Here is a 60,417-nt window from a genome sequence, read left to right as displayed (position 1 = left end):
ATTTTGAGTAGGGGAAGCTAACTCAAGTTGTCTTTCATGCAATATGAGAAAACATATTACAAAAATACAGTCTTAAAATAAATAGTAGTCAATTTCAAGTCAGCAGTCGAAGATTGGTTGGAACATCGTAAGTGACACCAATAAGGCATGATCTCAAATGATACGTAATAAAATATGATTTCACGGTTTACACATATCTCTAACAAATAGACAAGTGTACGTATAACATTAGCTCACTCCCTGTCATACTTAGAGAAATCACAATATTAGTATCATTACGTAAGTATGCGTCTGTCTTTTGGTTGTGTCCTTCATTGACAGCAAGGGAGTCGGTCATTTGTTTTTTAAATCACACTTTTGTTCGTAAGTCAGTTTTGATAATACAATTGTCCTAAAAAAATTCAAGTAAATTGGTGTCAGGAACTGTTATTTCGCTCATTATTTATTATATTAGCCACAATGCACACTAACACTTCAACTGAACATACCTAGACGAAAAGGGATAACGCGGAAACTACTTATTTTAAATGTTAAAGCTGGCTTCTTTGCGAGCCTTGCGACTAGGGTAGCTTAGGAAGGGATGGAAAATCTGCGGGGTGGATTACACAGAAGAAACCGGTCTGCTTGGAAGCTGGTGTGTGCAGGCTTCTTGTTTACTGCTGCATCACAATATTTAATGCATAAATATAAATTCTATTAAAATTGATAAATAATGTTCTTCATAAACTGCAGGTTTATTATGAAATTATTATTAACTGGGGAAGCTAAGCTTTTTAGCTTACATTGACGCTACGCCACTGCTGTTAACGCAGTTTTCTATCGTGTATGGATTAAAATGTATCATGTCCAAACCATTCCCTTTAATTTCGTGAAACATAAATAGGAAATTATTTCATTTTTGCAAGTTCCTACACATACAACTGAAGCATTGTAACATCAAATTTTTTCCTTTTGAAAATTTGTCCAGTTTATGAACAACTCAGTTTTTCGTTATTTCTGTAAAAAATTGTTTCTTGGACATATCATTTGAAACGTGTGCTTAGTTTCACCAAGATGAAGAAAAATCCATGCTGGAGTGTCTTAATGAAGGACATTACAGCTAGGTATAATTCAGTTGTTTACAAATAATTTGGCATTTTTCAGTCCTTAGACTTTATAACTTAATAGGAAATTTATTTGTACTTCATAATTAGAAAAAACGGAGTTGGTATTAAATTGAAACTTAGGCATGCATTCCCCCCCAAGCTTCATTAGGTACGCTTTCCGGCTCTAAAAACCTTACAGCTTATGCCTGAATGAAGAGTAATTTTGTGTGCGTGCGCGTCTGTTTATTCAATTTTGCATGAGCGTACACATGCAATCTGGGAAGAATACTGAAGGATTCAAGTTTGAAACGCGCGGTCAATTAAGATGTATGAAGATTTTGTGTCTACATGGTGCGCCATTTTGTTCATTCACTACGTATTATCAATTAACATTAAATATCAATCTTGCATGAATTCCTGGAATGCTTCAAATTGAAAGAAAAGTTGAATCGTGTAGATACGCCTTAAGGCTACGTGGTTTCTGCACTGGCTCATAGTGGTTTTTCAAGAATCAAGTTGGCGACATTGCGTGCCTAATGTTTGCGGAATGCAGTGTTGCCAACTGGACGGAAATTCCTTCAAATCTGACGGAGTTTCAACGTAGCGGACGGGAAAAGAATGACTTTGACGGATGACGGATTTTCTGGCGGAAATTACGATTGACATCGTCACTTGACTTTTTTTAGTTGCTGTCATTTTTAATTGTTTACTTTTTGGAAGATTTTACTTTTTCTTTGAACAGCCCTGTCCGTGCCATGCCATGTTTCAGATTACCTCGTTGACGAATTATTATTTTACTCAAGATTGGTAAGTTGTGGTAAAATTTTCTTCGCTAAACTGGAGAATTGCACGGTAACTTTGAACCATGCCGTTACGTTTACCACCAAATTTAAGTAAATACACAATATCGCCAACATAAGAACATGACGCTGGTGTGTGGTGTCGTACTTAACGCTTTGGCGCACATTAACCGGAAATTTACTTTTCGTCATTTTAATGATATTTCGTGAAACAGACCTTTTTTCCTCTTCATTTCGTTGTGATGACCTACTTTAAGATCTTACTACATCTGCATTTTCTTTTAATGTATTCAAAACACCGCCGTTGTACTACATAAACCTTGCACTTGACTAATGGAGTGATTTATTTAATAATATAGTCGCGAATTTCACTATCACCATTTCGATTGTCTTTTATTTGACACGGCTCGGTGACTTGGGGCCAGCGACTAACGTCGACTACCGACATTGCTCTACCGTGCGTATTATCCAGTTGTTCCATTTCTTTTTATTTGTATATAAATATAATGAGTGGGTCTTAATATGTATTTTTAAATTTTGACGGATTCCGACGATTTCCAAGTGTTGGACTGACGGGGATACAATTTGTGTGTTGGCAACACTGGCGAATTGTTCGAATCGAAAATGGTCGGTGTGTATGAATTGTGTACATTGCAATGAGTAGCGTATTGTTATAGATGAATTTGATGCCGGTTCTTCATTTTTAAAATTCGATTGAGAGATTGGAGTCTTATTCAAATATGTCAGAGTTTGAGAAGGGAAAAGATATGAGACAGAAGAAATACTATCCTGTGAATAAAGTAAGTGGCTTCATGTATTTTCATATTTATATAGGTTAAGGCAACTAAAGAGGGACAAATAATTATGGCCTCTTGGTGTTGTTTTTTTGGTCCAGTGAAAATAAGTTGTCTTTTACGAAAATGCTCGTAGCGGCCATAATTATTTACCGGTTTGCCGTAGTTTACCATTATTCTTAACAATAACTGTTTGTATAAGTACATCTGAAGTAATTTTGTTAAACTAGCAGTTTGGTTGTACTCAACGAGTCTTAGGGAAGCGATATAATAGGAAACTATACTTTTATTGGTACAAACCGCCAGAGTACTGCAGATCTAGGAATAGCTTCATACCGGTTTATTGAAAAACATTATGGACTTCAATGTTGATAAGGCATTTACAAGTTCACACTTGCCAATACATGTAGAAATAGTGCAATTCGTGTTCTGGAGTTTATCCGTTATTGTTTTTCCTCTGGCGCATATCGTCAAGTAAGATGCACTGCCTAATAACAGATGCACATATCAGCCTCAATCAGAGGTGTATGTAAGTTTATTGTAGAAAATATTAGTTGCTTAGAGCCAAAACTGGCTGATATATTAAATTTCAAACTCCAGTGTAGAGAATTTTACGTTGACCTACCTTGTTCTTCACGCGTAATAACATGTGTTTGGACTGCTTGCTCCTGAGGAATAAACCGTGCCCTCAAATTATGATAACTAGGATTAGGATTTTTATGCACAAGTAATGTCTGGAAATATGCATAATGAGGCAAGAAATTTGCAAAACCCGATTATTTTTACAGGGTTTACTATCTTTCTAAAAAAACATCACCACGATGGTCTAGTGACTAGAGTGCTGGTCTTTTAATCCTGTGAACCGGGTTCGATCCATGTAACTTAATGTCGTCTATCATCTGATATTATGCTTTAATTCACAATTCTTTATGCTGGAGCGTAACATAAAATTTGACGGCTTTGTGCAGGACAAGAAAGATGGACACAAGAGGCTGCAGATCATATTGGCGAAGCCAGAGCGCGATGTGGACAGGGACAAGGGCAGCACCAAGCCGACAATCATCCTGCGGAACAGAGCCGTGTCACCAAGTCAGCGGCCTGCCACTGTGCTCAGGTGATTGCATCTCTACTAGGTGGCTCCTCTGTCAAATGACATTCCACAAACTTCCCTTTACCTGCCTGCATGAACATGAATTGCATGTCATTCTCAGTTTGTAATATGATCTTCTGTACTCTGCAGAAAGGAACAAATCTGCAGTGTGCTGACACAGCTTAACATAAAGTGGTACAATTCCTCCTAATTCAAGATGGATGTGATGTTATGGCTGCCCACACAGTTGCATGGCTGGTGTGCTTGTGGGTGTTAGAAGACTTAACAATCTTTATAGCTAAAATAACAAAATTACCATTTATTGGATTGTTGACTGCAGCTGTGAGGTTTCCCGTATTGTGGATACAACTTATGCATTGCAAATAGTGCTGAGAACATTCCACGAGCTTTAAAGTGACGTCATCTATGGATTACATTATTAGGACATGTGGCATGTATGAGTGAATCCAGAAATGCATATAGAGTGTTAGTTGGGAGACCTGAGGAAAAAATACCTTTGGAGAGGCCGGAACATAGATGAGAGGATAATATTGAAATAGATTTGAGGGTGGTGGGTTATGATGCTAGGGACTGGATTAACAAAAAAGGAATGTAACATTAGATAAGATAAAGGCTAAAAATGTAAAAGATGTTATGCAAAGGAAATAATGGGGAATGGATAAAAAATGTTAAAATATAAAACGTCAGTTTTATGATAATATTTATTGCATCATCATGCCACACATCATCCAGTTGTTTTCTTTTCTTCTTTTTAAACATGAAATAAAGTGCTAAATGGAGTTGTACGGACTTATGTTCTCAAAATGAATTATTGTCATTATTTAATTGAATAACTGTATAAACATTTGAGAACTTATTGAGAGAAAATGTTACAGACTTAAAAAGAAATGCCTTGCGAAATTAATATAACCCTAGTTGTTACGGAATTAGAACAGAAAAATATAATCTGCTTTATTTTGTTCATAAAATAATACTATTGCAGAATTATGCCAGAAATGTTTGGCACTTAAAAATATCTGTATGAATTGCTTTGTGAAGTTAATCACTGTGCTTTATATTAAAGGGAAATCGTAGCCAGGTCTTTTCAGTTGTGTGTATTGTTACCATTCTGCAAGAGTATGGCGAGAAAGTGTATTTAAGGTGACAAAACGAAGACTAGACCAGATTCAGAGTTTGAAGTAAATGTACGTTTGTGTTTGCAGGAAGGACTCTGAAACTCAGCAGCCTCCATTGTACCAACTAGCAGCAAAACATACAACGGGAGAGAGTGAGTATCAAGAGCAACTTACAATGTGTAGTATAGCAGTACATTTAGTCATTTGTTTCGGTATAAAATGGTCGCTGCTTTTCGTGTTATGCTGTTTTGGTTGCTTAATATTTTCATCATTGTGCATTGTACAGTGCGGGTGGGAAGTAACTAGGTATTATTAAATGGCTGTAGAATTTTAATAATGAAAATAGTGTGTACATATAGGTCAGCAGTACAAACAGTGGCCATGAGAGGAAGTACGCGCAACAATAGCAAAGATGGCCAATCACCTGTCTGCTAGTCAGCGTAGATTGCTGCACACTGTGTTGTTCTTGTACAGAGATGGTGGCGCAAGGTGAAAGGAAGGGGAATGCCAGAGACGGTAAAGACTTGTCATAGGAAGCTAATGACCATAGGTTCGGTTAAGAATGCAGGAAGAACTGGCCGTCCATCCACATCTCAGTCTGAGAAGAATGTGGCGATCGTGTGGGAAATGTTCAATTGTAGCCCAGCTAAATCAGCACGTCAGGCAGCTCGCGTAAAGGTATGTGATACGTCAGGTGTTAGGAAGAACTGAATTACGTGCAGCAGCTGACACCAGAAGACTGCGATCACAGAATGGAGTGCTGGGTTGGCCTCAACTGTTTCAAAACATCCTCTGGAGTGATGAGGCTGTATTTCATGTGGGAGGTATCGTCAATCGATACAGTTGCCATTATTGGGCAGCACAAGATCCAGATATGACTGTGGAGTAGAAGTGACTGTGTGATGTGGAATGATGGTCTCAAATGTCATCGGGCCATTTCTCCTGCGTGAATGCGGAATGCTACCATGAGATGCTTGACGATTACGTTTGGTCCACAGTATCTGGATGGGAAAACATCGACATTATCTTCATGTAGGATGGTGCACCACCTCACTTTGCAAATGTTGTGCTTATGTGGTTGGGTGAGAAGTTTCCGGAACTTTGACTGGGGTGACGTGCATCTCACGAATGGCCTGCAACAAGTCCTGACATTTTTTATGCAGCTAGGCAAAAGATGAGGTGCACTGGACGAAACCTCGCAACTGGAAGAATTGGAAGCACGGATTCTTGGCGTTATCACCAATGTTCCACGCAACTTCCTCCAGAAAACTGTGGATTCCATTCCCATCTGCTTGAGGAAATTGGTCGACACCACAGGTGCCTACATTGAATTGTGAGGTGTGGATCTGTATTCTCATTTAATAACGTACACATAAAATTAATTTCAATAAATTAGTGTTGTAAATGTAGATTTTGTACGTGTTTTTTAATACCTAGTTACTTCCACCTCACCCTGTAGATTTAAACTCTTGCTGTTCCTACAGTTGGCGTTTTCTTTACTAAAATTATGCATTGTTATTGTGTTTTATTATTATTATTATTATTATTATTATTATTATTATTATTATTATTATTATTATTATTGTTATTATGATGTTGCAATTTAACTTTTTGAATATCTTGGACTGGAATACAGTATTGGGAACGATCTAGACAAGATTTAAAACTTAGAAATTGGAAAATGTAGTAGGCTATATGCCTAGTAATCTGTATGAGGAAGATTTGTAAGTTTGAAAATGACTTCTAGATCTTTTTTCCTTTTAAGTTCCATAAAATTGGCCGGATGTGCAGTATGTAGGTTCAGGCAGCTCACCGAATGGTACAGTTACCAAAATTTTACCATTCATTCACAGTGTTCTGCCCAAGAGCAGGTCTTTCACTGCAAACCCAGTATTTATTCTCCAATTGTTCCCATTTTCTGCCTTCTGCATGCGATCCATATATCTTAATTTGTCCATCATCTGATGTCTTCTCCGTTCACCATTCCTTCCAGTGCATCCTTCAGTAGGGAGTTTTTTCTCAGCCAGTGACCCAGGCAATTTCTTTTTCTCTTCCTGATGAGTTCCAGCATTATGAGTAAACTTCTGATCTGCTTGTCCTGTCAGTCATCACTCCTTAAGTAAACACGAGGTCAGACTAATGGAATGAAATATTTGCCTCCCTCTGGGAATAGAGCTGGTGACAATGGAAGTATCTCTGAATAAATGATTCAGTATCAAATAGACGTGTTCAGTTTTCAAAAGTAATTTTACAATTTCAAAATATTGGGAATGGATCCTAATCGAATAAAGATGCAGTTATGTTGAGTGGTTAGTAATGAAGTAGGGAGCGGCTCAGATCTGTTTCTGGTGACTCCATGTAACTCGTGTGTTGTATAAATAAGTAAAATCTGAGAAAAATAAGTTGGCACTGCCAGAATCAAACACTCATTTTTGACAATCATGTCATTCGCCTTCTAACACATTGCAGATGTGAATCCCCTGTCACCGCCTCCGGAAATGAAGGGCAGCGTCAAATTAGTGGACGAGTCTTTTCAGTTCTGTGATGGGGCCCTCGAGTTCCTGTTGGATCAGAACGACTTCATGGTGGTCGGCTGTCTGGGACTGCAGGGTGTGGGCAAGTCCACCTTGATGTCCCTGCTGGCAGGCAACCAGCCCGACGACCCTCCCAAGTATGCACAGTTACTGTTAAATGTAGATTCAGAGAGGGCTCTCTCTTCCTTTTTGACTTACTGTACTTTCAGATAACGGAAAATCTGGAGGTAATGTATTCTTTTAATTTTAAGCAAGAAAACACTGAGTGGAATTTAATTAAATCCGTGTCTACAATTTTTATTGTTGAATGTTGTACAAGGATGGAGTTTTGCCATCTTTTGTTTGGTTTTTATTTTAATCAGTCATTAATTTGCTAAACTGTTTTTAGATTCTTTACTATAAAAATTAATATTTCAATTGTTTTGAAAGTTATTTCTGTGTATCAAATACAGCTAAGTGTGTGTGTGTGTATTAAGTCCATAATTTCAATTACATTTTTTGATTACTAAAAGCTTCAGGTACTGGCAAGTAGAACGTTTATTTTATCCACACTCAGTTTTTTCTAGCACTTTTATCCCCTATATAAACAGATGTTTTTGTACTGATGTATTCAGTGTTTTTCTTCACCAATTAATCGAACCCCTATTCCTGGAGAATCCTCGGTCTCATCTTGTCTTGTTATTATCAGCTCTCCTGTTGCTAGATAGCTGGTTACAAATTTTTTGGATAACAGATATCTTTTTATGAGCAATGCAGAAAATGAACATTGTGGGAGGACAGTAAATGATTTCATTTCTGTGTGCCCTCATTTATTTCTGTATTGTTAATTTGTGAAGATGGAACATCTTTAGATGAATATTCCCAGCCAAGTTGTGCTGTCACGTTGCCGCAGGAGCCTGTACTTCAAGCCCCAGGGCCTGGAGCACCACGAGCTGGGCGGGCACTGCACGACGGGCGTGGACCTGCTGGTAACGCCGAACCGTGTCATTCTGCTGGACACGCAGCCCATGCTGTCAGCATCGGTGATGGACCGCCTGGTGCAGCAGGAGAGCAAGAAGTTTGCCGGCACCGAGTTCACTTCCACGGAGAATGCCATGGAGATCCAGTCGCTGCAGCTGGCTGCCTTCCTGCTCTCAGTCTGCCACATCGTCATACTTGTGCAGGACTGGTTCTTCGACCCCAACTTCCTCAGGTGTGTTTTGTTTTTCTACTTACTTATTTTCTAAGGAGCCACAAGGTTGTTTTTTGAAGGGCAGTGTGTTTTGTTTTTCTAGTTCGGTGCTTGTTTCTTAGCGAGCCTGAAGCAGGACATAATGCATGGAGTTATGTTTGTTAATTGTTTGCACTGAGGCACCGATATAATTCTTCTGACAATTTGCATTGTCAGTCTCTGTTAATGAATTGTCTAAACTGTATTGAGAAAAACCACAGTTAGGGCCTAAGTGAATAGCCATTCTCCTCATTGAACGTACTGTACAGTAACATGCAAATTAATCCGAACGTGACAATTTTTAGCATTTTGTTTGACTGTTGGTCTACCAGCTGCACAGTCTGCTTAATTGAGTTCTGTAATATAGCAGAACTTCAATGTTGAAGGTCTGGAGTTCATATTTTTTGCATGGTGTTAATTATTTCCTCTCATTTTCATCCTCAGAAGGATTTTAATTGTGTTGAAGACTTATTACTGCATTGCTGTGTTCTTTCTGAAATGGATACAATTGTATGAAAACCCTCTAAACTGTAACATTAGCAGAGTACACTTTGAAGACACAAAGGTAAATTGCTGCAGAAACGATACCGAGAGCCTGGATGTATTGCACCCCAGGAAAAAGAAAAATGTGGCTGGAAAGGATGACAGTTTAATTGTTAGGAGAAGTGAAATAAATCCTAGACTGTCTGCTGCCGACTTAAGCCACGAGTTAATAGCTGTGACTGGGGTAGACATTCGCATTCCAACAGTGCATTGTAGACTTTTGGAAGCTGGACGAAAGACTTGTAAACCATTAAAAAAGCAACAGCTAACCCCTAATATGTGCAAAAAAACGCGTAATATGGGCAAAATTACATAGAAACTGGCCAGTGAACGACTGGAAGACTGTACTTTTTTTCGATGAATCACATTTTGAGGTTCAGGGCCACTATGTTACTTACATCTGTAAAGAATCCAACTCATCTGCAACAAGCAACGAAACACCTCAAAGTGTAATGTTACACACGAAGGGCCTGGTTCATTAATTCCTATCCTGAAGAGTGAGGACAAGTATATTCACATACTGGAAACTAGAGTCTTAACACAGCTGCAGAAATCATTTCCGGATGGCAACATCTCGAAAGACTACTAAGTTCTCCAACCAGAAAATGATTTCCTGGTACTCCCCTGGTCAGAAACATCAACCGGATTGAGAACTTGTGGTCAATTTGCAAAAGGAGAATGGCAAAACTAGATCGTTTTACGTAAGAGAAAATTATTTGTTCCCTCATTCAAGTTTGGTTTCATGATGAAAAAATTAAGAAGATTTGTGGAAATTTAGTGCAATCCGCGTCATATCATGTCAGTGATGTAATTACAAACAAATTACTGCGGTACGTTGAACATCCATTTTATCCTGCACAGTGCTTGTAATTTAATGTACTCAGTATGGCTTGTGCGGATTAATTTGCTTGACAGTGAGAATAGAACTTGTTTCTTACCACTTATTTAATGATTCAACGCACATTCCAGTGGTTAACTTGTGTACACACAACTCATATGAATTCTGCTTCAGTAGAAGAAACTACATTGTTGTACTGCGTATCTAACTATGTTGAAAATCGTATTTCTCAGTACAGTTCATAAATGGAGATCGACAATAGAAAGATATGCCATGCATTGTATCCTGTGCCAGGCTTAGAGGCAGCGTCATTGCTCTGCATAACGTTTACCAGTAATTGCCACGTGATAATGTTTATGCTGTTACCAGGTTTGTTCAGTCAGCAGAAATGTTGAAGCCTTCCACACCAACAACGTCACAAGATGAAGAGATCATAGAGTACTTCCCACATGTGCTGTTCCTGCAGAACCGAGCTGCCACGGGCGACTTCAGTCCCTCACAACTCAAGCTTATGCAGGTCAGCAACAGATAATTAATTGTAATTGTGTTTGAGTCAGAGAAATTATTATTTACATAATTATGCCTTGAATCGAACAAAACATTTAGAACTTAACTAGAGCAAAATAAGAATGCTCCATTCTTCCGTGAAAGTTTCCCTTTTGTCTGTAGTCTGAAGTCATGTACAGGACCTGCAGAGTGCAGTTCTTCAAGAGAATTCCTGAAAATGTTTAAGATGGTATCCATAATACACTGTTGCTTAAAAAAGAGAAAAGGCAGACAGTAATCATCATACCCCTCTTTTCATGCCTTCAATTAGATGCATATGTGGCCCAGGTCGTGATGGAATTTATGATGGACAAAACACCATTTTTCTCACGGTACGTCCACTATCCCATTATCCATCTGTCATCTGCAGTAGTTAAAAATAGGCTGGAGGTTGAGCTTACCAGGTACTTGTGTGCAGATGGGACCTGTCATCGCACTTTGGGCCAGTGCAGACGATGTTGTAATATAAAAACAGAAAATCTGAACACAATAAGGTGGAAAACAAATTAAACTCAGCATACAAAGTGCTGTAAGAATGGACAGAAGAAAATAATATAAAATCAATAAAAACAAAACAATATTATATCAAATTTTCACCCTCCAACATAAAAGTAATACATTTATTCTTAAAATAAAAAACCTGGAACTAGCAAGAAGTGGAACAACTGGACACCCAGGCATCTATCTGGGTAGTAAACAGCACATTAACAAAGTCCAAGAAAAAGAAATACAATATTAAAAAAAATACGATATTGTTAAGATTCGTAAATAAAACGTGTGCTGCTGGAATTGGTTTAAAAACTTTGCACTTTTGTGGTTATGGAAGAAATGTAAAGAGTGGTGAAAAAATTGGCAGAATGGGAACAATTTGGGTTATTGCTGCTCGCGAATTTCACAGATCTCCAGTTATCGGTCCTTTTAACCATTGGTTCACGCTCTGTGGTGTTGCTCAAACCATACCAGAAGGACCTAGAACTTCCTTCGTCAGCATCACCTGTATGAGTTATATCATTGCAAATATGTTGGACACTCCAGAGGCCTTAGTGCGTGATAGCAAACACTCAAGCGTTATGTTGTGGTTTCTTTTCAGACAGTGTACAGCAGAACGTGCCTGAGGTCCAGACTTCAGACCCAGAGTGGCATAGGCAACACTGTCAGTCCTCAGAACTCTGGAGATGCCACCAGCCTGTTTCTGCTGCCTGACTTTGGGGAGACAGGTAAGTGAAGCTAGCTGTGGACCTCGTGGGGTGCTGGCTGTGTGAGACACGGACCGGGTGATTGTTGCAGAGGAGGCCGGGCACTACAGGGGCCATCCTGGCTTTGCAGAGTTGCTGGCGATGCTGCGCAACCAGATCCACGGCGTCACGTGCCACCCTATCACACACACCGTGCTGTCCGAGAAGAACTGGTTAGTACAGTCACCATCAGCTGTGTCTGTGTGTCATGTAAGACATGAGATGTTGTCGTATCGAAAGCAAGTGAGAACTGTGATGTTTCAGGTTGCACTATGCGTCCAAAGTGTGGGAAGGCGTGAAGAAGAGTTCCTTCTTCATGGAGTACAGTCGGCTGCTGCCGTAACAGACAAGGTGAACTGATACTGACAAGGGAATTGTTAATGAGCTCATGTCGAAATCTCTCCTTAGCAGATAGGCAAATAAAAAATATTAGCTGCCCACACTGACTGTAAGTGTGTGAAAACCTAACTTTAAATTTTAATTAAGAAAAACAACGCATATCTAAAGAGAACAACTAAGATGCTGTCCTCCGTGATCACTTGCCTGTCATACAGTTTGTATTGTCTGACATTCTGCACAGTCGACGTGAGTTCAGATCACATATTCGTGAGAACAGTATTGATCTAACAAAATTCATTATTTTTATTAGTTATTTAACTATGCTGTATCAACTAGTGTCAGTGAAGCTACTGATATTCTCCTAACCAGGTAATAATCATTGCAAGTTGGATTTGACTCCATGCTAGAGCAAAATCCTTATTGAAATTGGAATTTCTGCACACACATTGTGTCAAATTGCCTCACTCTTGGTGAGTGTTGTCAGAGCAGCAAGAGCTACTGCTTCTTCTTATTCTTCTTCTTCTTCTCAGTTTGTTTTTCGACGTCCTCTTGGTCAAGAACAGCTGACACATACGTGAATATTCCGAGATAGGGAATGAGTAATTGCTGAAGCCACACGAATATCGAAGTATAAACACCTCTACTCTGTTTTCGCATCTGCGTAAGACTCGGCACTGCTGGTAGACGTTGTGCCTCTGATTGTCGTCATAAGGGCATGGAATGTATGATACAACATTAAAATCAGTGGGTTCTATCTCAAGTGGGACTAACTGAAAATGAAAACCAAGCCTGTCATTTCACTCAGTAAAGCATTGTTCACGACAGAGGTCCGAGACCATCAGAAGACATGGAGGGAACTAATGCCACAAGTACCACGCAGCATTGAGGATCATCACAGAACATCTATATCACTTGAAGATTATAGACTCTCCAAATTGTAAGAAACGCCACTGACTGGGATGCACCACTCTGTAGACTAGTGGCAATTGCAATCAAAGTGTTGAACATTACATTAATAATAACAATAATAATAATAATATATATTAGAATCTGCTTACAAGTCCGGTCCCCATGGATACACATTGTTACATTAAATCGTAACAAAATACTATCAATTCATAGCACTGCAGAGATACAGTTTGCTGAGAAATGTACAGGAGGTTTTGGGTATCTTTACCCTCAACGCCCTTCTGAGTGAACAACAGCAAGTGAAAGAATGTAACCCTTCGCTTGTCTCTTTTGAAGATTAGATCGATACTGGTTGTGGAATGTACCTGAAGCTCAGCTCTCCAGCTGTATAAGTGTCAGTGTACCATACTTGTGTTTTGTATAATATGTATAATTTAATTGTTTGGACATAAAACATTTAGAAATGTCGTTGGTGTTTTGTTATCATTTATCTTACTTAGAACTGCTGCAATATTGTCAAGGCTGTTGAGAATAGTCGGTGACCTGCGAAAGAAGGTGCATGACGACATTCAAGGAGGTGCACGATTTTCTGTGTCATTATCATACAACAAAACCAATCGCATGGTCTAGTGGTCAGAGCTTCTGGCCACAGTTCATGAGGTTCTGGTTTCGATTTCCAGTTAGAGCACAGAAATTTTTCCTTATAGGGAATTGTTTCTGTGTTCTTCCATGGCCTGGAACTAAGTTAAACTCACATTCAAGATCTCTTCTAGCACCACATAATCATACATCATTGGGGTAACATAACTCCGCCTTCCAGGTGCTCTACCCACAAGCCACACCTTGGCGGCACTGGGGAGGGGATACGCTTGTAAGATAAGCTAGTGTGCTCCATATGCCTATGTAAGGTTTAAGAGGGATACTTTTGTGTGCCAAAGTCGTGGAATAAAATATACAGGCTCAGAAGACGCAGAATATACAATTCCTGTACCATACTGCTCCACATGCTGTCTTCTTTATGCACATTGCTCACGTGACTGGAAATATGTCAATGTGTCCTGGACAAGATGGCTGAGGAGGAGAATTTCATACGCAACACTCTTTTCTCTGATGAAGCGAAGTGAACAGACTGAACATGTGTTATTTGTGAATGGAAAATCCACACTGGTCCTCTCCCAATTTCAGCAAGTAACCCCGTGTGACAAGTAGAAATGCCCTATCATCTGCTCGTACATTTTCTTTGGTGAGTCGCTTCTGTAGCTGTTTAGCAATTGGCAGCGTTACCAGAAATCTGGAAAGTGCCATTGAAAACTGACTTAGTTATCTTTCTAAACTACAAGAATATTTTGACTTTGAGTAGAATAAGTGCAAAACCTGGAAAAAGATTCGAACTGATGCTGTTTTTAGGGAGATGTGATCAAATCAAATATTGAACACAGATTTGAATAAATGCCAAATTTGAAGTTTATGAACATACTTTCTGATGGACCCTCGTAGAACCTACATGTACCCATGTAATCAGTATAATTTCCTAGAAGAATTGAAGGCTTGGCCTCGTCTGCAAGAAGTTCGGTAGGAAATTACATTTTAAAAAATATTTTAATTATGTACGACATTCATTTTTGTATTTTTTTTATTTTTTTTGGCTTGAGTGATGACAGGAATTGTTTTTAATATACGTCATTTTCAGATGTCCTTTGAAATCACGATGCAGAATATCACCTGCTCTTGAAACTCTCACCTTGTCACCATTGGAAAGCTATCTTAGAGGGAATCAGAGAAGTGTATTAAGAGTATTTTATAAATCACAATTTGGAAGGAGATTGTAATCAGTATAATATAGTACCAAATACACTAACAATAATACTGGAAAGCTTTCCTGTTTAGCATTGCAAGCAGTGGCAAAACGTGACTGTGCTGCCATCTAGCAGTTTGGTTTGTTGATACACTCATTGTTGTGTGCTTGGTTCCGTGAGGAAGAGTGGAGAGCTGTGCATTTGATGTCAGTAAGAAAATGCAAAGCAATAGTATAATTTGGAATCGCTTTTGTTCACAACATTTTAAATTAATAACAAATTACAAAGTTATTAGAATAGAAATGAATTGGCACAATTCTCGTATTTCTAAATGTACATGATTTAGTTGTACATAGCAGCTTTCATACATCGCTTTCCGGTATTTCGTTTCCTAACTATATGGTTGTCCATTTTATTTTGATGTAACAGTTTATTAGCATAGTGAAATATTTATCAATGAAGATATTGGACCAGTTACTTCAAACGGAAATGTTAATAGGGGCACTGCCATTTTAAATAGCTCTTCTTTTACACTAGTTTCAGTTTCACAAAGAACATTAATTAAAAAAACATCAGAATACAATTTTGTCTTAGGAGATAAATATTCTTAGAGAAAACCATTTTTTTTGTTCCCAAAAAATTTTAGATAAACTCCTTTCTTCTTTCACATCTGAACAAGACATTGCACGTCTCCTAGCTCTTCAAGAGAGTGAGTCTGGAGCTTGGTTACACGCATTACCTTCTCCTCACATCGGCACCCTAATAGATAGTACATCCTTTAAAATTGCAATGGCTTTACGCCTTGGGTGTAAACTCTGCCAGCCACACCAATGTATTTGTGGGGGAATTGCTGATATTTACGGGCATCATGCACTTAGTTGTGCGAGGAGCAAGGGTCGCATTCCCAGACATACATCCCTCAATGATATCATTAAAAGATCTCTGACTTCTTGTGGCATCCCGTCTCTTTTGCAACCACCAGGTATTAGTTGCGCGGATGGTAAACGACCTGATGGTCTGACCTTAATTCCATGATCTAGAGGAACATCTTTAATTTGGGACTCCACTGCACTGACACTCTAGCTCCATCTCACTTGCCGAATACCTCCAGATGCACAGCATCTGCTGCTGAATTAGCCGTGACAAAAAAAAGTCAATAAGTATGCTCATCTTTTAGACAATTATATCTTTGTCTCCTTTGCTGTGGAGACCTTCGGTCCTTGGAGTCATGACGCTAAAGTTTTGGTATCTGAAATCGGCCAAATTTTGATCTCCATTACCGGTGATTGTCGTTGCACTACTTATTTGCGTCAACGTTTAAGTATTGCAACACGGAAATGCAATGAGCGTTTTGGGTACTCTTCCCGAGTCCAGCCCTTTGGATGAACTATTTTTCTTGTAAAATATATTTAGTATAGATAGATATTTTTAGAAGTTTTTTTTTTCATTACTAGATAATATTTTATACAAAAAAAAAATTATATCTAGATGTTGTTCTATCTTATTTTTGTGTCAAATGTACAAGTATTATATTATATTATATATATACTGTTATTATTAAATCGAAAATGTGCATTATTACTATTTGTACATTAAAACAAAAATTTATGTGTTAACATAATATAAATGATAGTGTTTATATTTTTGAATCTTTACAGTCTTTTTTATGTGTTGTTACGTCATCATTTGGACTTGGCCTATCTGAAGAAAAATTTCGTGATTCACTTCGCTATACACCCAATCTGCAACATAGATTCTTGCATTCTCTTGCAATACGTTTTTTTCTTTATTTGTATGCTATACTTTTTGCCTTCATTAACAGTTTCGTCCAAATAGGACTGCAAAAATTCAATTTAGCTGCCTCGATATCTCCTTTCTTGAGTAAGAAATAACAAATGTTTCTTTCAGGAAAGCTTAGGAAATGATTCGTCATAGTTGCCTAACTTTAGCTCTTCAAGCAGCCTGGAGTCACGTTTTCTTCATCTTTAGATCGAACAATAGAAAAGAGATTTCTATGTTATTGAAGTGATCTGAATAACATATTTTGTAATGGTACTCTGTTGCTCTAATGTTAAACTTGTCCAGGACTCTCTTATCTGTCCCTATCTTTTGTAAAGCTGAAGAAAGACCTAGCTAGCATCTTTTGCCAAGCATAGTTTTTACAGAAAAATACATAACAAACAATTGCACATTTCTCTGACTTTATGTGCAACAACAATGAGAATAATCCTTATAACTTACACCACACATTTGTTGAAGAATAAAACTCATGTCACAATTTACCACGCAATGCCTCACATCATCCTCGCTGCTTACATACCCCGCTAGATGGTGGTGAGTCACTTGCCGAACTTTCCAGTATTATTATTAGAGAGTATTTGATAGTACATATACACACTTAGAATGCCTGAAATCCTCACACAATTGAAGGCATGTAATACATTTCTGACAAAAGCACTTGGAAGAGTAACACATGCAGTTGTAACTTCCCCCTGTGTGCGTGATGCAGAATCTTCTGTAAGTCCAGTGATGCAGAATCTTCTGTAAGTCCATTTGTGTTCGGTCTGGTGACTTCCATAGCCTTTTCAGGCTAGTGGTTCTCAAGAACACATGGTAATGTGGTGGTGCACTATCTTGCCCCCAAGATACAGGCATTGCAAAGTACAGGATAATCAAAGACGGCACTGTTAAACCTCTGGCAGACATACCACCACACAACACAGACAAGCCTTGCTTGTTGATGACTCATTCTTATGAAAGAGTGACCCAGTACACACAGGTTACCTACGCTATTCAGTTTAAAGGAGCTTCATCGGACTAAGAATACTTTCCATCACACAGGCTGAAAGGCGGCATCAGTGTGTCTATGGAGTAGTGACTACTGGTACACGCTGGCCAGCAATGGCTTCCTCCTGGCCTCGATGGGCTTGTAGGCGTGCTGGTACACAGAGGCCAGCCTCCAGTGCTCCAGGTAGCCCTGCGTCGTGTGTCCAGGCCACAGACTGAAGGGTGGCGTCAGTGTGTCTATGGAGTAGTGACTACTGGTATACACTGGCCAGCAATGGCTTCCTCCTGGCCTCGATGGGCTTGTAGGCGTGCTGGTACACAGAGGCCAGTCTCCAGTGCTCCGGGTAGCCCTGCGCCGTGTGTCCAGGCCACAGACTGAAGGGTGGCGTCAGTGTGTCTATGGAGTAGCTTCTCTTGGCGAAGGGTGGCCGCGGTTTGGGCACTCGTACGGGCTTGGCCGTGTGAGGGCGCGTGCTGCCACTGTCGAAACTGTTGTTTGGCTTGCCTGCCTTGAACGCCATCTTATAGTCAGAGTGGGGACGGTGCTGGTGGTGGGCGTACTTGGGATCCCTTGTATCGCAGGCGACACAAGGTCGTCGGATCTGTTTGTGACTCGCGAGATTTGGGGAACTCTGGTGCACTTTGCGGCGCTCCAGTGTTGCGAAGTGTCTTGGTCCCCCTTCTGCACTACCGCTCCTTTTGTGCGAGATCCCCACGTTTGGGCTGCTGTTTTCTTTGCTCTCACCCCACGCAGTCCTAGGCAGAACTGTGAAAATGCTGTTCGTGTTACCAGGTGGAGCATCATAATCACTTATCCCTGGGGCTGTACCACAACCGGTTTTTCCCTGAGGTGTGCCGCATCCATTGTTTTCAACAGATGTGTTGCAGCCTTTGTTTCCTGGAGACGTGCCGCAGCCATTCTTTCCCAGAGGTGTGCCGCAGCCATTCTTTCCCAGAGGTGTGCCACAGCCATTCTTTTCTGGAGGTATGCCAGAGCCTTTGTTTTCTGGAGCTGTGCCACGGCCATTCTTTCCCAGAGGTGTGCCACTGTTGTTCTCTGTAGGAGGTGAGCTGTAGCCATTTTTGCCTGGAGGTGTGCCATGATTGTTCTTTCCTGGAGGTGTACCATCGCCTTTCTTTCCTGGCAGGGCTCCACAGCCCTCTTTGTTGTCATCACCCTTGGAGGAATGTTCAGGGGCTGGCTGATGTACAAGAGCAAACACTGCAGGGGCGGCACTACCATTGCTACCGTCAATATGTGGTGAGGGTTTGGGTTCGTCCTCCTCTCGTGGCGGCTTCAGGTCCCAGCAGATGGCCAGCTGCATGTCGGACACTCGCCCGGTGCTCGGTCGTGGAGGCAGCACGTCCTCCACCAGTCTGCGCTCCTCCTGCGCGGCAGTCTTCGGACGGTACACGCGGAGCTTGCTGCACTGTGAGGGCCCCGACGCGCCGTAGCCCCTGTACCCCACAGCAGACACCCGCGGCTGCCCCTGCTTCGCCTGCATGGCGCGGTACAGCTTGTCCTCGACCGTGTCCGGCAGGGGCTTGTGCTCCAGGTTCTCGCGATGCAGCTGCTTCGCTATCTGGAAGTTGGAGTACGCGTTCGCCAGGGGTGGCTTTGGGGATATAGGTGGGTTTGGGGGTGTAGATGCTTGGGGGAGGGGTGGTGTGTGGGGGTGAGAGTTCCGGACAGGGGGGATGGTGGCGGATTTGTTGACTGCTGTCAGTTTTGGAGGAGTGGCCGAGTGTCCGGTCACACTGAGTGACCCTGCCGTTCTTGGAGGAGTGGCTGACCCGTTGTCTTTATGGTGACCCTGATACAATAAGGAACAGGATTAAACTGTGCAAGGGTGCCGTTAGCAGTGTGTTATGGAGTTCACAAGAGAAGAAGGAAGAACATGTACTGTAAAGCACACTGTTGTAATGAGCTATATCTGCAGACCAAATATAAACATTTGTCGTGTCTCACACAGGCTGTGGACTGTGCAACATGCAGTTCGCACTCACCCAGCTAGAATAGAAAGGTTAATCAAGTATGGAACATTTCTTGTATATTACAGTTTGTACTGGGGATATACAACTTTAAAAACGGATTCAACCTGAAATTGTGGAAGTAGGTACATGCGATCTCGCGTCCTCGCAGTGATTCTCGGGACTAGTTGGAATATTTAGGCTACCTCGAAGCCTGTTGGCCACTAGTCCCACTTTAGAGTTTGTTCTTCTGCTGAAGAAACTTAGAAGTTATTGAGGAAGATGGACTTCTCAGGAGACTATTTGGACAGTTTTGAAATTCAGACAGGAAGCTAATAATGGGAGGTGCGTGACACGTGACTACAGAGGGGATCAAACAAATAGGTTGCAGTACTCACAAATGAAAGAGAAAGGCTTAATTCATAAAACTGACAGGGATGATGTAAGTATGATTGGAGACTTTTACTTGTTAACTGTGGTGTGAGGTTTCAGGATATCTGCACCATGCCATACATGCAGACTGTCCTGTCGTTAGAAGGGGGGGGCCCTCCTATATTCTCCAGTTCTAATTCCCTTTTTCTCTGTTTCCTGATAATGATGTCCAAGCTTCACATGCCTCTTCTGCATTTATATGGCTTGTGCAAAGGCCAAGAAACCTCGCTTCAACTTTAAATTGCCATGTTGTAGTCCACCTCAGATGCATACAAGACATATCCCTACTCTTGCCCAACTTTTTAATTTTTCTGTTGCATGTAAACGATTGATTGCCTCTGATTGAGGTTCTGGCTGATATGTACATCTATTATCAGGCAGTACATCTCACTTGACGATATACCCATATGTCAGAGGAAGAACAATTGTTTGTATGCAATAGAAGGGGAAAGGAACTGGCCACCCTACCCCATTATCTCCTGGCCTAGTTTGACTAAACAACAACATGTGAACGATATAGCCTACTGAAATTGTTGTTTGTTGTTTAGTCAACCGTCTAAAGACAGGTCTGAACCTCACAAGTGATGCCAATAAGCCATCACTTATGAGGCAACTAGGCTGGGAGATAATGGGGTAGGGTGGCCAGTTTCTTTCCCCCTCCATTGCACACATCGTCGATTAGCTACATATTACACTAGTCAGACTTCAAATGCATACAAACAATTGTTCGTCCTCTGACACATATCGTCAAGTGAGATGCACTGCCCGGTAATAGAGTACATATCAGCCAGAACCTCATTCAGAGACACCTACTGAAATAAGAGGCTGAAAGTCACTGGGCCCCAATCTGAACTGTATGCTGGATGTTCATGCATTTCCTAGAGAAGAACTTGCAGCATTTTTTTCTGTGTTGTGGACAAGAATCACATTCTCCAATTTTCAAGTGATGCTCAACTGCGGTGAGGGGATCCATATTATGTAGCGCTGAGGAGCAGAACCTGTTTGGCTTTCAACAAAGCCATTATGTTTAGATTATGGTGCGTAATTTATAACCTTCTATTCTGATCAACCAATTATTTACATGCATGCAATCAAATTGAAAATGTAAGCTTTTCCTCTACTTTAAATGTGATAGAGAACACAAGTAATTGCCAATATTCATTTAATCTTTTCTTTAAGCAACACAGTATATCAAACATGCACTGGTAGATTTCTCTTGGTGATGTACAGGGAATCCATCACACTGCACAGTGGGCCCACATCTAAAACAGAAGTAAACAGCACTCTTATGGCTGCCATTGAATGAGACATACTTTGTCGTATGTATTAAACAATTAATAATTGTGTTAAATAAAAGTTTTGTCGAATCTTTATGACTCTGTACACTAATGGTCTACCATGTAAAACGATCTACATCTATACAGGATGTTTCAAAATTATAAGTCAAACTGCAGGAGTGAATGAAGGGCAGTGAATCAAGGCAAAAACTCCTAATAAACATAGATCTGGAAACCAGCCATTTCCGAATTCTGTGGGGTTTTAGGTGCTCTGGGTAACGTAACAGTTGAATGCACTGGAGGAAGTGTGTGTTCATGATAAGACAGACATCAGCATGTTTTCTCATTCGAATATCCCTGGTTGTGTCTAATATGTTGACAACACTGACAGTGTGTGCCCGGAGTTTAAACAAAGCATTTCAAATATCCCCGAACAAAAACATTCAGAGATTCAAGACGGGATACCTGGAAGGCTGTGGCCGATACACCTATTGTGGAAGTTTGTGCGTAATAATTCTCGAACTTTCAAATGCAAGTGAGGTGCACTCCGTCATGCACGTACCACAGCAGTTGCCTAACTCAAAGAGACACATCATCCAAAAGCTTGTCTCGTGTTGTAAAAAAAAATGGAGGTATGCACGACCATTAATCTGCCAGGTAAAAAATGAGGTGCAAATGTACGAGTTGGTGGTCGCAGTGATGGCATATTTGGTTTCCAGATCATTGTTCATTAGAATCTTTTGCCCTTTAGTCACTCGTACAGTTTGTGCCTGTAATTCTGAAACATACTGTATTTGATGCAAACTTCGACATTTCCACTTTTAGTAAATTTTCAGTAAACTAAAATGGTTCAAGTTTAATCCTTATCATATAGAACTAGTCGAGATGTTGCTAAATATAAATAAGAAAATATGTGTACTATGAATTCTGGAAATGCCTTGTCTGGTCTTGTTTAGTTTGCAGTGAGCATTTTGCAAAAGAAAACTGAGAAAGAAAGATATTAAAAATAGATCGCATCCCTTTAGTATTTCCGAAGTATCTGAAATAGAAGCAAGGAAATCTGATTCACCAAGGAGATGATTAAACTAAATGTATCAGCTCAGATGAAACTGGTCAGGAAGAGGAAAAGGAATTGGTTGGGCACTGCCTGAAAAACTGTCTACTGAAGGATGCACTGGAAGGAATGGTGAACGGGAGAAGAGTTCGGGGCAGAAGAAGAGATCAAATTATAGACGACATTAAGATATATGGATCATATATGGAGACAAAGAGGAAGGCAGAAAAGAGGGAAGATTGGAGAAAGCTGGGTTTGCAGTGAAAGACCTGCCCTTAGGCAGAACACTATGAATAAATGGAATCAACTGAACTTAACACTGTTCACGCAGGAAACTTGAGAATAATGTTGGTAGTGGAAGGCATGCAATTAATTGAATATTTTGAGACAAATTTGTTACTGGTACTGACTCATGCTCAGGAATGTCTACATTTGATGCAATTATGGTTCTCTTTGTAAACCATTATTTACGTTGTTGTTGTTTTGTAATGCCAGGTGTTTGACAATAAAGTCATTTGACCTCTTGTATTCCAATATTTTTCAAAGATATTGTCATGATCAGCCATTGAAGCACAGATTTTGAGGTAAATCATAATTTATACACGAGAACATTCTATTGTTAGTCGGTACATTTTATTTATTATTATTATTATTATTATTATTATTATTATTATTATTATTACATTTTCTTTGTGGTTCTGGATATGTGGGCTATTAATTTTTGTTTTAACTTCCTTGTTACTGGAGATAACACTGAGCTCTGACTTTTGTTTTGGCTGGCTTTCTGCAACTAATTTTTTGTTTAAGGGTGTAGACTTGTTTATGAAATTAAAGTTGAAAATTTGGTTATTTGAAGGGCTTCAAAACTTATAGAACAGGTAGTAAGGTACATAATTAAAATATCATATTTATTGCTTAGATATTTAGTCATGCAATTGTGTATAACTTATGCTTAGCTCATTTTGATATTCCTAACTTCTAAATTTATATTTTAGGCAAAATAAAGCAGTGATCAAAGTGACCCAAACTGGCAGTGACTGGACAGAGAAAAAAGCCAAATAAGAGGTGACATGTGATATTTTCTTCGTAGAATTTGTTGTATTGTTCAAGACCAAACTGTTGAGACAATTTTGACACTTCCAGCATTACTCATAAATTATTTACAAGGACTTGAAATTACGAACTGCCTGCTTCTGCGGTAGATATGTTTAATAAATTGCCTGTTGCAGCCCAGTCTTTGAGTCTTAATAGATTTAAAATATGTGTTGAAAAACTGGCTTATTTTGAATCCAGACATTCCCCTCTCCTTGGGATGTTATCAATGCTTTCCTCCAAGTCTCGAAGCAACTATTCCCCACTCTTTTCCTGACGTCATTCTCTCCGTTCATTATCTTCGTTGAGGATTTTGACCTCGTACCTGTGGAATCTGCTGTGTCTAGATGTCTAAATGCATCCACACTCTTTTGTTCTTGACCTTTCATCTCCATCTGTTTCGAATATTTCTTTCCTTGAATGTTTGCTCACTGTCTCTTACCTTGGCTTTCAGGTCTCTTCTTTTCCTTTATTTACATTTTCCTAATTCTGTCCAGTTTATACTTTCTAGGCAAAATTCTACATCAAAGAGCTCACCATTGATTTTCAGCTTATCTTTGTATAGCTTTGCAAAATGTCCATTCTATACTAACATTTGAGCCTTGTATTAATTTTCTCTTTCCCAAAATCTTTGATTCATTATTATAAACAATTCATCAGCCATTTTAAAATATATATGATTAGAGTTTTAGTTGCTATTTTAAATGACGTCGCCTGTTTGCGGAGTTATTCTTGTCTGGAGTGAAGCAGCTGACGCGCCCTATAAATATGTCAATAGCAATTGCACTGCAAATTGTTTCACAGATATTGAATATGAACAAAATCCACCCTATATTTATGAGAAATTTCTGTGTACAGAAACAGAGGCAGTGTACTGAAAACCAATTTCTCAGGACAGGTGGACATCCCCTCCCCCCCCCCCCCCCCCGAGTTTTAAGTTTAAAGTAGATAATAATTGAGTAGTACTACTAAAACAAATGTGAAAACTGTACTTTTAATATTAGAATATTCAATTTTTATAGACGTTTAAGACTCAAATGAAACCAAGACTTTGCCCTCTGCTACATTAGTGGTTGTACCGATTGTGAAGAAAAGTACATTTTTTTCGTAATTGGTGTTATGATTTCTTTATCAATAAAGTTGGGTGTGTGTTCATTTTCCCTCACCTACGTTATACCAACAGCAAGTGTGTGTGAATTACTTATTGCATTGTATTTACTTATTCCCAGATTATAGGTTCGTCATTAAATACTCAACAAACGCACACACACAAAGTAAGATTTCTAGTTTGAATTTAATCTTAACACTCGTATAAGAAGTTAAAGCTAGACCTATATATTATATATAATTTGTTCATATCTACGTTATACTAACAACAACTGCATGTGAATTACGTAACGTATAAGTACGATACGAAGTTAAAACTAGGCCTGTGTGTGGAAAATGGGAGTGTACTGTAAAGTGGGGTAAACTTGAAATTCTTAAGAACTGGAGAACAATAACGAACTTTAAAAATATATTGAGTGCATCTAATATTGCTTTTCTATGATCAAGTTTACGGTGTGGAAAATAGTTCATTTCAGGGGGAACAGGAAGGGAGTATGCCACGCGATATATCCTGTAAGGTCTTAAACAAAACTGAAATGACTGTTCATATGATGTCATCAGAATCACCAAGAAGGCAGGCAGAGGTGCATACTCACGTGCAAGGGGCCGTTCTTGTCCTTGTCCCCGTGGGGCTGCGCACCGGGCGCCGTCAGTGGGGCGTGGGACGACCGACGCTGCCATGCCGAGAGACGCGACAGTGGCGGCTGGGCCAGCTCTGTGGCTGCAAGTCACAAAACGCGCAATCAACCAGCCATGCTCTCAGATATGCCAAAACATTCCTCACGATGGAAATATGGGACAGTCACCGGCGTAGTTCAGCCGGTAGCGCGTTTGCCTGCCGACCCAGAGTAGCGCTCGGGCGTGGGTTCGATTCCAGCTTGGGTTGGTTATCTGGTTGGGTTCTTTCACAGGTTTTCCCAACCGTAAGACGAATGTCAGGTAATCTATAGCGAATCCTCAGCCTCATCTCGCTATCACCAATTCCATTCACGCTAAATAACCCAATATTTGATACAACGTCGTTAAATATATACAGGATGGAAGTGAAATAACCGTACACAGTTTTACAGCGAATAGCTCATGTTGTGCATAACAAAAAACTGAAATGCCATATTGGTAGAAAGTTAATAGTTTTCTCAGGAAAAAATGTTTTTTTCTTCCAAATGTTTACCACCCTCTTATTCGATAACTATTGCGAATTGGATGGTGATTTTTGTCCATATCGAATAGAAAATCTAATAAAGAATCATTTATCCCTCTGTCGTATTTCAGTAGCGCGGACGGTTTTCATGTAAATTTAATTTAAAAACCACTGAAAGACGTAACCCATATCACAACATTCTAGCGCGAGACAGTACAAGTTACTCAGAGTTCGTTGACCTCTTACATCTGCTGTATTGCGGTACGAAAGGAGCCTTTTAGCGGCGGACTGCTGAACTTCCAACTTAATTTTCTAATTAACCGTGCATTTAATCACAAAATGTAACATAGGTTTTCTATTCATTTGACCGTACCCTATCTCTTCTTTCAATCTGCAAGGTTATTTCATTTATATATAGTATTCTGCCGAAGGACAGGTAATTCACTGCAAACCCAGCATTCTCCAATCGCTCCTATTTTCTGCCTTCCATTTAGTCTTCGCATATGATCCATGTCGTTAAATACCAAGGTAAAAAACACGAGTTCGGAAACGCTTTATTTCATTGTTAGAACTATTTTTCCACAACGATGACGCTAGCTAGTTCGTGTGAATATCATCACAGCAATCGTTGAAGACCACAACAGTCTGATCACATGTAGACGCTCTTGTTTACCAGAGCGTGGTGGGGTGATGTACCGTGCATTCTCTTACTCTGCGTTTCCCGCAGTTCTGGCATGGAGTGCATGTACACAACAGCTGTGATGGCATTCCACACAAAAACAAAATAGCTTGCGCATCATACAATGTAAGCAGAGTTTAGAAAAAAAGCTCTAACAAGGAAGTACAGCACTTCCGAACCCATGTTCACATAAGATATTTGTATCCCATATTATACAAAGGTGCCGGTGCGGAGTGACAAGCTCTTCACAAAGAACGTCTTATTAATAATAATAATAATAATAATAATAATAATAATAATAATAATAATGATAATAATAATAATAATAATGTATATGCCATTAATTTCTCTGATAGAAACAATTTCTGACATAGACATGAGTGAAGCAAGAGATGACGCGAATAAAATTGTAATGATAAAGGATAACTTCTTGATTCCAACAGGAGTAGTCGTTGACCGGAATGATCGTTAGTTCAGGCTTCACCATTCATGGAAGACGCAGGGTCACGGCGTGGAATACATTCTCCACGATGAACGTAGAAAAATTAATCAAAAAGCAAGAGACACTATTGAAGGGTTGTGGGCAAAAACATGGTAACCCTCATTTTGGGAAAAATTGAAACGTGGTAACCCCATGAAAGTGCATTGCATTTGCCACCAGATGGTCTAATTAGTTTAGCTCTATTCCAACGTATGGCAGTAGAATGCACAATTTGATAAGCCACATTTTGAGTGCACAAGTTGGTAACCCTCAAATGAGTACTCGAAAAATGAAATGTTGAAGTGGTGTTCGTTCGTTAAAAAGACAGAGAAAAGAAAGATTAAAATTAAGCAGTGAAGATTTGAATGGCAGTGATGTGTTATTCGAAGATTCTGGCAGCGAATACAACCCCAGGAAGCCTTTCTGACGATGGTACCGGTACCAGTAATGTAAGTAGAAAGCACTTCTAACGTTTTAGATTACATGGGTTAACATGTTATGTTCTTGAAAAAAGAACAAGTGTATTGCTTATGAATTATACATAAAACTGTAATGTAAAATACAATTTGTATTCAAAATATAATATAGGCTAGGCTTACATGCAAAAGTGGCTTCCATAACCCATTTTATATATTAATGTTGTTTACCATGTTTTGCACTTCTCAAACGTTTGCTAAAAGCGGATACACAAATTATGTTAAAGGTTGAAACAATTTTCTCTTGTAGGCTACTAAGAAAGCACAGGGAATGCTCGACAATCCACAAACAACAGAGATAGGTCCAATTGTAACCCAGGATAATGTAGAGGGAATAAGTCGTTAAAAAAACCAAAGAAAGGACAAGAAACGAAAGAGGAATGCTGGGCTTGACTACGTAACTGTTACTAATGGAAAAGTTATGGAAAATAGGACAGGACTGCGGGTGCAAAAACAATGTTATAATCAGGTTGGGAAGAACTAAGAATTTTGGGCCTTGGGGAGCTATGATCTTCAAAACTCCTACTTGCATGGACGAATCAAAGTCAAATTGTAATTAATTGATGGTGGGTCGTAGACACAAGGTGAACTGGGTGAAGAAGAAAATGATAGAATGATAAGTGAAAATTCTTTATTTTTTTATTTTGTGTTCGAAAGCAAATTTCAAAACCTTTCCTTGCATTTTTCATCAGTATTTCTTTATATAATTTGAAGGTACCGTTTATCTCTAGTACTAATCAAAGAAATTGTACCAGGAAATAAAATTATGAAAAACTGTAGGCAATGCTACATGGGCTATGTTTGTTTATTATCAATATTGCTCATTCAAAGGTTCCTTTATTGATACGTTTGGCAAAAAATAATAGTTCTCTGATATTATACTCCTGTCATAGGACATAATTACAATAAAAGTTAATAAGTTTTTTTTTTTTAGTTTGTGTAATATTATTCCATGTTCAACGTGTGTGAGAGGGAACATAGATTCATTCTCTGGTACAAAATAATTAAGGAAGTCATCATAAAATTAAAGCAGTTTGTAAAAACTAAAACAAAAATATATGTATACAGCATAGAATGGTAAGTCACTCCCAAAATATTTTTCTGTCTTAAGTCGAAAGAAAAACATGGTACTGTTCTCCAACCAGGAGATCAACCGTGAAAGGAATGTGCTTAGTATTGCGTCATCTATTGGAGTGAAGTAGATAGATAATATTACCGTTATAACGTCAGTTTAAAAACCATGCGCTCTCCTGCATTTGTTATTTCCTGTATGGAGGGATTAAAAGACCAGGAGATTAACAGTGATCTAATTTTGTAACTAGAGTAGTATAATATGTGTATATCACAGTTATCGTTTGTGCTGTGAGAGTTAGCCAATAGAAATACGAGTACCCATGTGTGTGACCTTATGACATCAACATTCATTCACAGCATTACCCCACTGCGTCTCATTCCCCAGAGACTTTCTCGTGGTTGGAGTACAGTAAACCATATATAAAAAGTTTAAAATGTTAGAAAAAAGTTCCAAAATGCTGAAAAATGGTACTTATGAGTTCTTACGACGTTTTGCTTATTAATATTTTAATTTCTGATAAATTTTCAGTTCATTTTCTTTAACGATAGATTTCAGACCATAAAAAGTGAAATTTTCTCGAAACTTGATATTTGTAGGATACCATGCTTTTACCACAACCATTTAATTGGCTACACGAGTGAGTGCTTAGGAAGAAAGTATGTCGGGAGTCTGGAAATAAAATAAACGTATCGAGATGTCTGCTACAGCCTGGAAACCACGAAGCAACCTTCACCATGCTATGATGATATACAAGCACGTTTAAGATATGTAACAAGAGTTACCTGGTGGTCTAGTGGTAATCGTATCATACATTTTTAGGCGAAAGTTACAGCTGTTTGCTTGTTGGACTGCGGGCCAGCTGAGGCGAGCAAACTCAACATTGAGGTCCGTTTGTTCATATCCTCACTGCCATTTACAGAAAGGTATGGGAAGAGCTATCAGCCTACCCAGCTTGCGGGATATCTTGTTGGGCAGGTCCCAGGTCCCCACGTAGTTGCCCCAGGCGGAGTCCCCCGGCGCCCGCTGAATGCCGGGCAGCAGGTGGCCACGCTCGTTGACGATGATGCGCGTGGGCGTCTTGCGCGGGGGGCGAGGCCGGTCGGGGTACCACTTGGGCACCTCCCAGTTGCCTAGACGCTTCGCTTTGAACTCTCGATCAAACTGTGGATCACACAAACATCCTCATGAGGAGCATGGGTAGAAACAAGCGAGGAGTATAGATGCACCCTGCTCCCGCTCGCCACTGACGATACTCAGTTCACTAACGACGCGTAGTATCATTCCGTAGGCCTGCAGTCGTGAATAGTTTGAAGAATATTGTTAGTATTTATTAATATTTTAGGTTCTGAACGAAGTAAACTATTCTGTTATTATTGTATTATTTACGTACCGGTAATGTTAATATTATGCATGCTTCCAAAAAGTAAACTCATCTGTTATTAAATAATTATCAAACAGCAGTGTGTAACACGTTTATTTTTCCCGGATTATTCTTCGTTAAATCTTAGATCATATATATATATATATATATATATATATATATATAAAACATAGCTCATCCCTATGCTAAAATCGGCAGCACTTTGAAGAGAACAACCGCCAGGATCGCCACCCGTCCGCCGTAAACGAACACGAGATGGCAGTACAGTCGCTAATGCAATTCAAATGGGAATTATGACGTGACTCCTTACGTAACAACTAGACGGCAGCATAGTAAACCTGACAAAAGTTGTTACCGTCAAAGCCTATAAGGCCGAGCTATCTGGGTATATATGATCTAGGGTTAAATCTTGACGTCTCGTGCTGCTATGCGTTCGGTTGCGTTACAGTCCAAGTTCAACATCGGAATTACGATACGAACTTCCTAGCTGTCATTACTATAGAAATGAAACATTTTCTTGAAAATAATAATTATGGGTTTAATATTATGTGCCACATACGAGATACACTATTAGATTCACAAAGTAGTTATTCACCTGATTATAGTAAAAAGTACTATATCATATTTCAGATTTACTCCAGTAACGTCTTGTGACGTAGAAGTAATATTTTCAGAGTACAAAATATATTGTTTTTATTTTTTCTGAACATAAAAGAAGTATTTCCTTTGATAAAATGAAAATGTTCATTGTTATTTGTTATAATGATGCTACAATCATAATTGTAGGGTCTATACCTTGTATGTTGTTTTTATATGTAGGCCTATACTTACTTACTGGCTTTTAAGGAACCCGGAGGTTCACTGCCGCCCTCACATAAGCCCGCCATCGGTCCCTATCCTGTGCAAGATTAATCCAGTCTCTATCATCATATCCCACCTCCCTCAAATCCATTTTGATATTATCCTCCCATCTATATCTCGGCCTCTCCAAAGGTCTTTTTCCCTCTGGCCTCCCAACTAACACTCTATATGCATTTCTGGATTCACCCATACGTGCCACATGCCCTGCCCATCTCAAACGTCTGGATTTTATGTTCCTAATTATGTCAGGTGAAGAATACAATGCATGCAGTTCTGTGTTGTGTAACTTTCTCCATTCTCCTGTAACTTCATCCCTCTTAGCCCCAAATATTTTCCTAAGAACCTTACTCTCAAAAACCCTTAATCTCTGCTCCTCTCTCAAAGTGAGACTCCAAGTTTCACAACCATACGTATGGTTTATATATATATATATATATATATATATATATATATATATATATATATATATATATATATATGGGTAAATTATTTTAGATTGTAAGTTACGAAGTTTATAATTACAAATTATTGTTTTTTTTATATTATTTTGTTGCTCTAAGGCTGTGGACGATTGTAGTACATGTTTTGTTGCTGTAGGTACTAGATTTAGTCCAGGCTCACACAACTTAACAATTTTGATACCAACTTCCTAGCATTCCTTCAGCAGATCCGAAGAAGCGAGTCTTGCAAGTAGGTTAGAAAAAGATATGCAGCCCAAAAAAAGAGGATTGGAGGCATGAGTGAGTGAGTGAGTGAGTGAGTAATATTTCGTTGTTTTACAAATTAATTCGTTCAGCTAAATGTTACACGAAGATGCAATTCCGTAGCTAACATTTACTTTAATTATTTTAGATACTTCGTTTTTCACTAGTTAAATTTGGGTAAAAATGGTTATATTGCACATGCTTCATAAATTCAGTCGTAGTTTCTGAACCCTCCCAAGGGCTTAGGACAAGACATGCCGTTAATTACGTCTTCGGTGCCAGAAATGCAGAAAACGCGTTATTTCCGCAAAACGATTAGTCTGCTGCACTTCCTGTTGTAAAATGGGAGTACTTTCTTGTGATTTAAATAAACATATAATTTGGTGCTTTGCTTTGTAAAAATGTGCCTTCTTTTTTCATGTTGGAATAATATTAACTTAAAAGATAAGAGATTTTCCATGACTACATTGTTGTATATAATAGATTGTTTAGTAAAACATAGTAACTGTGACAGACAAAAGAAAAGAATGGCATAGGACTGTCGTTCTTACTACTGTTTTGGTAGAGTAGAGTTCATTTAATACTCAATGCTCGACCATGTCGAAATGTAGTAATTATACACCTGGTAGCAGTCCTTTAATGCATGTCATTAAAGTACACCTATTCATTAAAGTTCAGGTTTTCGATTATTCTTGGATATGCAATCGAAAGACGAGGGAAACGTCACGGAGGCTAGAAATCCAATACTATCGCAGAAGGTTATGTTCTGTTACTATAATAATTAGCGTTAATTGTAAATAATATTCAAATAAATTCAATTTGTCATCTCGTTTTTCAATTCTAAATCAATTTCCAGGTTATACATTCTCTGCATTACATCAAGGTCAATGGCATTATCGTTCCTCGGAAAAAATCAATACTTTCGCGTCTGCGCACATCTCACAATTCAAGAGCTGTGAACAAGGTCACTTCCGATCTTCTGTCAGATACAAATAAAATGTATACTTCTGAATAATTTAAAGTTAGAAATATGGTCGAGCATAAAAAGTCGTATGAAACTTGCCTATAATGGTAATTAAGACGCTCGTATGAAAATTATGAAACTCGCTTGCGCTCGTTTCATAAACAAACATACTTGCATCTTAATTACTATCATTATAGGCTCGTTGCATAATGTACTATTTCGTCACAGCAGATGCCTTACGTATGAACTACAACTGCAAAGATGAATTTATTTCAATTCTTATTGATTTATGTGGGGCAAGAGTGTATTATTATTAGTATCATTATTATTATTATTATTATTATTATTATTATTATTACTTCTAGCTACAACGCGTCAGAATACAGTTCACATTACGTCGTCGGCGTTGATGTACTCATTGGCCTCACGTGCCGTAAATCTACTACACGGGACTCACAGCTTTACTTCCTTCCCACGTTGTCTCTCCCATCTGGCGCGACGCTGTAATCCGGCTTAAGGCGTCAGGCCTGATAAATTGCGACGCTTAAAACAATCAGACCACCCCTCGCAGCGACCCTCTGCACGTGCAGTGCAGGTGTCCACGGCTCATCCCCAATTACTCACCCCTCGGCTAATTGTGTCGCACATCTGCCACCCTTCAGAAAGCCATTACACAAGTTGCGATCCAACCCCGCTGCAATATTCTAATTACAGTACACGCCTCGCTTGCCCAAGTGTTAACCGCATGCCCGACGAGTCCCCTCACACATCTCGCTCTGACGTCAGACAGGCTGTACGAGCAGACATTACTTTTTGGAATCATAAAAAATTAATTTTGTGTGCAAACCAGGAAACGAGAATGTAACTTCGTGCTTGGGCGCAAAGGAGTTGACAGTTTATACATTGTAACTGATTCCTGTTTCCGCCTCATAGGCACGCGCTATCGATTATATCCGACTTAGCCCCGGTGTGCAGATTTGTACGGACTCTGACAAAATTTGAACGAAAATATAAATAATTTCTGCACAAACGATTCATTTATCCGAAACTTGGGGTCTAGAACATGATTCTTAGCTGAATTTATTATCTCATCTCACGCACGAAAGGAGAAACGGCAGCGAATTCCTAGGTCATATATCTATACTTTTGTGCATTATCACAATTAAATTTCTTAGTAGATACGCCTAACGAATATGAATAAAATCCGTCCAAAGGGAGGAATCTCTGTAAAGAAACGGCAATCTGAACCACATTTTCTTCAACAAGAGTTCTGAAGAAACAGACGCGAGGGAAAACATTGGACGACTGCTTAAACTTTGTCGTGAGGAGAGGTCTGTACTGCGCATGCGTGATAGCCGTGTCCACGAACTCTACGTAGAAATTTTTTCAAGAAGATATTCAATCATTATAGTTGGTACATTTTCGCATTTACGATAAATACTGTCAAAATAAGCAAGTTCTTAATTCCATGTTTAAAAGCATGTTAAACGTATTAGTGTAGTTTTTAATCCGAGATAAAATGCGAAATGGCATAGAAAATGTGCAACATTTTGTCTGTTTATTCTGCTCTTCTTTCAAAATAGTGAAAATGCATAAAGTTAGGAGGATATGGATTATTGCGTGTATTTGTAATTTTAGTTAATTTTTCTGTACTTAATTATATTTGAATTTCTATTAGATTCACCCATTATAAAACAATTAATTTATTTTCATGATCATGCCTTAATAATTATGGTTGAAGTTAGAGACATTTGAAAGGATAAATTACCCATAAAACGAATATCTTGAGAATCCTTCATAACATGAATTACTATCCCAGCATGTCATTGTACAGGCCAGGAACTTTTCCAAACCCACCCAACCAGCAGATCCGCTGTCACAGCAGACAATGTTAAGTTGTCACGAGGCGTTGTGAGACACTTAAGCCTAATTACTTATAAATGGCTTTTACAGAAACCGGAGGTTCATTGCCGCCTTCACATAAGCCCGCCATCGGTCCCTGTCCTAAGCAAGATTAATTCAGTCTCTACCATCATATCCCACCTACCTCAAACCCACTTGAATATTATTCTCCCATGTTGATTATATTAGTAAGTTATGTCTTCGTTTATCTATCAAGATGTGATTTATTTGGTTTTGTGTCAGTTCATCTGGAGAAGTCCAAGTATATTTATGTAAATCCTTATGCGGAAATGTTGTACTTTTCACAATTACATTTTTTAATGTTGTAAAGTTGACTAACCTAACTCCATTATCATTACTAGTAGGCCCTCTTTTCCAATAATCGATTTAAAAATATCCTCCCGTCCTACTTTAGCATTGAAATCCCCAAATAAAAATTTTCATGTGATATATAGATAACTGATTAAAAGTGTGTTGCAATTCCTCATAGAAGCTATCCTTTATATGGTCGCCAGCATTTATAATTACGATATCGCACCATCTACTCTAAATACGATAACCTATCACTGATAAATTCGATCTTCTTTTACTGCTGATTTTATTCTTTTATGGATAAATAATCCTGACCCTAACTGGTGATTATTGTTTCCTTCCCCATAATACAACAAGTAATCTCCTATTTGTGATATGCCATTCCCATCTAACCTAACCTCTCGTACTCCCACAAAGTATATTCTATATCTAGCTAGTTCTTTTGCTACTAATGTTACCCCTCCTGTTCTATAAAGACTAGTGACGTTCCAAGTACCAAATCTCAAAACCTTATTCCTTTGCTGTGGTCGTGCCAGAGAATCAGTCCTATTCCGAGGCTTATGTTGGAGTTTCGTAACAAGCTGTTTTTTACGGTGATGGACTGTTAACCCTTCGCCCAACCCCCAAGCTGGAGGACCACCCCTTATCGGCTGTCCACGACTGCTTATTCAATATATTCGCAGCTACCCTCCATATCTGGAGGCCGTCTCCTCTATCCGCAACATGAGGACGCGCCATGCAGTGGTGATAGGGACCCACAATGCATGGGTTGTGAGACACCATGAAGCAAATGCCGCGCTGCGTCTGAATCTGTGTGCACCATCTCTTCATGTTTTGTATATTAATAAAGGATGGGTTGTCTATTGACGTTGCATGTCGTTTCTCCTTCCACAAATATACCGCGTGTTTAATTTTGAATGAAGCTTTTCGTTCACGATGTCATAGGTTTGTTTTCCGAGTCAAACCAAAGACAGACGATTTAATAATTTGTGATACTTTAGAATGTCTGATTTTGTGTTTTATTATTTTTTTAATTAAGTTCATTTTCAAAAACATGTAGGTCCGATTGTCACGTGAACAAGAAAATATTCACTTTATCTGTTAACAATTCTGAGAAGGTTCCGAAGAGGAATTTGCTGGAATTGAGGCCACTCGATCAGAAATTATTCACGCAATGATCAACATCCTATCGATACGACTCTTCAATTAAAAATACTGTGCGGAAGTAAGTTACAAGAATGAATCTGTGACGTTCTGTTGTAACATTCATTTCACCCTTAAAAAATATCGAAAGAAATACGAGTAATTTAATGAGGTTTGGTTGCAATAATAGACTAACATGTTCTTTCTTATTTTTAATACACGACTGCATTCATTTGTTGACAAAACAAAAGAATAATATCCAATGTCAACGACTGACATGGCCTACATCGTTTATCTGTGCACTGAGGATTAAACTCGCTCCATAATGATGACGTTATGGATATACGAGTATAGAAACAAATACCGGAAGTTACCATTCAAAACTGAACACGTCATAGGCCTACATTCAGGTCGTTCCCGCTCGGGTTCCTTGGTTACTGTGCTAGTAAGGAAACAAAATTAATCATAAATCCTGCAGGAACTTTGGAAGGTGAATCCGAGGAAGTCCTACATGCGGGTAATTGTAAGGGTTCCCTGCCTGCACCTTCATGAGACTGCAGATGACACAAGTATAGTAATTACAGCCAATAACTCCAACACATTCCAATCTTCAACAGAGGAAATTCTCTTCAAAATATGTGACTGGTTCTCAGTCAATAAATTAATATTAAATTGTAACAAAACTAACATAATTCAATTTAAATCCTGTCCAAATTCAACCTCGCAAATTTATAACGCAATAATAATTAATAATAAATCCCTATTAGAAACAACAACAACCAAATTTCTTGGCTTAAAAATCGATAATGTGTTAAATTGGAAAAATCATATTAAAGAAATTACCCCCAAACTAAATTCAGCATGTTTTGCTATTAGATCTATGCAAAAGATAGTAAATATCAATACCTCAAAAACAATATACCTTGCATACTTCCACTCGGTAATGAGTTTTGGAATAATATTCTGGGGAAATTCCACAGATAGTAACAATATATTTCTATTACAAAAAAGAGTAATTAGAATAATAGTAGGTTCCAAATCTAGGGAATCGTGTAGGGCTATTTTCAAAAACTAAAAATAATGCCCATGGCTTGTCAGTACATCTTTTCATTAATAATCTTCCTCGTATGTAATCGTGAAAACTTTGTAACTAATTCAACAGTTCATAGCATAAATACACGTCAAAAAATGACTTTCATACTCCATCGGCAAGTCTATCGTGCTATCAAAAAGCAGTGCGTTATATGGCAGTAAAAATTTTTAATAGCCTGCCTATCGATATAAAAAATGAAACTCAAAACATAAAATTATTTAGGGCCAAATTAAAGAAGTACCTAATTTCTCACGCCTTCTATTCTGTAGGTGAATTCATGAATTCAATAACACTTCATGAAATTGATACTAAAACTTTGTGTTGTACTAGTAGACTATATTGTAAATCTCGTCTGTATATATTTCATCTAGACTGTGACTATAAATTAAGACTTTATAATAGTATTAAGTTTTTTGACTTGTTCCATATTCTAGCTGTAAGCATGTATGAATACCATGGAATGTTAATAAATACAATACAATACAATACTGTCTCGTGAGATCCATTCAAAATAGAAAATTATTATGAGATCGTCGTTGAGTCTGTTGCATTGTGTAAAGCTGATTTATGGTAGGCCTACTGTATTTTGAATAGTAAAGATTGTTTAACAGAGGTGCGTCTATGTAAGTACGACTTAACGGGCTAGCACCTTTTATTTTACACTTAGCTAACGGGCTACATTTAACATCTCACTCACCGCCTTCTTTTTTCGCCATTCATTAGTGACAGCTCCTTATAATAGGTCTATCGATCTCGCGATTTTCCTGGTGTAGCTCTTTGGCCTGCTTGTTCTGCTTCTACCGATATTTCGTTAGGAATTTCAATGCAATCCATTTATGCAAATTAATCTCAGACAAAACCATTTATAGTAAACATTTTTGTTTTATTTTCCTACCATAGTAACCGATTGTGACGTTTTTCCTATTATAGTAACTGATTAAGACGTTTCTCAATTGTTATTTTGTTTACAAATTCTCAATAATTTCTGTTCCAACAACATGTAAAAAATAATTATTAATTTATTTTCTCTCAAGATAAAATACCACAAAACGTTGTACAATACACGATCGTTACAAGAATTCAACATGCTCACTCGCTTATTTAAATTCATGCTCGCATGTTAAGTTCTACATAACGGTCTTGTAACGTAAATAACTACCGCTGTGCTACGACTAGAGGATAAACAATGATGACGTAATTATTATACATTTTGATGCGATACGTTAACTGGTCCGATGGACTGTGCTAGATGAGCGCATACGAAGCTGGCCAACATGTTTCGAGTTACAAGTAGGCCTAGGTTATTTTACGACGCTGTATCAACATCTCAGGTTATTAATTTTAGCGTCTGAATGAGATGAAGGTGATAATGCCGGTGAAATGAGTCCGGGGTCCAGCACCGAAAGTTACCCAGCATTTGCTCAAATTGGGTTGAGGGAAAACCCAACATGTTTCCATGATATTCACTTACCGTTTATAGTATTTTTTTTAAATTTATTCAGAAACACACTTTTATTTTAATTGATCAAAGTATAAATTGCATCGAGACAATTATTGTTCTACGATATAGCCGGTTTTCAATAATAATAATAATAATAATAATAATAATAATAATAATAATAATAATAATAATAATAATAATAATAATAATCCCGCTGATAGGAGTGGTTGTGTCACAGACCGTGAATGTGAACCAAATTCGACTTTCAAAATAACTTCCAAAGGGGTTAGAGAGAGAATAACGAAATTAAAAAATCGAAAGTCTCGAGGACCAGATAGTATTGCTACAGAGATTCTTAAATTAGGTTCCGAGGCCATAATTCCATACTTAATGCGTATATTTCATGTTTCCATAAACAATGCAGCTATTCCATGTGACTGGAAATCAGCTATAGTGGTACCCATACATAAAGGTGGAAATAAATTAGATGTCGGAAACTACAGACCGATTAGCCTTGCATCTGTCGTATGTAAAGTCATGGAGCATTTGATATCGGATTATATTCGTCATGTTCTAAATGCGAAAGACTGGTTTTACAACCGCCAGCATGGTTTTAGGGAAGGCTTCTCATGTGATAGTCAAATTACGTCGCTGGTTCAGGATCTAGCTGAAGAGGTAGATAGAGGCGGAAGAATCGATGCAGTTGTGATTGACTTTTCGAAATCATTTGATTTGGTGCCACATGACATATTAATAGATAAGTTAAGTAGGCTAGGAATAGATAAAAGAGTGGTGCTATGGATCCAAGAATTCTTAAAAGGTAGAACCCAGAGAGTTAGAGTAGGTCATGAAATATCGGAAATTGGAAATATAAGTTCAGGGGTGCCACAGGGCAGCGTTCTGGGTCCATTACTCTTTATAATATACGTAAATGACCTATGCCAGAATATTACATCAAATGTGAGGCTATTTGCAGATGACTGCATTATCTATAGAAAGATTAGAAATAATTCAGATGTAGATGCTATTCAAACAGACTTAAATAAAATTTATAACTGGGCGTTAAAGCATAGGATGGAAATAAATGGTTCTAAAAGTAAATCTATAACATTTTGTAAAACCCGAGAGCAAACTAGTCTTAATTACGAATTCAGTGGTGTTGTAATTCCGCAAGAACAATGTTGTAAATACCTGGGAGTGTATTTAAACTCCAAACTTTCTTGGGGAGAGCATGTTGATAATGTTACAGGCAAAGCATGGGGGGCACTTCACTTTATTATGAGAATCTTGAGAAAGGCTAGCCCCAAATCGAGGGAAATAGCATATCTAACATTAGTGCGACCGTTAATGGAATACGGAACTACGTGTTGGGATCCCTATAGAATATATCAGATAAATTCCTTAGAAAGAATCCAGTATAGGGCAGCTAAATTTGTTAAAGGTAAAAGAGAAGATGGGAACGATACGATAAAAGAACTTAAATGGGAAACTTTGGAAAACAGACGTAGGAAAACTAGAATAACATCATTGTATAGAGCACATCTAGGTCAGAAAGCATGGGTAGAAAAGCCAACGTACTATGGTAGGAACGATCATGATTTTAAAATCAAATGTAGGAAACAGAAAACGGATGTAGGTAAATTCTCATTTTTAAATAGAACTATAAATGATTGGAATGACTTACCTGCAGCGGTCTTTGAGGGCTGTCCTTCCTTAAGGAGATTCAAGAATAATTTAAAGAGTTGTGTATAAAGTGAAAATTAAAATTAAGGTGACATTCAACATTTAATTTTTTAAGGTGACATGTATTTATCTAGCCTGACGAGTTTACTTCCTTGGTTTGAATTGTAAATTATTTAAAAATAGCGTGTAAGAGGGCCTTAGACTAGAAATGTTTAGTTTAAATGTAGTTCTGTTTATAAGTATGCATAAGGGTGTAATTATTTGACTTATTTGAACTGTTGTATCAGTGAAGCGAGGTGAGTCAGTGAAGTTATGGTTTTACAGTGCAGTGAACAGTTCCGATCAGTGATAATTTATAGCGTCAATGAAATGTGTTCTATAGTGTCAGTGAAATGTGTTACAGAGTGTCAGTGAAATGTGTGCTAAAGTGTCAGTGAAATGCGTCATAGTGCCACTACAGGGAATGAGATGAGAGTAAAGTGAAAGACTATTGAAACTTATGTAGGACCTATAGATAATTATGTAGGTTGTGTTGTAAAATTAGGTGTTTTATTTTATGTTTTATTATTATTGTGTTAAATTGTATTGTGTATAAAATTGTATATGTGTTGTAAATTGTATTATGTATTGTAAATTTTATTGTGTATAGCTTATCATTTTAACTGTGTATTGTTAATATTGTATATACCACTGCCACCGGGTGCTTGCCCACTTGCAGTGTAAATAAATACATACATACATACATATAAGCATGCAAATCAAGCTTACAGGTATAACTCTCTGTAGTTGGGAGAGCGTTGGTACGTTTAACCAAAAGTCTCGGGTTCGATACCCGGCCCCGGAACAATTTTTCCCTCGAAATTATATAAGCATCATCATTTGAGTCCACACCTGTGGAATAACGGTTAGCGAAACCAGGTGGCCCGGGTTCGATTCCCGGTCGGGGCAAGTTACCTGGTTGAGGTTTTTCCTCAGTCCAATATGAGCAAATGCTGGGTAACTTTCGGTGCTGGACCCCGGACTCATTTCACGGCATTATCACCTTCATCTCATTCAGACGATAAATAACCTAAGATGTTGATTAAGTGTCGTAAAATAACCAACTAAAATAAAATAAATAAATAAATAAAAATCATCATTTGAATCTGAGATGGTCGCGTATTGGTGTGCATTAACTGAGGTTATGTTGGTCAGCTCTTATGCGGTTTGTATTGTTCAGATTTTTTTAAAATTTCATTTAGCCTAATTGTTATTGGTTCCGCACAATCTGCCGCGTGTCCACACATACAGACTGACCCAGTAGAAACGAATGATTCTAATGAAAACAGTACTCTAAACGCACCATTCATCGTTAATTAATACGTGACGAGCATTTACCGATGAATTACAACATGTGCTGCGACCATGTATGGGGCTATACCTACTACTGCTATGCGGAGTGAGGGTCAGTGTATGGGACCGATGGGTTTGAAAGCCAACTGCTGGGAAGGATAATTCGCTAACCACACAATACCCCGTATGATCCTTCACGCCTGCTGATGCTAATGATCGTGAGGCCAACACCGCCTGGCTGGTCTTCACCTCCATGAACTCGCGCAACGAATGTTTTCATGAAGTGGAAATTCCCTCCCGCCCCCATATCTTAACTTAGTTTACTTACACTCCTGTTACACCTGTAGGCAAGATCAGTTTCGATCTAAACGACTTACCGTACTTTTTGTAAGAAATACATCGAAAAGAAAATTGTTAAGACGAGTTTGTGAGTTATTGCCATTTAGCCTGGATAAAAAGGCGCGTCCTCAGGTTGCGGATCGAGGAGACGGCCTCCAGATATGGAGGGTAGCTGCGAATATATTGACTAAGCAGTCGTGGACAGTCGATAAGGGGTGGTCCTCCAGCTTGGGGGTTGGGCGAAGGGCTAACAACCCATCACCGTAAAAAACAGCTTGTTACGAATCCCTACAATAAGACATTAAATCCAGATGTTTGAGATGGGCAGGGCATGTAGCACGTATGGGCGAATCCAGAAATGCATATGGAGTGTTAGTTGGGAGACCGGAGGGAAAAAGACCTTTAGGGAGGCCGAGACGTAGAAGGGAGGATAATATTAAGATGGATTTGAGGGATATGATGATAGAGACTGGATTAATCTTGCACAGGATAGGGACCGATGGCGGGCTTATGTGAGGGCGGCAATGAACCTTCGGGTTCCTTAAAAGCCATTTGTAAGTAAGTAAGTAAGCCTGGATAAAAAATGACGATCTACTATGTATTGTTATTTCCATTAAGTATGATAATATTTCGTGGCTAAATACTGAATAGGAACAGTAAGTTTTTCTTGGGGTAAATCGCTGTACACGCCGATAACAGCCCTTTGACGTCAAGATGCTGGAAAAGTGTACACCGCGAAATTAATTTGCAGTAACTTCAGAATTGGACACGTGCGAATGAGGCGGAGGCGGGGCTCATCCATCACGTTGTCATCGCGCCGCCACGTGCCGCGCGTCATCTCGCATCAGAAGTGGAGGAAAGGCTCCGGTCAGAATAATCATCCATGAGACGAAAGAATAATGTTCAAACTGATCAGGAAGAGAAAAAGATAGCCTACTGAAGAAATGCTGAACTGGAGAAAATATCACATGATAGACGACATTAAGACATATGCGGAAACTAAGAGGAAGGGGGAAAATAGGGAAGATTAAAGAATGCTGGGTTTGCAGTGAACGACCTGCCCTTGGACAGTGAGATTCCCGAGCGAGCTGAACTTCACCATCCTCAAGACTTTCTCCCCCCTCGGGCAACCAGTCGGTCGGTGGCTCGACTTCGCAAAATCGACTCGTGTGAAGCTGCAAACACTTAATTTCGAGATTCCATGTTTCCGGCCCTTTGTCTGTTGCACAGCGATTTCTCCTGAACCAATACTAATTTATTATACTTAAATCTGCTTGAATTTTAGGATTCGCAGATGAAGTGGATTATCTTACTTCTTAGATTAAATGTATTTATGCGTAAGCTTATCTGGCTACCCGGGAGCGCAGCAAATGATGTAATGTAGGCAATTCAAGAAAATAAAGTAGAACAGCGACATAATTAGGTCGTGTGACATCACCCCGTGACACCGACTGCAGTGGCAGCACTGTCGCGTGCCCGTAAAGCAACCCGTCACGCAGCTCGGAGTTCGATGTTGGTTTATTGTTAAGGAAATGCCGTATAACTCGCATTAATAAAACTGTCACACTGGATTTCCAACTCACAACACAATTCAGTCGTGCAACATGTTTCAGAATACAACCTGCGACGACAGGAATACTAAAGCCACGCTCAGGAACCCCAAACAGAGACCTTTGCTAAACCACCGGACTCTCCCAATTCCACTTTCTGTCTAGTGAAAAATCCATTGTGATAAGCAGCAGAGTTTTGTGGACTGTCTGGCCGGAAAATACACAGGCTGTGGACACAACCGTAGCTATAAAATGGCGGTCCCTTGTATGAAAGAGGATTGTTATCCTTACGAAAATTTAAGAGTTAACTTAAGCAAACGTTGCCGTCAAATGAAAAATCACATCATTCAGGATGGGAAGATTAAAATGACTGCACAGACAGTTGGTCACCATGGAAACATAACGAGTCATTTCATCATAACTGTTCTGCTGTGTATTTCAGCGCTATATGATTGTCTGTTATTTTAAAATAACGTAAGCATAAGTTAAACTTGAACGTTTGAACCTTGCAAAGTTTCACGATATCGTATAGCGGTAATGGTAATGTTAATGTTAGTGTTTATGAAAGTAATTGTGAATGACCTCATTAAATAACGCGAACTCAACTTCTGTGTTTATGTTGGTTTAACTTCCGCTGTGCCAGTTTTTATTGCATTGCAAATCAGCAGAAGGTGAACAGAGAACGAACAGTAAAATATCGAGTACAAAGCAGCAGAGACGAGCTTTTACTACCAATAAGGGACTGCGTAAGTATAGATATCAGCAATTAAAATTTATACATGTATCCTATTCGAATAGGCCTACGCCGATTTCTAACATCAAGTTCATCCAGCATCTTCGATAGCTTACGAGATGTAGGCTACGAGCCCTGGGTTTGTCTCAACAGCTGCCAGATATCTGTAGGCTGCGTCGTTAACCCTTCAATGACAGAACTCTGTTTATCACATCTCTTCGGAGAATGCGAATGTGAACTAATAAGGTTAAGATATTATAGCAGACCTACTCTACAATTTTTGGCACGCCTACATGGAAACTGCTGTTTTTCATAACGCATGATTGGTTAGAAATTTCTTCTTTGCTGTCAATATTGCCTACTGAAGTAAACGAAACAGTAGTTCAAAACTTGTTAGATTCGTCATTATAATACAGAAAATTTTATTTTTGTCATTAGAGGGTGCTGAAATAGATATTTACATAACTCCTTAAGAAGCGAATCTTTACGATACCGTTAAAACGCTTTCTTAAGGAGTTACGTACAGTATTTTGTTTCATAGTATATTACTCTTCAAGGAACGACCACTCATATAAATTGAGGGAAAGAAGACAGAGGACGGACACTGGAAAGTTTTCTTTTCTCAATCGTACTATCAGGGACTGGAATGCTTTACCTGCAGACTTACTACAGGCTTTACCAACAACCAAAAATGTATTTAAAAATAGGCTTAAGGACACGGTAATTATACACAGTATTTAAAGGGTGTAAATGATATTTTGTTATTGAAGTGTTTTATCAGTGAAGAATTATGTTGTGTCAGTGAAGTGTGTTGTGTAAGTGAAACGTGTTCCTGTCACTGAAGCTTTATAGTTTATAGTGGCAGTGCAAAGCATTTGAACAGTGAAATGTTTTTGAAGTGTTAGTGAAATCAGGATAGAATCAGTGAAATGTGTCGTAGTTCCAGTGCAGTGAGTGAGTTGACAGCGAAATGAGTGTAGTGTTGAAAGGTACTTGTGCAGATATGAATATATCATACTCGTGGGTTTTAGTTCGAACTTAGGTTTAAGATACAAATTAGATTTTTAATTCAAATGTTATTTTAAGTGATCGTGCTTCATTTAATTTAGAATATTCCCTGTTGTTATTATTATTATTATTATTATTATTATTATTATAAATTATTGTTAGTATTAATTATTAGCATTATTATTAATTGTATTTTTAATTAATATGTTTATTATTGTCATTATTGATTGTAATTAGTTACCACTGCCACCGGGTATATACCCATTGCAGTGTGAATAAATAAATACAAATACAATTATTGATGTTGGAGATGCACCAAATGTAGGCAGACAATACGCTCATTACAGGGCCCATAGTTCCGGTCATCGAACAAACAGTTGACGAGCTGGAGAATTGTTGCGAATAATAAAATTATGACGGCAGGTTTGAGTGATGGATGTGAGATTTCAAAAGAGGTATTAAATGTAATGAAATTGTAACAATGAAAATTATGCAAGATATTTAACAAACAGTGTAACTGAGGTGAAATAAATATTTATATAAGTAAATTAATTAAATTTAGTTAGGGAGTTAAAACCGACTGACAGAAATACCATACGTAGCCTATCTTTAATTTATTGACTTCAATTACTCAAGCTGTATAACGCACTCCGATCGATAATGAAGATTTGCTATGTTACGTTATTATTTTTAAATATTATATGTTGAAGCTATAGTTGTGATTATAGGAATAACATCCAATAACATAGACTCGTCCAAAAAAGTATGCCAAAGTTAGAATTTATTAATTATTTTGAGGAACATCGTTTGACTTATGACAATGCGTAAAATAAAAATTATATCATATAGGCCTATACATAATGTAAAATGAATATAGAAACAGAAAATAATGCCACAACACAAGGAAAAGGCTAATAATATTGAGTCTTCTTAAACTAGGTTTATCACGGTGTATTCATATGTTGGTAGACCTGGAGTCCGGAAAGTAACTATAACGTAAAGTTCCACTTTCCGTACTGGTTTGGAGTGCGGAAAGAAGTAAAATTCGATATAATATGAAAGAAGAGTTCCTAAATCATTGGAAAGCTGAAAGAAATTGCCATCGAAAAATAGTAAAAAGTCGCCAGATTTAGCGACAAAGTCATTAAATTGGCAACACTGTTTGCTGAACGCATACGGCAGAAACACTTTTCCGCACGAATAGTACGAGTAATATAAACATTATGAAAACTCTCACGTCACAATATGAACACAGAAATTATAGTCAATGCCTCCTAGTCTACCAAAAATGTTAACAGATAATTTTATTTATTTAGATAACAGAACTAATAATATACAAACAACTTCGTGACGTTTACCTAGACCTATAAAGACAGTATAGGCTAATATTGATAGACTGTGACTCATAGTCTACAGAAATCTGAATAGTCCGTGATTTATTGAATAAGTTAATCAATTTACATAGAATTTCCATGCGATTGTGGAAAAGATATTGTACGTAACGAGTAGGCCTACGAAACTGTCTTTCGCGCACTCTGTTGGAAAACGCCTCACTCGTGCAGGAAGGTAGACTATCACTTTCTGTCCTAGTTACATAAATTATCATTTTTCCTGCGAGTTCCTTTTCTGTTATTTTATTGAGATTATAACGTAAATTAGAATCTTGTATCTTATGCGGCACTTTGTCAATTTAAGGATTCTACAGGTGTCCACAGCAGTACTTCACAGTAATCTGTTCTCGTTTGACAGCCCAGAGAAAAATACGCTAACCACTACACCGCAGAGAATTGTACAGAACAGGAAGAGTTCATAATTTTGAGTCTCGCCGAATATCTCCACAGAAATTGATTTTGTAGAATTACGAGTAGTGGAATTAATACGTCGGCAGATGACGTCACGCTCGTCTCGCGTGCCGGGCCGCAGTTCGGCGCCAGGAGGCGCTTCGTGTCAGCCTCCGCACGACGCAGGACTCCCGCGAGTACTTCGTGAGGCCACTCAGCGCGAAGACAGAATCGCACCTTAGCTGTTTGAGTACTGCTCAGAGTTGAGTAAGTTATTTTTTAAAAGCAATTTAATTGCAGGTAATTGTTTACCTCAAAAGTACGGCAACAAGTACGATTACTGTTGCTGTGCTCAAAGGACTGAGTTACTTTTTTATTATTGTGTTGCGATGCCATCCTCGACCCTAGATATTGAAATGAATGATCGGAAGTCACGTGACTGCAGTAGGCCTATAAGCATTATTTCGGATAACCTTTTAAAATAAAAAGTGTAGATATAACTTATGAACTGGCAAGACGTGAATGCTGTGAAGTGTAATTCGGATGTTTCCAAGGAAGATTTTAGGCTATGCTGCGACCTGAGGGATGAGTTGGAGTCGTTAATAACGGCCAGCCATCATAACAAAAAAGCAACGTAAACAAAGCTAGTATCGTTCCGCGATAGTCTGCTCTGATTGGTAGATTGCTGCAGTGGTACTATTTGCGGTACAGTCAGCCACAACGCCAATCTAATTATTACGTTGTATTGGACGTCATGCAGTCCGCTTCTGTTTGAAAAGTATTACAATACATTAAATTGTAGGAAATTCAATTTGATATTTAATACCGTAACAAGAAATGTTTTATTCCTGTAACAATATCTTCGCCTCACGCCACTGCCTGTTGGTTTATTCATATATTAATATGAATAGAAGGCTTGTCACAAAATGTACCAAATGCAAAACTTACCTATCTTCTATTCGCTGCTACTTTTACGAAGAAGGCTTACTCCCAAATCAGAATCACTGGAAGAAGAGTCGTTTCCAATGTTAATAATCAAACTGTCCACCACGGACCATGTCCATGGTTCATCCCGCTCCTCTGATATGTTGCACAGAGTGGATCTCCCGCACCTCGCATAATTTCAACGCTGTGTTATGTCGGCCACGTGACTTCACGCCAACTCCTTGGTATGTAGCTGGCTATGATAAGGGGGAAGTCTTAACACACACATTCCCGATTTATTTGCCAGATCAACCATGACGTATTTGTTGCACTTTGGTCTGCGAGGTTTTGAGCTGTTTTCAAGAGCTCAACTTTCACATCAGTAATCACGTTTTTTATGTGAGCCAGTCTGTTTACGCCATGAGGATTTGGTCGGCGGGAGAATCGTACGTTATGATACGGCACGTTACCCATAACAAAGTCGACCTGGTATAGCGCTGGCCTTCTATGCCCAAGGTTGCGGGTTCGATCCCGGGCCAGGTCGATGGAATTTAAGTGTGCATAAATGCGACAGGCTCATGTCAGTAGATTTACTGGCATGTAAAAGAACTCCCGCGGGACAAAATTCCGGCACATCCGGCGACGCTGATATAACCTCTGCAGTTGCGAGCGTCGTTAAATAAAACATAACATAACCCGAGACAAATTATACTACCCGGCTCCAGCTTAGCCAAAATATGTTTGAATACATCTCCAATTCTTAGTGGTACTTAACGGTCTTCTTAGATCCAAACATTACAAGGCCTCCATCACAAACTCTGTATCACTGACCATACGATTTCCCCTACCAGTTGGATTTTTTAGACCAGCCTGTGTGTATCCCTCCGCACTCGCAGTGGTGTGGTCCTCATTCACCAAGTTTCGTCGAGGTAGCCTAATATATTTTACGATTTTCTGCCCTGTAATTCCGTATTGCCGTCAAATAACCTCGTGTCCATGAAACAGTATCATCCCTGTCGATAATTATATTTACAGTTTCTTTGTATTAAAGAAAAACCTATACCCAACAATAATAAAATTTATGAAATGTCGCACGTTTATAATCCGGCAAATCAGGGTCATTGTTAACGGCTTGGAGGAAATTTGTCTGAAGTTCTGCACACTTTAAGAATTCATGACATTTTCCTAGGACACTTTCCTCTCTTTTCCTCTTCTTTCCAGGTGTTGCCAACTTCCCTATTTTTTTAAGTTCATCCCGACCTTCATAAATGCTGCTTCCAGTAAACTCCGAGGTCAGCTTCCTTATTTCCCTTACTGATATTCTTCTCTACACATTCAGCACTACTCTCTTTCCCCACTTCTAACGGTGATAATATCACTCGTTCTGCTATGTCACTGTGACTGGCTCAGCTACAATCACACAGTAAGCGATACAACACGTGATGCACTACCGGTGCTGTAGTAGGGCCGGTACGCCGCCCGTACCGCCTAAAATAAAAAGTTGCTGTTATCGTACCGGCAAAAAAATATAGACTCGAAAATATATTAATTATGTTTAACTACTTTGAAATGGGCTATGTTAGCTATTTGAAAAATATTTTGATTTTGATATCTGGGTTAAAGGTAACGGCGGGCATCTCATATCCTTTGCTTAAACGCTTGTCCATTCACTTCAGAAGCAGTTGTGAAATTGTGAAGTTCATTTCAAGCTTGCATATTTGTACAAGTAATTAACACTAACTTTATGGCATGGTGCCTCAAGAAATCTGCTACACTGATTCGCTAATTTCAAAACTTGTGTAGATGTCTTCGCATTACACTAATCTTATGGTGTGGTGCCTCAAGGATTCTGATGCAGTGATTCGCTGATTTTGAAACTCGCTCAGGCGTAATGCTAGCAGCGATATATAACTCTAGCAGCTTGCTAGAGCAGGAAAATATTAATTTTCGTGCATTCATGAATCTTGAATATTCCAAAAGAAAAGAAGCAGAACGTAGTGTTCACGAGGAAAAATGATAGTGACAGATATCAGATATACAAAATATCCCAGAACACAACGAGACTTAGATTTGGAGGGTGGCTGTTTGTTTAGAAGCTGTTTTGGAGTCAGACGAAGTAAGTGAAAATTTAAAAGTTCTACCAACAGATTTTCCAAAATGTTGGTCAGAAGGACAATGCGATTGTCTATTTTAAGAAAGAAAACAAGCTGGTTGATTGTATGACATGGAAAAATGTAGTTGTTCTACGTGTGTTCAAGTTTGTAAGCTGGGCTTAAGTCCATGCTTAAAATCACTCAAAGAGTGGATCGATTGTGACATTAAGGAAAAACAGTAAAATAATCTGCGGATAAAGACACGAATACATTAAACATAAATCACTACTGCTCATACAATATCAGAACAGATTAACAAGTTCTTGTAGGCTTTTGTTCCTAAAAAGTGTTGGGCCACCAGTGTCAGCGTTTAATTTCTTGCCTTGTGTGCGATTTGAAAAGAGGTCTGCATGACGAAGAAGTAACCTTGGAAAAGAAATGCAGTATGAGTCCACATAGTCTTGTCTGATTTCAACAGCACCGCCTAAAGTTTATTTCCAATTACAACACTGGGTACTACTACGAACAGGTCGTGCGAACTGACTATCCGTTATAAATGCGGGAAGATGCAAATGCTCAGAATTTAAAGGCTATTATTGGTTGCAATTATTTCAGTGAATCTACCATTGTGTAAGATATTTATTTCCGTGTCACATAGTAGGAGGTATGTAAATGTATATATCTGTATGAGAACAGAGACGAAAGACGCTAAACAAAAGGGAACTATTTTCTTCGAGAGCATTGTAGGTGGTGCGGTCAGGCACTTCTAACCACGTGCTTCTATTTACGTTGCTTTTTTCTTAAGATGGAAGGATATTAGGTCTATTGTTCGTTCAGTTATCGAAATAACTTCTGACATTAGTTTTACAAATAGGCCCGAGATTCTTACAACAAAATATAATTATTACATGCGACAAAAATAGTAAGGATATTTTCGTTACTTTGTTATCGATGAAAGTAACTTCAGTTACTGGTACTTTAATATTATAGCCGCTACCAAGCCTTGCTTTGAAAAGTAACGGTTATTAATAACGGCGTTACTTGTAACATGTTACTCTGGTACTTGTTATCTATCATCCGGCATCCAGAATCAGTAACGTGCTACGCTCTAGTCTAAACATTCTACATTTTTTAAGATGAGAACAGCAGTCACAATTATAAGTAACATTTAATTATTGTATGCTCGACCATGCCGAAATGTAGTAATTATACACCTGGTAGCAGTCCTTTAATGCATGTCATTAAAGTACACCTATTCATTAAAGTTCAGGTTTTTTATTATCCTCGGATATGCAATCGAAAGACGAGGGAAACGTCACGGAGGCTGGAAATCCAATACTGTCGCAAAAGGTTATGTTCTGTTACTATAATAATTAGCGTTAATTATAAATAATATTCAAATAAATTCAATTTGTCATCTCGTTTTTTAATTCTAAATCAATTTCCAGGTTATATATTCTCTGCATTACATCAAGGTCAATGACATTATTGTTCCTCGGAAAAAATCAATACTTTCGCGTCTGCGCACATCTCACAATTTCGAGCTATGAACAAGGTCACTTCCGATCTTCTGTCAGATACAAATAAAAATGAATATTTCTGAATAATTTCAAGTTAGAAATATGGTCGAGCATAAAAAGTCGTATGAAACTTGCCTATAATGGTAATTAAGACGCTCGTATGAAAATTATGAAACTCGCTTGCGCTCGTTTCATAAACAAACATACTTGCGTCTTAATTACTATCATTATAGGCTCGTTGCATGATGTACTATTAACTCACAGTGTACTTGAACCTCTGATTGTTTGTATGCATCTGGAGTCTGATTAGTGTAGTATGTAGCTAATCGGCGATGTATGCAATGGAGGGAGAAAGGAACTGGCCACCATACCCCATTATCTCCTGGCTTAGTTGCCTCATAAGTGTGGTGCCTCAGACTTGTCTTCGGACGGCACACTGTACTTGAAGCGGTTCGGACTCTGTAATCCGGAGTCAGTGGCTCGAAGCTGCTCATTTCCTATATCGGCAGAATTCGTGTTAAGGAATCATACAGCGTTTAGTTTAATAACGATAGTGCTTGTCTTTATTTGCAGAGTGAAGATTGTATGTTAGTAGTCGCTATCCCTTCACATCAGGTTATTCACAGTGCTCGAGCCTGCAGGATTCGCGTGAATACATCTGTAAGTTCGGTCCAGCACCAGAAAGTGGACCGACACATTTTCAGGCCGGTTTTGTCGCGCCTGTAACTTAAACTACACGCCATATTCCAATGAAGTAAGACAAAAGATCAATGTATCCAACATGACATTCAGTTGGAGAGAGTGACGTCATATAACAATATGAAGGAGGAGAAATTTGAGGCGCGAATTAGTCGCGCGGAACCGAGGCGAAGCGATGGAACGTTCACAGTGGTGTCAAACGATTCGTAATGAACCAGACTACACTCTGAATTGAACAAAAATCAGCAGTCGACAAGTTAAAAGGTTTAACTATAAACCCAAAATGATTAAAAGCACAATTTGCAATTATATTTCTAATCTACAAAAAAAATTACAATTAAATCCAATTTCAAATAACAATCCAATAATAAATATAAATGTCAAAAATCAGCAGTCGACAAGTTAAATTAGAAAAAATCGCGAGTGAAATTGATTGAAGAGTGAAAATTCATAATGTCGAGGGAAATGCAGCGCAAATGGGAGCGGGCATGTAAGCAATGGATACCAAACGATAGAGCACGATGGTTACTATAGCAACCGACATGTTTACTTTGAATTCATACAACATGGCTGCTCCCAGGAGTCCGAGCAGAGCAAAGATGTAGCCTGCCGGGTTTTCAGAGTATCTGGAAAGAAGATCTGTTGGTTGTCGCTGCTGACGTTCAATTCTACCCACGCACAAAACTTGTGGCTGTGAAATACAGCTAAGCACTCCTGCTACAGCCTGCCCCGATTTCTTTTCACTAGGAACGAAAATCGCAGAGTTATTTAAAAGATAAAAAGGCATGTTGTATCTTTCTTGAATTCATAGTAATATTGATAACAAAGCAAAGTAGGCCTCTAATTTTCTGGTTTCGTTAATTAATGCAATGCAATGGGTGTATGCTTTACCTGTTTGTTGGAATTTGTTATTTTCATATAAAAGTTAGCCCTAAAATTAATTATTTTTGGAACTCTCTATTCGTTCCTAATTCCTCAATTTAGGCCTAGTATCAAATTCTACAGAGAATTGAATATTTATGTGCAGAAATACTTCTACTCTACTCCAGCACAGAAGACTCACCAATTTCCTGGTCGCTCTTCGTTAAAGGATGAGTGGTCGCTAGTTCATTGTGATGCGCGGGTAGTTAAGATCCAATAAAAAGCGCAATTGTTTTCACAGTGAAAGCCTTTGAGACGAGGGACACGTTTCTACCTAATGGAGGAATGCAATAATTAATATTAGTCGTGACTGACCACGTTTGGAGTGTGCTGACTGTTTCACAGAATTAGCCTAATTTATTTCCACGCTCACACTTCGCATTGATTGTTGAATCTGGTTGATGGTAAACGGGAAGTGTAGACATTTATGAGCATGCGTCCTGTTTGTTTCTTCGTATATTTATTTGTCCCTCCGCGTGATTATGTCGAAACGTGACAGTTACTTTACGGAGCCTTTTTTAAACAGTTGTATGGGTATAATATCACGTGGGAATCCAATTCCAAACAGCAAATGTTTTCAGGAAATAGCTAAGACAAGCCTTTACAGTGGGGGAACCGTGACGTGACATAACTCCCCGGACGGGCAGTACATTACTGCTGTCTTGTTCTTCACAAGTTTTTATTGTAGTGGGTTATTTTACGACGCTTTATCAACATCTAAGGTTATTTAGCGTCTGAATGTGATGAAGGTGATAATGCCGGTGAAATGGGTCCGAGGTCCAGCACCGAAAGTTACCCAGCATTTGCTCACATTGGGTTGAGGGAAAACCCCGGAAAAACCTCAACCAGGAAACTTGCCCCGACCGGGAATTGAACCCGGGACACCTGGTTTCACGGCCAAACGCGCTGACCGTTACTCCACAGGTGTGGACTCTTCACAAGTATAGCCTATATTTAGCCTTTTGTATAAGTTACTTATATGCATGTAAAACGACATATTTAGGCTACTTTTTCACTCGCTCAAATAGTTTTTCCATAAGTGTCTCACGTGAAGTTTTATGAATGATCGTACTGACTATATGCACGGTACCAGTCACCAACATTTGACGTAAGCTTAATGGAAGGATGCTGAATTATCTGACAACGGAACAGCAACCGTGGCGAGGGAGTTCTGTTGGACAAATACGTTGCTGTGTACCAAACACTCCGCATCTCTTCGTCCTCGGATCGAGGACCGTGGATTGCAACGTAACGTTTCATTTCGTAATGTGAAACAATTTTTCTAAAAGTGTCTGCACTAGTTGAGAAAATATTAAGTTTTCTTAACAATTGAGAGATTATTTTATTTCAATAACAATAATTTTTAAATGTGAATATCTTTTAATTCTTTCGAGATAATTAATTTAGAAGTGAATACCATTTTGTTTATGAAGTCTTTTTTTATTTTGATAATGCAGGTAACGTTACCTTCAGTATTATTGTTTTGGTACAATGTACCACCCTTATGATTAATAAAAATGTAATTAGGCTATGTTCGAAATCCAAACGTATTACAGTACAAAATAAATAACGAATTTAATCTCATGCGTTAATGTTAAAAGTGATCACAAAACATGTTTGTGCTCATTTGGTTGCCTGTTGCATCCTCCAAAGCCTGGACCACCGCGTAACTAGCCACGCGTCTGTAGGGAAGTAGTCACGACCTAAACCATATCTAGAAACAACTTCAAAGATTGAGTAGCTAATTCTGGTTCAGTATAGGATACCAGACTACTTCTAAAATATGTTAGTATAGGCCTACATTGACAGTCTCCACTTTAGGAATTTTAAGAAAGCATTGAAAGTTTTAGTTATATTAATGTAGCATTATTTTTACAGAAAGGATAAATAATTCATAAGATTTTTCCTCTGCACTCCCTACCTTCTAACTATATCTAATAAAATTAGGCAGCTTTCATGTATTATGTAAACTTAAATTGATGCTGAAGAAAAATGTGAGTTATTGTTTTTTAAGTCTTACATTAAGAGTGCTTCCGGGACTGAAAATACTCGTGAAATAATTAATTGTAAGTTAAATGTCTTTGATTAATTATGCGGCATTTCATGCACTTCAAAGATAACGTATGTGAATACCTACAAAGGACGCTAGTTTGAGAAAATCTCGTTTAAATATTGAACTTGAATTTCACAAAGGTAGCCACGAAATGATAAGGTGTATGTACAGAACAAGAATAAAACAGCCACACACACAACAAATATTAATGTTACCAAAATCAAAATGCGAAGACGTTACTTTAAGGCGCTCACATGATATTAACTTCAGCTTCACAGAGTTCCGGTTCAGAAAGATTGAACTACGTAATAACAAATGACTGCTCGGGCCGTTACCTGAACAGTTGCCGGCGGGCTCGGGGTCGCGACTGAAGCGCGGCAGCGGCCTGCACCGCAACGACCGACTCTAATTACTGCAGAGCGGCTCCTGTCATTGGTCGTCGGGCGGCGGGCGTGGCCTAACTTATCATTGTTATTATATGGGCGGTCTTAATCTGATTGTTTAGTGACGTCGCATCAACTGTCCATGAGATTCTGATAGAGCGTTTACCACCGGATCACCTGACATTCAATCGAGATTTGAACTCAAGACCGTTCAAGAGTCCAGCTACTTTTCATTGCACTACTGGAACTATAAATATGACCATTTCAGCATAACGTGTGCGATGAACTTGTAGCTCTTACGACGAGGAAGAAGTAGACGAGTAGTCGAAATGTTTCTGTGATAATTGCAAACGTTTAAAACTTGCCCGCCAGCTGGTCCATTAGCGCTGTTCGTGCAGCCTAATTGAAACAAAGACATTTCTATTTAAAATAATTATTGATTAATTTTGATTTTAGTCATTATTAGCCTATAAGTAATGACATGTGATTGACTGTGGGCTAATCTTGTGTGTCCGTGACATGGAGGGACATTTTAGCAGCTGCCCAGCTGTTGACCCAAGTGTGTGTGTAGCAACTCGCTTGGCTGATCTAGTCTACAGTTTCCACACACGGATTCCCTTTGTCAGTCTTAGAAGGTCATCTGAGTTAATTTTATATTAGGCTAAGTTACTAATATTTATGAAATTTTACGGATCAAAAGTCCTTAAAACGTCCTCAGGCTAGTATAGTGCCAAATTCCCCGCTGTGCTTTTACATCCCGAAAGTAGAAACCCACTCTGAATACTTTTAAAGAAACTGTGTGGACCGCCACACAAACATGGCTCGATGATAATACTATCGAGTGATGACGTTCATTGTGTTAGGTCTACGAATAAAATTTCTCCTTGTAGTTTATTTTCTAAAACTATGATTAAATGTAGGCTATTTAAAAATGAAATCAGGATGAAAATTCCTTTTGTGGACAGTATACAAAACATTTCAAGAAGCACCGTATGATTGTACGGCATAGTAGATGGCACACACAAAAGTTTTTCGTAACAATTGCTAATACGCACAAAAGATAAAAATAATGATTGTAAGTTTATACGTTTCTCGTCTTAAATTATATATTTTTGTTTCCAAATTTAAAGGATATAAATAACTATTTTAATTATTGTTTTATAAATATTGATAATTATTATTTAGTAGTGAAAATAACCAGCAGTGTACTGGTGCGAAATTAGACCGTTGGAAAGGGAAGTTTTAAAATATTCGTCCACGTATACCAGTGAGGGTTTGTATACCTTATTTTATTTCATGGGGTGCAGTTTCATAGAAAAGACTTTGCCGACAGACCTTCTACTGCCCCCTAATAATTGGTTGTCATAAATAAATGTCTTCCTTACTGTGACGGAAATCTTGTCTTCTCCTGTCAGTAACCAATCACAACCCTCGTTCAGAAGAATTGACAGGCTCCCGTCAAATCCACGTGGAGGCAGAGTTGTCGCATCTTTTCCGAATTCCAAGAATCCCTTCATTTTCACTGCATAGTTTCTAGGGTCACCAGGATTGTGGCAACTGTGCAATGTTGGGACGAGGGGACAGGATGGAATTTTCAGAGTTGTTTGTGTAGGAAGTCATAAATCTGTAAGTGGGTGTTCAAAGGAGGCACCGAACTGCACTCCTTGAAATAAAATAAGGTATAACTAACGACAGCTTACCCTTTAACAAACGTCTCTGCCCTCGCCCGGTGTGTTGTGATGTTTAGTGACTTGACTGGAACCAAGAGCAAGCGTACATGATTGAAGAACATTTGCTAGCACGACAACATACAATATCACGACCCATTGTATTGTTAAGGAAGGAATGAAAATGTTTAACATCTGAACATCAGGTGCGACAAGATTGCAGTTGATAGTTGGCTTTGATCAGTTAAAACTCAGTAGATTGTTACATTGCATTGGTACAAGAACTAAATAGTTATTTTTAAATTTTTGTAATATGTAGGCTATTTTTACTAAGAGATTGGCAATCAATTACGAATTTTGAAGAATACTCATATACGAGCATTACAATAATATTGTAAAATATTTGTTATTGTATTTTTGCTTTAGCTTGCAATAAAAAAAGTCAGGCGCCAAAAAAAAATTGTGTTAAAAATGTAACTGAGCATCATAGAGTCGGCACACTGTTGCCTGCTTGCTTGTTGTAGAGATGCATTGCGTGAGCCGTGGCGCTCAGTTGCCATGACTACGGTTTCACACAAAATCGCGTTTGCAGCTCGCAGCCACATCAGCTGCCTGCGCGTTCGGCAACATCTCCGGCGTAGAAGTGAACGGGTTGCCTATGTCACGCGATGGGATGGGATGGCAGCTCGCGTGACCGATCTTGGGATCGGCGATAAGGACGGAATTGGCTCCATGAACTGAGAACTCTGTCACCGCGAATCGTTTGACTTCACTTTCACTATCATTGCTCACTTTGCCATGCCGGCTATTTACTCCAAAAATAATTCAGTCATATGATGTAATTGTGTGTTGCTCGTGTTCTACAGCTAAAGGCTATCAGTTATGTTTGATGTGTTTCTCATTTCATAAGTTATAGATACGTCTATATGCGTATTTCTGACTCGTCTTATGTTGTGAATGATAGTTTACTTTCTTTAAATATTATTCTACAGGCATATAAAAATGAATCACGTAAAGCACCCAATTAATAAAAACTAAATTTTTCTTTTTGGATTTAACACAAAAAGCTTTCCTGTAATCCGAAAAAGAAAGAGATCCGATATAGGCTAATTGCAAATCATATATTTGAAGCAGATGTAATGTAGGTATCTACGAAGGTGACAGAATCATTAGGCCTTTAGACTGTTGATGTCTACTAGACAATGCACTTTGTGAAGGAAGCTACATTATCCCAGCATCCTTCTTTCCTTTTCTCACATATGCATGTAGTAGGAATCTGTGAGCACGGTAATATAAAGTATGATTATGTAACTTAGACAGGACTGCAAGCGCTACTAATCGTTGAAATGAATATGACGTGCCTTACATCTGAGCTTCCAGGAACAAAGGAATTAAAGTGTTCCGATGTTTCATATTAAGCATATGCCGAATAAACTTATGGAAAACGACGTGATACCGTGTTTTCCTTTCTCCCCTTTTAAAAATTTCAGTAGGCCTAAGTGTTTTCAGTGAGACTGCATATTCTGAATTAGACAAATGACCAACAGCCTATGAGTCCCCAAGACCTTTTGCAAGGATGCAAAGTTACTCGTAATTCTCAAGTCCGCACATATTTAAACAGCGTGCTTCATCCTGACTAGCATCATTTTGACTCCCATTGGTGTTAACTTTCTAAATAATATGGATCCTGTTTGTATTTGGAACATCGCTTTTAAAACATTAAGTTGCTTCGCGAGTATTCCTGAAACGTCGTTTTATTTCTTCTCTAGCCGGATAAGTTGCAACAAGTCGTTTTCTTCGCCGATTGATATTGGCTTTCGCATGTATGAATTATTTTAGTCAACAAAGAGAACCTCTGAATTAGTGTGATGACTCAATTCAGTTGAGAATCGATAATGAAATAGTAGTGAAACGGGAAAACTGTGAAATGTTCACATCTCACACAATCTGCCGGGTTCGAACCCAAGATCCTGTCAGCTAAGCTATAGATCTAAACTTTGCATTAGAGTGAGATAGCCCTAATATTGTAGACGAAAAGTACCGAGTTGTCGCATAATGCTCGATGCTGCATAGATACAAAACTCTATCAGAATTTACCTGTGAGTAACGTTTCCGACGTGCTACGTGATAAGGTATGAGTTTGCGACGTCATGTTATGCAGGCACATCTGCAGAGACCCGACGTGCGATTTCAATGCTGTACTTCGGACTCCGCTGTCCTGGTTTCAATTCCTACTTCGCTCGAGGCGCTACTTTATAACATACCTGATTGGCACTGAAGTTGTAGGACATAATTGCACCTCCCAGACTGACGGATTGTCAACAAGCGCCGTTCCCGTGGTAACCACGCCTCCCACACCTACCGGCGACGCGCGGAACTAGTGTTGAGAGCGGCTTCGCTAGGTGGCAGATCGTCGTGCGAAGCAACAGATTGATTGCTGTGTTGTGATGTAAACCAAATGAAATCATGGGATTTGAAATGAAAATATTAGCAAGTCATAAATCTTTATTGCTGGAAGGACAGTCGAGGATGCGGAGGGAGCAGAATGTACTCGTCAAGCAACGAGGAAGAACATTTCATTACCGATAGGCTACATTCAGCGTAGAAGCGAGCGCACACTGATTAATTGAAACCTCGTTTATAGAAAGACGATATTTTTACAGAAAAACAAATACAATTATTGTGGTTATTTTAAGAACAATAAATTGTGTGGAGGAGTTTTCAATCAGAGGCAAAATTATATAATTACATAATAGGCCTAACTATTTATTATGGAATAATGAAACATCGTTTTACTCTCTAAATCGATTATTTCAAGCATCGTAAGTTTTGTGATACGACAGAGTGAGCTGAACTAATGCTTGGTCTACATCTTCTAGCCTGCATCGAGGAATGTCTTCATGAGCATGTACAGCTCGTCGTAGGATCATACAAAACCCAGGTTTTCACAAGTTTAGTAGCTATGCTGGTTCAGACTGTCTCCTAGGCTCCCTTGCATGGCTCTTTATTGTGCTTACAAACGAAAACTCAAGTCCGAAATATGAAAGCATAAAACCAGACCGGAAAGTGGATTTTACGAAGTACCGTCAGTTAGGGCCTATTGTGTGAATGCCACAAACAGAGTTTGACATCCTCGCGTAAATACATTCCTGCTGAAGGAACAATTGTTTTCGGCGAGTCATCTCAATCCACAACGATGCATATCATGCCTGACTGGATCTTGTCCCTTGTCCTGCGGTGGTCCTCCATCGTGCTGAATGCCTATACTTGGCGTTGGTTCAAAGGCTTAATCTTACCCTTCCCTACACTACATTGGTATAAAAAACATACAGTATAGAATGTCAAAAATGAAATGCTTTTGAGAATGTGTTTTCGAAAACATTTTATCAGGAAAATTAATTATTGTTTACAGCATTCAATCCAAAAAATTCAGAATTTAAAGATATCTATACACATTAGGCTATTCGAAAATATATACGGAAACCAAGAAAAATGCTGCTTCG

General features: G+C 38.7%; 2 protein-coding genes across 2 annotated transcripts; one reads left to right on the top strand and one right to left on the bottom strand.

Moving 5' to 3' along the window:
- The first annotated feature begins 2,300 nt into the window (after window positions 1-2,300).
- Window positions 2,301-13,527, top strand: LOC138696706 (nonsense-mediated mRNA decay factor SMG9). Its single transcript, XM_069822061.1, has 9 exons — window positions 2,301-2,685; window positions 3,648-3,793; window positions 4,993-5,057; window positions 7,375-7,576; window positions 8,332-8,631; window positions 10,400-10,547; window positions 11,667-11,793; window positions 11,864-11,984; window positions 12,076-13,527. Exons 1-9 carry the CDS (start codon window positions 2,626-2,628, stop codon window positions 12,152-12,154), a joined length of 1,248 nt encoding a protein of 415 aa, XP_069678162.1. The 5' UTR covers window positions 2,301-2,625; the 3' UTR covers window positions 12,155-13,527.
- Window positions 13,528-17,694: 4,167 nt separating this feature from the next.
- LOC138708879 (collagen alpha-1(I) chain-like) lies at window positions 17,695-59,261 on the bottom strand. The gene is made up of 4 exons (XM_069839156.1): window positions 59,179-59,261; window positions 29,375-29,588; window positions 25,172-25,296; window positions 17,695-19,456 (listed from the first exon to the last, which is right to left on the bottom strand). The coding sequence occupies exons 1-4, from the start codon at window positions 59,203-59,205 to the stop codon at window positions 17,894-17,896; spliced, it is 1,929 nt and encodes a 642-aa protein (XP_069695257.1). The 5' UTR covers window positions 59,206-59,261; the 3' UTR covers window positions 17,695-17,893.
- Between the last annotated feature and the right edge of the window lie 1,156 nt (window positions 59,262-60,417).

Source organism: Periplaneta americana, chromosome 1 (assembly GCF_040183065.1).
Source record: "Periplaneta americana isolate PAMFEO1 chromosome 1, P.americana_PAMFEO1_priV1, whole genome shotgun sequence".
Classification (NCBI taxonomy): Eukaryota; Metazoa; Arthropoda; class Insecta; order Blattodea; family Blattidae; genus Periplaneta; species Periplaneta americana.
The sequence above is the reverse complement of the archived record's forward strand: the minus strand, read 5'-3'. Positions and strand labels throughout refer to the sequence as shown.

Bases quoted from the DNA above. Each gene is read 5' to 3' on its own strand.
- LOC138696706 (XM_069822061.1), top strand. From the start codon at position 2,626: ATGTCAGAGTTTGAGAAGGGAAAAGATATGAGACAGAAGAAATACTAT. The intron at 2,686-3,647 runs GTAAGTGGCTTC...GGCTTTGTGCAG, and splicing joins AATACTATCCTGTGAATAAA to GACAAGAAAGATGGACACAA. The intron at 7,577-8,331 runs GTATGCACAGTT...ACGTTGCCGCAG, and splicing joins CAGCCCGACGACCCTCCCAA to GAGCCTGTACTTCAAGCCCC.
- LOC138708879 (XM_069839156.1), bottom strand. From the start codon at position 59,205: ATGTCCTACAACTTCAGTGCCAATCAG. The intron at 25,297-29,374 runs GTAGGCTGATAG...TGTGACTTGCAG, and splicing joins CAAGATATCCCGCAAGCTGG to CCACAGAGCTGGCCCAGCCG. The intron at 19,457-25,171 runs GTGAGTATGCAC...TTATTGTATCAG, and splicing joins ACAAGAACGGCCCCTTGCAC to GGTCACCATAAAGACAACGG.